Source organism: Delphinapterus leucas, chromosome 2 (genome assembly GCF_059928025.1).
Source record: "Delphinapterus leucas isolate spDelLeu-1000000601 "Yukka" chromosome 2, BTC_Dleu_Yukka2, whole genome shotgun sequence".
Classification (NCBI taxonomy): Eukaryota; Metazoa; Chordata; class Mammalia; order Artiodactyla; family Monodontidae; genus Delphinapterus; species Delphinapterus leucas.
Genome location: NC_143130.1, coordinates 37,538,432 through 37,610,520, shown reverse-complemented (window position 1 = coordinate 37,610,520; position 72,089 = coordinate 37,538,432). Strand labels below are relative to the sequence as shown.

The following is a 72,089-nucleotide window of genomic DNA, read 5'->3' as shown; positions in this document are numbered from 1 at the left end:
CACAACAGCTCAGTTCCTTTCCAAATAAAATTTTAATCATTTGTCTTTTCATAGCCACGAGGCTTGCTAATTCCATGCATTCCTGGCACCATCCAACATCTGAGCCCCTCAGGTCACCTTTTCCATACTCTGCTGTTCCTGCTTATCCATGCTTCCTTCCTTGACTTTTCACTATGGAGCCTTCCAATCCTGTACATTGTCCCCTCTGGAACTCCTATTGTTGTGAGGACACATGCTGCTAAAATTCCAGGCCCCTCACCAAAAGTTTACTTCACCCTTTGCTTTAACCACAGCTTGGATCCACACTAAGGACAGAGGAGCAGCCCCCACTATAGAGGGCACCTTGGTTGACAAATTAACATCCTCTGTCCACTTCTTCTCACCTTCCCCAGTATCCCATCATTCCCAGCCTCATTTCCTTCCCATCCAGTCTGAATCTGAGAGAACAGCATCCTCCAAACCCTCTTGCTCACCTTCTAAGTCCTTGCTGTCCTATGTCCTTCTACAACATCCATCCTGTCTGATTCAGTCTTGAATTATTCCAATCATCCACTTTTGGACCCTACCCATGGGTAGCCAAGCAACAATGGAGAAAACTCATTTAAAACTATGGATATCTGCTTTGTAAGACTTTTAGGGAAACCTGGTCACATCCTTGTGCCACCACCATCAGGAGCTTCTGCAAACCCTCCCCACCCAGCTCTAAATTTCCCTCCTTGTACATGTATTCTCAGCAGATGGCTTTGTCTTCCACTTGAGAGACAATCAGCAGGATCCCACTCCATCCCACTCCACCTCCTGTCTTCTTTTCTCCATTTATATTCACCCTTTCCTTCTAGCTCAGCTACGATTGATCTTTTCCCTTCCATCCTTGACTTTTATCCCCACTACTTCTCTATTTTCAGGAACTCCATGATGTCTCATGTTTCTAACCTTTAATTTCTTACTGTCATCTTCTCTGTGGTCCACAATTGTGTGCAAGTCTCTCATACCTGAAAACAAATAACAAGGAAGAGGCAATCACCTCCAGATGACCCTGGTTCTTCCACTCGAACACACATAGCTGTGTTTCATGAATTTTACCTGCTTGAAAGTGTGGTTCATACTCTCTGTCTTCATTTTTTCATTTCCAAATAGCCCACTTATTTCTGAGTCCAGTGAAATGTGTCTTCTGCTCCCACCACCCACTAAAGCAATCACTGCCAAACCCATCAATGTCATTATTGTCACTAAAGCCACTGGCAATTTCCAGCCCTCTCAGCAGTATTTGGCACGTATGATGGCTCCCTAACTTAAAATTCTATTTTCCTTCGGATGTGACACCACCAAAGGATGGTTATGAGAGGAAGATTATGGTATAATTTTTTCCACCAAGTCCACCCCTGTTCAAATGAAAGCATGTGTACGAAACTGCACTGCTTACTGTGGGACAGAAATAAGGAATGATCATTACTGGTTAAATCCTGTTGCAATTTATTCTAACATTTTCCCTGACAGCCTATAGAGCCTACCTGCTACCTTACCTGTTTTATAGGAGGAGGAATCGGGATCCAGAGAGGTTAAGGGATTTTTCTTAAGGCCACTCAAGGGCCAGGACCAGTGACACAGTGCTTTCTGCATTCTCCAATGGCTTTTAAAATTTTTTATTAGCAAAGTGATTTTTCTTCTCTTTTCCTTATCTACCCCTCCTTTTTTCTTCTTTACTTCCATCCCTTCCTCCATCCCTTCTTCCTTTTCTTTAATTTCCTTCATTGTTTTGCTATTTCTTTTTAATAGGTGCTCAAATATTTATTTTCTCTTTGTTCACCCCTCACCTTGAGTGAAAACCATGAGTTTTGTTTGTATTATTGGGAGTCAAGGTGCTTGCCTTCAGGTAATTAACTATTACACTTAAAGTAAGATGGACTTTCTAAATGTTCAACACAACCAGGCTTTTACTATTCTCCATCCCATGAACAACAACAAAAAATTGTCTCAGTTCTTTGCAAGGACTCAAAACCGTTCTTAAGAGATGAAGAAATCCCTGTAACTGATGCGGTTCACCCGTCTGGTCCCAGGACGTGTCTCCTCAGCCCTGGGCCCTTCACATATTTCTTCTGACCATTACACTGGACAGTTTCCATAGCAGATTTAGGAGGCATTCTTTACTTACATCAAATCTCTCCTCATTTCTCAAATCCCTTCCTGTTATTTCCAAATTCCAATCTCATTTAATAATTTCTCTGCAAAATCCCTTCACTGCCACCAACCAGAGATTGATGCCTGCCCTATGGCAAACATACCAAAGGGGGTACCTTCCCTCACCCACTCCAACTCCCCACAAACCAAACACTCTCCTAAATCTACCTGTCATTCCTGAATCTGTTAGACTTTTTCAGCTACTCTTGTTCAAAGTAGGGAGGTGCAAATCAAGTTTGTACTTGTATTTGTGTAAGTTCAGGTCAATGTTTTTTGAAATAATGTTTGTTGGTTTTTTGGTTCATAAATAGTAGAGTTAGAAAGAAGGAAAAATGGGAAATAGATAATAGCATAAACAATAAAACGAAAAGAGATTTCAATCCCACCTTCCAAAAATGATCGTTATGACACTGGACTTGTCATGTATTCCCTTTTTTATGTTGAGGTATGTTCTTTCTGTACTCAGTTTGAGAGTTTTTATTATGAAAAGATGATGAATTTTGTCAAATGCTTTTTCTGCATCTATTTAGGTGATAATATGATTTTTTATCTTTCATTTTATTAATGTGGCATATCACATTTATTGATTCGTCTATGTTGAACCATCCTTGCATCCCAAGGATAAATTCCACTTGATCATGGTGTATGATCATTTTAATGTACTGATGCATTTGATTTGCTAGCATTTTGTTGAGAATTTTTGCATTTATATTCACCAGGGATATTGGACTGTACTTTTCTTTTCTTGTAGTATCCTTATCTGGCTTTGGTATCAGGGTAATGCTGGCCTCATAGAATGAGTTTGAAAGTAAGTCTTCATCCTCAATTTTATAGAGTAGTTTGAGAAGAATTGGTGTAAATTTTTCTTTAAATGTTTGGTGCAATTCACCAGTGAAACCATCTGGTTCTGGACTTTTCTTTGTTGGGAGGTTTTTGGTTACTGTTTCAATCTCCTCATTCTTCATTGATCCATTTAAATTTTCTATTTTTTCATGATTCAGTCTTGGTAGGTTGAATGTTTCTAAGAATTTATCCATTTTTTCTAAGGTATCTAATTTGTGGGTATATAATTATTCATAGTATTCTCTTATGATCCTTTGAATTTCTATTATATCAGTTGTTATGTTGCCTCTTTCATTTCTGATTTTATGTATTTCAGTGTTCTCTCTCTTTTTTTCTTAGTTGGGCTCCCTCAGGGTTTATCGATTTTGTTTATCTTTTCAAAAAACCAGCTTTTAGTTTTGCTGATTTTTTTCTGTTGTTTTCTGGTCTCTATTTCATTTATTTCTGCTCTTATCTTTGTTATTTCCTTCCTTCTACTCACTGTGGGATTAGTTTGTTCTTTTTATGGTTCCTTGAGGAGTAAAGTTAGGTTGTTTATTTGTGATGCTTCTTCTTTCTTAATGTAGGTGTTCATCACTATAAACTTCCATCTTAGAACTGCTTTTGCTGCATCCCATAAGTTTTAATATATTGTGTTTCCATTTTTGTTTGTTTCAAGCTATTTTAAAATTTCTTCTTTGACCCATTGGCTGTTCAAGAGTGTATTGCTTTATTTCCACTTATTTGTGACTTTTCCAGTTTTCCTCCTATTATTGATTTCTAGTTTCATAGCACTGTGGTTGGAAAAGATACTTGATATGATTTGTCTCTTTAAATCTGCTAAGACTTCTTTTATGACCTAATGTATGATCTATCTTGGAGAATGGTCTGTGTGCAGTTGAGAAGAATGTGTACTCCACTACTACTCAATGGGATGTTTTGTATGTATCTGTAGGGTCCATTTAGTCTAACGTATATTTCAAGTTCAACATTTCCTTATTGATTTTTTTTGTTTGGATGATCTATCCATTGTTGAAAGTATGGTATTGAAGTCTCCAAATATTATTTTATATTTGTTTATTTCTCCCTTCAGATCTGTTCTTATTTGCTTTATATATTTAGATGTTCCAGTGTTGAGAGCATATATATTTACAATTGTTATATCTTCTTGATGAATTGCCCCTGTATTATTATATAATGACCTTTTTTGTCTCTTTTTATAGTTTTTTATTTAAAGTCTATTTTCTGATATAAGTATAGCTACCCTTGCTCTCTTTTGTTTTTCGTTTGCGTGGAATGTCTTTTTTCATCACTTCACTTTGAACCTATATATGTCCCCTTGTATTTTCTTGTATATTCACTTTTTTTAATTAAAAAAATTTTCTCTGTATTTAATGGCTTAGACTTTATTCAGTGTAAGTTTTGAGATAGGGAATCTAACTCTCCTCTCTCACCAAATATTTAGCCAATTTTCCCACCACCATTTATTAAATAATCCATCTACTTTAAACTTATATAAATAGCTATATTTACCTGAGATTATTTTTAAGCCTTTTATTTGATTCCATTGCTTTTATCAAGTCAGTACAATATTGCTTTTAATCTGCTTCAATATATATGAATGCAAGTTACAACTCTTTTTTACTCCTCAGAATACTGGCTATTTTAATACGGTTTTTCTTTCAGATGAATTTATAATCATTTTTCAAGGCCATTTCTCAGCTTCCCCTAACCAAACCTGAACAAGTATTTTGACTTGAAAAAAGAATTGAATCCATAACTAAATCATTCCTTATCCCAACTTCTTTGTCTTTGTTCATACAACCTGGGATTTTAAATCTGTATTACAAATTACGTGTTATAAACAGGTTATAAATCTGTTTTAAAAGTAATATTTTTGCATTATATTTCTTTGTTTCAAGAATAATTTTGACACTCATATGTAGTATTTCTCTCTTTTCTCTGAACTCTTTAAGAAGAGCAAGAAGACACTTTCTAAAGGTACTTCTGTTTCTTCTTACAAATATTTTCCAAAATTATTCTCTTCCTTTGATTGCTATTTCATCTTTTCATTATATTGCAGAATATTTTGCGTAAGCTTCCTATGCTATTATTCATCCTTAAGTAGGTTTGCCCATGGCTATGGGGTTTCATGGGATGTGGGACTTTCAGTTTTAAAACTTGGATAGTCCCAGGGAAGTTGGGATGGGTTGATCACCTACTAAGAGAAGTCCATCTAAAGTAGGTATGCCCCTGCTGCTTCTGCCCGCTGTTTACAAGTTCCGTGGAATAGATTGGGTTTCATTATTCATATTTAATTCCTACCCACTAAAAAACTGATGAAAACATCCAGTGAGATGTGGCTAAAATAGTTACTTTGCCTTTCCACTGGACAACATTACTTTGAATTTCTGGTTTCAGGGTTTTCCAGGTACTCATTTGCACATCTTAAATTAGTTCTGTATCCTGCTTATTATTGCTGCCATGGGGCCTTTGCACTTGTTGTTTGCTGTCAGGGATGATGTTCCCTCAAATTAGTTTCTCACTCCCTCGCATCATTTAGATGCTCCTCAAATGTCACTTCCGCAGAACAGGCTTCATTGACTCCTCCATCCAACCGTGCCTCTCCCGTGAACCTGGTTTGCTGGTTTTTCATCACACATATTATTTGTCTTCCCACCATCCTGTAGGCTCCACAAGGGCAGGGCTTGATCTGTTTTAATTTCTGCTGTACATCCAGTGCTTACTGCAGCTCCCGGTATAAGGTAGGCGTTCAACACAATTTTGCTGTATCAGTGACTGCGTATATGCCCTTGCAGGTGTCTATCTCCGTTACGCCTGTGTATACGTTCCTCAGCTGCCTATATTCTTTCTGTGCTATTATGATGGAAAGAAGATGATTTCTCATACTTTTTTTGTGTGTGCAAATGGTAAGTTGCAGATTGGGTCCGAGCTCAAAAGACTCATGAATTCTAGATGACCGTATTACAACACCTTAGTGGTGTTTGTATTTGACTATCTCACTGCTAATCGCATGGGGCTTTGATTGTATTTAGGAGGCGATTTCCTTTTGGTTTTCAGGTTCACACTTTATATCTTCAGGGCACCAAGGATCAGGCAGCTTCTGCAGCCCCAGCTCACTGCCCCACTGTCCCCGTGGCAGGGCCATTTAGTCCCTGTTCTGGTCTTTGACAGTGTCCACAGCTGACTGAAAAGTTCATATGAAATGGAACACGCTGGGAAAATCTCAGGCGAGGTGCCTGGGAAACAGATGAAAAACAAACATACAAAAACACACCAGTTAAATTGGAAAATAATCAGTTTAGGCTGACTTTCAAAACTTCCTCCCCAGCCAGTGGCAGAGAGGAGATGTCCTTTGCAGTTCATCATTTGTCTTCTCTGGGAAGGAAAATAAGCATGCAGAACTGTGTGAAAAGTGGTCCCCAAGGAATGAGCTCTATCTCTCCCAGTGAAATTGATCTATGTAAAAAAAAGAAAAACCCCAAGAAGCGTCACTGGAGTCTCCACGCTGACAGTCTCAGGAGCTGTTTCAAAGGGGAGGTGTTTGTTGAGACTTAATCCTGGAAAGCAATTTTCTTCTCAAGATGGATGTAAGTGAGTTATGGAAACTTAGAGGAAATAATGGAAAATTATCTGAAACGAAGCAATCTGGCTTACTTCCTTTGGGAAGAGATTTTTGTTCAAAAACATTTATTGAAAAGCCATCAATATTAATGTGTTTTCCTCAAGCTATGAGACGCTCAGAGTATTGTTCAACTTTTGGTTTTCAACCTCATGGTCTCTCTCTCCTAGCTTTTAATTTGGAAACAGAAGTTCTCATTCATATTTCAAAATTCTTTCATACACCTCATGAGCGTCCCAAATACAGAAACTTAAATGAAGAGAGGTTGGTAAATACAAACCAGGTATTTCCTTCCCAGACCCTCTCACATGCATGAATGGCAGGCTTAGAGCATCTTACTAGGCATGCAAATTGCTCTTTTCTATCAGTTTTGAGACAAGGGTCCAAATCCCATTTGCAAGATATGGTAACTCTATTTGATTGGGTAGCTTCTCTCTTTCTCTTTTGCTCTTTTGCTCTCTCCCTAACTCTCTGTGTGTCTCTGTGTCTGTCTCTGTCTCTCTTTCCTCCCTCCTCTTTTCTACCCACACATATTCATTCTCTTAAGCTTTCTCATGATTCTCTCATTCTAACCCTACTCCTCAAAATGGGTCTCTACTCATCTCAGGGAACATTTCCTCAGCAGCGTGTGTAATGGATTACATCAAAAGAGGAAATTGCATTTAAAAATCGCAGAATCAGATTATGGGAGAAAAGAAAGACAACAGACAGTTCAGTTCTGAAGGAGTGTGACGTTGGCCCTGTGTGACTCTAATCTGAACTTGGATTTTCTAATTGTCCTTACTTGGGACCTTTGTCATCTTCAACCATACACAGAGATTGCCATCAGCTGTCGTGAGATGATCATTCCTTGACTGTGTTGTGGCTACAGTTACGATGGTCTCAGGGAAGGGGAAATAAAGGGGTAAACAATAAAACTTCATTCTCTTTATTGCCCCATCACTTAAGTTTCCACAACTCCAGAATACAATTTTGTATTACATTTGGTGAATGTACCAACATGTTCTTACCTATTCTACTGTTGATAGACATTTGGGATTTCATTTTTATTTCATTTCTCTTTTCAGATTTCCAACTCAATATACATGTATGTATAGGAGACTTCACTGTAGATTTGGAGATGAGGCAGTTAAGTGTAGTTGGGGCAAAACACACTTAAAGCTAGATACTAAACTAGGATTTTTAAAAAAATGAATGAAAGATTCATCAAAATACTTCTGAGAATGTATTTTGAATAAGAATAAGAATGTTCTTAACACCAGTATTTATAATAGCTCCAAGGTGGAAAATACCCCCAAATCCATCAGTAGTAGAATGGATACATATATTCACAGAATGAAATAAATACTACACAAAAACAAGAATGAGTATACTAAAACTAAACCACATGCAACATTATGGATGAAGCTTACAAAAATATCGTCAAGCAAAAGAAGCCACACAGGAAAGAGTTTTTACTGTACGATTCTATTTATGTGTAGTTCAGAAACAGACTGACCTTTGGTGTTAGAGTTCAAGAATGTGGTTACACTTGGCCGGAGGGGGAGAGCAACTGCAAAGGGACACAAAGGAGGGGTCCGTTTGCTGGTCATGCTGTTTCTTGGGCTGGGTTCTGGCGATGTGAATGTATTCCATTTATGAAAGTGCATCAAGATGTACACTTAAGATTTGTGCATGTGTACACATATGATTTGTGGTTGTTTAATAAAGGTTGTTTAATAAAAAGTTCAAAGAGTGACTGTTATCAGAGTCTAAAGAAAAAGGAAAAATGATCTTTTGATAGGAGTCCCCTAATGGGTACCTCTCAGTTCCTAACCTTGTTTCCCTGTCTCAAGCCTCCCTCCCTCCCCTCCCTTGCCACCCTGCACCAAATTGATGTCTCTCAGCGTCATTCCTTCTTCTCCACCAAACCCTGGAACACGATAACCCACAGCCTCACATTGCCCAGAGCAGGGGTACCCATTCTAGATCCCAGGACAACATCTTAGGCACCTTCGGTGTGACCGTCCAGGTTGGGCTTTAGCATCCTAAGTCCAGGTTGTCTTGAAGTCTCTCCATTGGTGGGAGGTGAAGAGGTGAAGATGTGTTCTCTCCTGCTTCCCTCTCATCCATGCACACACATGACCCCTGACAAACAATAGCTATACAGTCCAAATCCATGTTAGGGACAGAGCAAAGACTTTTTTTTCCCTAAAAGCAACATAAAGTGCAAATATTTTACCTTCATCTTCTCATCCTCCTGCAATGGTTCAAAGTGCAGTCTCTGGAGTCAGACTGTCTGGTTCTGGATCTTTCTGTGGATGTGAGACTCTGCATAGAGCCTTTAACTACTCAAGGCTCGAGTTTCTGTAAAATGGATGTCAGAGTGAATCTTTCTCAAAGAATGGAAGGCCGGCTGGGAGGATTAAGCCATGAGCAGAGGCCTGGCACATCTTTAGCAATGACCATCCTTATAGACTTCATCCAGCAGACCCAGCCTGTCCGAAGAGGACAGCCATGTTCCTGGAATCTCCTCTTAGCTGTGCAAAGAACCAGAGGAGAACAATTTTGGAGGCAGGGCATCCTCTCCGTCTAGCCATCTCTGCAGGGGAAGGGCAGTAGCATACACATTTTTCCTTCCCTTGTCCAGAGCAAACCCCAGGAGTTTCTGTCCTCCAGTTACACGTCTTTCCTGATTTATTTTCAGTGCATGCCTGGGAGCAGAGGTGGGCAGGGATTATTAAAGTGTGAGGAGTCCAGGAGCCTCTTGGACTCACACACTGAGATGTGGGTCCTTCGGCCAGGGTTACCCCTGCTGATGGGTGGTTGGGGCATCCTCACCAGCTGGAATCCCCCCAGCTGTCAGCGTCAAACCTAAGGCTTACCCAGGGCAGGTGCTCTTGGGGCTGGGATGGATCAGGGACTACTCAGTACAACCTCATGGTTGAGGAGTGTCTAGAGAGTTTCAGAATGTTCGGATGGTTTGTCTTTATTGCTACAACCCAGCCATGAGGGGCAGAGGATTTCTTTTTTTTATTGTGATAAAATACACATATGTTAAAATCGACCATTTTGAAGTGTACGATCTAGTGACATTCTTATAATGCTGTGCAACCATCACTACTCTCCAGTTCCAGAACATTTTCATCACTCCAAAAGGAAACCTTGTACCCATTAAGCCCATTAAGCAAGCATTCCCTATCCTCTTCTTCTTTCTGCCCCTGACACCCACTAGTCTGCTGGACTATTTTTTTTTTCAGACAACAAAGGTTTATTTCTTTTTTTTTTTTAAACATCTTTATTGCAGTATAATTGCTTTACAATGGTGTGTTAGTTTCTGCTTTACAACAAAATGAATCAGTTATACATATACACATGTTCCCATATCTCCTCCCTCTTGCATCTCCCTCCCTCCCACCCTCCCTATCCCACCCCTCCAGGCGGTCACAAAGCACCGAGCTGATCTCCCTGTGCTATGCGGCTGCTTCCCACTAGCTATCTACCTTACGTTTGGTAGTGTATATATGTCCATGCCACTCTCTCGCTTTGTCACAGCTTACCCTTCCCCCTCCCCATATCCTCAAGTGCTGGACTATTTTTAATTGCTCCTACAATTTGGTTTCAAAGAGAAAATGTCATGTAGCCTCCTCTGTCCGGTTACTTCAGGTCTTTTGCTAACTGTTCAGTCTTAGAGGTTCTTGAGGGTCTCAGCGGGAGTCACTGTTGGATTCCCAAGAAGTCCTAAATATTAATTAAGGAGATTTCTCAGGATTTCAGCAGATGCAGCTAAGCTTTCAGACTGGTCCAGGATATCCCAGGCCCTGCTCATCCTGTTCCAAAAACCTACTTTTCCTTCCTACCGTCCTACCTACCACATTGCTACTCTTCCCCGTAGGGCATGAGCTAGAGGAGCGATGAGGGGACCTCCAGACTGAAGCCAGGAAAGCCAGGGCAGTCCTTGAAGGAGCTCCCAGAGAGAGGGCCTCTGTCCACCTCAGTGTCAACTGGCTACCTTCTTCTAGACCCCAGGAACCTCCCTGTGCCAGGGTGTGGTGGTGGCCCCCCAAAGATATGTTCATGTCCTAATCTCGGAACCTGGGACATTTACCTTATGTGGTGAAAGGTGTCATTAAATTAAAGATCTTGAGAGGATGCACTTGTCATGGATTATCTGGGTGAACCTTTATAAGAGTACAATCCCATTTATCCTAATGAGGCATCATCCCTTATGAGCGAGGCAGAGGGAGTTTTGAGACAGACGCACGGAGAAGAGCAGACAGCAATGCAACCACAGAGGCAGAAATTGGAGCAATGAGCTCATAAGCCAAGGGATGCTGGCAGTCCCCGGAAGCTGGAAGAGGCAAGGAACAGATTCTCTCCTATAGTCCCCAGAGCGAGTGCAGCTAGCCCTGACACCTGGATGTCAAACTTCTGCCTTCCAGAATTGTGAGAGAATACGTTTCGGTTGTTCTAATTCACTCAGTTTTTGGTAATTTGATATGGCAGCCCTAGAAAATGAATACACGGGGGTACAGTGCCTTTTTCGGCAACCACAGGGCAGATCCCTAGTGACACTTTTATTAGTTTCTTATCACTGCCATAATAAATTACTACTACACATAGTGACTTTAAGTGGCTTAAAGCAACACAATTTTTTTTTTTTTAATCTTACAGTTCTGAACATGAGTTCTGGACATGGTTTGACATGAGTTTTATGGGACTAAAATCAAGGTGTTGACACGGCTGGGTGCCTTCAGGAGGCTCCAGGGAAGGATCCATTCCTTTGCCTTTTATCCATCTTCTGGAGGCCACCTGCTTCTAGAGGCATGGCCTCCATCACCCTGACCTCTGCTTCTGGCCTCACATCTCCTCTGACTCTGAGTCTCCTCTTACAAGGACCCTTGTGATTACACTGGGTACCCATGTGGGTAATACCCATGATTATATGATCTCCACATGTTAAGATCTTCAACTTAATCACATCTGTAAAGTCCTTTTTACCATGTAAGGTAACATATTCATAAGTTCTGAAGATTAGGGTGTGGACATCTTTGGGGGCCATTATTTGGCTTTGTTTTGAGATCTCAGATGACTACCCTTTGGCTAATAGGAAATATTCCTAGCTCTTATGTGAGTCAGGACCCTACTCCTAAAAGCTGAATCTACTCCAGCTAGTTTAAGCAGAAAGAGTTAGATCTCCTGGCAGCACACAGCTTAGCCAGCATTGGAGGAGCCTAAGGAACAGACTCAGGACCAAGTGACCAGGACAGACTCCTAAAGCCGCAGTGCAGCTCAGGGCCACCAAAGGAGCTGCTTGTTTTTGTATGTCATCTGGCTCGATTGTCACGTGAGTGCACTCAAGACTGCAGACACCTGTAAACAAGAAGCCTATGCTCTGTTTCATTCACCCCTTTCTTCTCTCTGGTGTCCTTTGTGAACTGGATACTGCAACCCAATTGGAGGGTCACTGTTTCCCAAATAAAGCCCTGGTCCTGCTGGGTCCACCCCTCCATTCTCCCTTCCACCTCTGCTTCCTTCTGAGTTCAGCACAAACTCTCCACTCTCGAAGAAACTTCCCTTTTCCCCCATCTAAGAGTGATGCCTCCTGCCCCCGCCCCGCGCAACTCTCCTGAACTCTACGTATCACCACTCACAGCCCGTCATGCTGTCGTGTTCATATTCTAACCACCTGCACCTGTAGTTCTCCCAGCTCTGAGTCCCGTGGGGTAGGAATTGCTCCCTGCCCATCTTTGCAATGCTCCCCAAGACAATCACAAGGCTGGTTAGTAAAGTTCAGTAAATGTAGCTGCATCCCTTAACTCCTTTGAGACCACTTCCTCATTTGGAAATTAGGGGAGCGTTAGGACAACAGATGAAGATGACAGAAACATTTGGAGAGCCTACTATGAAGGAAAGTACATGTCTTACAGAAAGCCAGAGACAGGCCAGGACAGAAGGTGACAACTTTGTCATTTTACATATTTTTGCTCTTGCATCTGTTTGCATGCTCTCTGAGCCAGGGACCTGGAAGGCTCAGCATGGATGAAATGACAACAGGCCTTGGAATATGGTGGCCAGGGCCTGTCTGGCCTGGGGAGGGGTTTGGCTTGCAGGTCTCTCACTCACATCTCTCTTCCTCTATTACACCGGTTGGGAAATGAAGGTTCAGAAAATTAACTTCTGGTGCTTCATAAACCTGTCAGACAGAGGGTCACCTGAGCAAATGGAGGTTGCTTCTTCTGGCCTAGCGTGTTCACAAAACGTCCCTTGCTGGCCAACTTGGCAGGTGTTCTGGAACAGAAGTCCTGGCTGCTAGGTCACCACTAATAAAACTTCTGTGGGTGCAGTATTGCCAACTGGCTCCTATCCTCGTGGGTTCTCTATGGGAGGACATCTGTCCTCTGAGGCGAGAGGTCTGGCGAGGCCTCTGGTGGTAGCAGCACGCCGAGGACAGGACTCAAATCCTAGGGAGGTTCCTCTAAGCATCATCTCCACTTTACCTTCCCTATTCCTTCCTCCTGTCACATTCCCTCCCATTTGCTACTTACCTTGACTCCCCTAGGGCTAAAGGCTAAAGATGGACTTGCCCAGCACAGTGGGTCATGGAAATGTCCTACATTGGTTTAGATGCCCTCTTACCGTCCTTGTTCCTATGTCCCTTCCTGAGCCTTCTCTCCACACTCGCCCTCACTGTCACCTTTGCTGGAGCCCAAGATGACCCACGGGTGACTGCCACTTCACAGCGTGGTCATCACAAGGACCATAAGCCGGTGAACTACCTCTGTCCAATTGCAAAGGTCAAAGGGACTGGTACACATGAAACTCTGCCCTGGCCCCCATGGGAGACAGAATAATAGCCCCCAAAGTTGTCCACATCCTAATTACTAGAACCTGTGAACACGTTATCTCATATCACACAAAGGACTTTGCATATGTGGTTAGGGTATCGAATCTTGACAAGCGGAGATTAACCTGGATTACCTGGGAGAGCCCGAATCACAAGGGGACTTATGAGTGAATCAGGGAAGTAGGGGAGTCTGAGAAGATGTGAGGATGAAGCAGAGGTCAGAGTGATGTGAGCCATGAGCCCTGGAATCAGGGCACCCTCTGCAAGCTGGAAAAGGCAAGAAGACAGGTTGTCCCCTAGGTCTTTCAGGAGGAACATAGTCATTCAATGTTGGAACAGTGAGACCCATTCTGGACTTCTAATGTCCAGGACGATGCGGTTATAAATTTATTTGTCTTAAGCCACTGAGTTTGTGGTTATCAGTTACAGCAGTGATGGGAATCTGTAGGGCCTTCTTGGAAGGTTGCTACCTTCTGTCAGCAGGCGAGCTAATGATCACTTGCCAAAGGCTAGAGGCAGACATTTTTACTGACTCAGGGGCTGAAGAATAAGGGAGAAATTGGGAGCAGAACTGGTTTTCCTGTTGCCACTGCACTTTCTGAGGAGGGAGCCATTGGACTTTGAAAGCTCCAAGACTAGGAAGGAACTTGAAGCAGCACTCTGTTGCCCAGTTCTCCGTAGATATTCTAACCCGGAAGTCAGTGTTCCTCTGCTGGTTCCCTCCCATCACCTCCCAGACGCTCCCTTCATCCTCTGCTCCCTCTCGCTTCCAACTCTGACTTAGCACAGTTTCCACTCTGCACACCTAGTGTGCTGCATGCTCTAGTACTAGCTCGGCTCCCTGGACCCTGAACCACTGCAGGGAAACGTCTATGTGTTTTGAATGCTTTCCTTAGTTGTGTCTACTCCATGCTCATTTCCACTGAACTTGGGCTCTCTCTGGGTGACTGGGATGGAGACCTTGTGCCTACTAGCTGCCCCGCTTCTGTAGGAAAAGGTAGGAGCTTACTCTCGTGTACTGGCCAGTGCCACATGTAGGCCACTGATTTGATGCCCCATCACTTTGTATCCCTAGCTCTTGTCCTTCACTTTCACGTCTGCATCTTTGTTTAATCCCTTGCCACTTTCTAGTACCAGCTTCTCTTTCCTTCGATACCAGCTCCTGAAACATATCCCTTCTCGCTCTCTTGCCAGGCACTTCTGTGGACTTTTTTCATGCTAACTTCTGAAGCCCGTTTCTTCCAAGTCTAGTTCCCTTCCATCCTAGTCCCCCATCTCCTGTAGAGTCCAGACAACCTGCCTCCTTTTTTTCCTCTACTTTACAGCTCTGCCACCCTTTGCCTTTCCTCTGCTGCCTTCTATGCCTGCCCCAGGATTAACGGTGGATCAGGCAAGCCCAGTCCAAAGGAAAACCACGTCAGTCATTTTAACAGAGAAAATTTATTATAAAGAATTGCTCGGGCTTCCCTGGTGGCGCAGTGGTTGAGAGTCCGCCTGCCGACGCAGGGGACACGGGTTCGTGCCCCGGTCCGGGAGGATACCACGTGCTGCGGAGCGGCTGGGCCCGTGAGCCATGGCCGGTGAGCCTGCGCTCCACAACGGGAGAGGTCACAACGGTGAGAGGCCCGCGTACCGCAAGAAAAAAAAAAAAAAAAAAAAAAAAAAAAAAAAAGAATTGCTTGTTAGTTGTGAAAGAACTGAATAAGCCAAAAGAAAATACTAGTGTATTAAGAAGTAGCAATCACCATCCTTAAGGGTGAGGGAATAGAAAGAAGAAATTGAAATGATCCCTGAGTTGAAGCTCAGGCTTCTGTGAAAGGGGCACTGGCTGCCAGGAACCAATGTCTCTGAACTTGGAGGTGGGCATGTACTGCTGGGATCCAGGCTTCTGGGGGTGGTGGTGCACTGGCCAGGTGGTGCTGGCATCGCGGAGGGTGTGAACTTGAGGCTGGCTCTGCAAGTGAGTGTAGGACAAACTGTCCACTGGATTTAATTGCTTCTCCTGGAACAAACTGTGACTGCTGGGGTGAAGAAGAGTCTGGGGTCCCATTGTCAGGAACAGAAAAATTAACACATTCTTTCTCTCTCTGAGGGTTGTCAAATTTAGCAAATAAAAATACAGGATGCCCAGTAAAATTTAAATTACAGACCTACAAGAGATAATTGTTTCGTGTATGTATACCTCATGCAATATTTGAGACAACTTACACTAAAACAGTAGCTGTTGTTCATGTGAATTCAAATTCGTTTGGGTGTCCTGTATTTTATCTGTCAAATCTACTGTCTCCTCCAGCCTCCCAGTCTCCCTCCAGAACCCCAATTTCCAGACCTACCAGGAAACTGTTGGCACAGCAGCAATGTGGTTTGCAGGGTCCTTACCCCAGCACCATGTGGACAAGTAGAAGGAGTGGGTTTGGAGTTGAGATGTGATAACTTAATAACTGGCACAGTGAGTTATTGTCACACCAAACCCTTCTTCCTACAAAGTCTCTTAGGTACTTACTGGATTGCTTATACCCACAGTTAACATTTTTGGAAATTCTAAAGATTCCAGAAATCTGAAACTAGCAGTCCATTGGGGAGAGTCAAGATAAACTGGCACACTGCGTCATCTCTCAGAGCCCCCCTCTCAGACTCAGTCTTTGCACCTTGGAGCATCTCCCGGAGGCATCTCCCACACCTTTGAGCATGGTAGGACGCTTGTTCTACCACGACTTTGCTTCTTCATCTCTTCCCCCCTTGCCTTTGAATATATGTGGGCAAATGACAGTGGTGGAGGATGCAGAGGGTTAGAGGGAGCACAGATGCATGTGAGGAAATGTAGTGCATTCCTGAAATGACATCAAAGTCTCTGCTTTTACTTTTTATCCTGAAAAAATGATGAGTTTTTAAAAACTTGGTCACAGAATGAATAACATTCTGGGAACAAAGATGAACAAACAGAACCCTAACTTATGTGGCTGATTTCACAGATTTTGACAGGTTTCTGACTTTTCCAACAGCTACGCAAATTCCCCCAGGGACCCTGTTGGAATAAAGTCAGGACAACGTGTTGGGTCCCGTGGCTCCATGGTTTCATTCAATCCCTTACTCCTTTCTCCCCTTCTAGGTGCTTCTTTGTAGCCTGATGTTCAGGGGTCCACCCAGCTGACATCCACTCACTCTGGCAATCTTATCTTTCATTTCCATGCTAGCCCTTCTCAGTACTAGCACAGAAGGAAAACATACTCTTACCCAAACATGATACGCTTGTTTATTGAGAAAGGCATCCTTAGAGGATTATTGTCTTCCCCTAATAACAGCTGAATGTGAGTAGACATAAGCTCTCAAATGACCAGGATAATCCCCCCCTGAGATATTATCAATGTGTTTTCTATTTTTCAAAATGGAAACAGCTTCAGTGTTTCTGATTGTGAAAGTAATACATGTTTATTGTAGAAAGTTCAGGGGAAAAAATACGGGTTGAATTACAATGATGAAAATACATCACCCAGAGAAAGGCACCATTTAAACTTTGGAAACTAAAAGTCCAAATATTTCACTAAGAACATACATACACATTCACACTCCCCTTTTGATGTGATTTTATTTTAAAAAAATAGCATGTTACTCACATTAGCTAAGTTTTACTGCAGCAATAAATTAACTCTGGATTCTCAGTGGCTTGATAAAACAAAGATTATTCCTCGTTCATACTTTTGCAATACAGGTTGGCAGGGGCTCTGCTCTATTCAGCTGTTTAGCAAGCCAAGCTACCGGAGAAAGACCACATCGTCTGGACCATGGGGTTGTCTTGGTTCCTGCAGGAGGGAAGAGAGACTGGAGAATCAGGCTTTGGCTTTTTAATTCCTCAGTCCAGAAATGACACAAGTCACTTCTGTGCACAATTCACTGGCCAGAACTAGTCAGATGATCCCACCCAACTTCAATGAAACTGAAAAATAAGACTTTCTGTGTACGCCCAGAAGAGGAAGAAGACCACAAATTGGTAATCTGGTAATGTCTCCCACACATGGGTTCATACTATACACATTACTTTCTAATCTACTGTTTTCAGCCAACAATTTGTCATGGGCATCTTTCTGTGCGTCACTATCATATTTAGTGGCCACACAGTATATTACCATAAGATTGCACCATATTTGAATGGCATAATCCCTTATTAATGGTTGAGTATTAGGTTTGTTTCATTTTTCTCTAATAAAAACAATGGTGTGAAGAACATTCTTATACATGGTCCTTGTGCAGTTGCCGAACTATTTTCCTAGTTTGCATTCCTGGTCAGAGAAGATGGACATTTAAAAATAATTTGTTACGTATTAAGCAAAAGTTCTACAGAAAAGATGAATCAACTGAATCCTGAGAACAGTGGTCAAAATGCTTGTTTCCCCACATTGTTCCAAGGACTAGATATTAAAATTCTCTTTTAACACAATGAATAGAAAATGGTATTTTATTTTAAATATTCTGTCTCTAGTGAGAGAAAATTTCTTTCATGTGTTTATTAGGCCTTTGAATAACTTATTTTGTGGACTAATCCATTATTTCCTTATCTCCTTGGAGTGATTGCCTCTTTGCTTAATAATTATTACATCAACATATCATATATATTAAGTATATCAACACTTTATAAAATAAATTACAAATATCTTCCCATAATTTTTAAATTATAAATATCTTCCCATAATTTTGTTTTGTAACTTTGGGGTTTTTAATTGTAAAGAAAATTTTAATTTTCAAGTTATCATATATTGTTTTCATTGTATCTGTCTTGGTGGTTTTCATAACAACTTGATCATCACTAAGTGTCCCACTGCAAGTTTTCCACTGCCTGAAGAATAAATTCACTTTGTACACACCTCTGTAATAACACATATCTCACTGCATTACACTCAGTTTACGCATCTGTCAATTTCTTTAGACTGCAGGCTCTCTGGGGTCTTTTTTTTTTTTTTTTTTTTTTTTCAGTACGCGGCCCTCTCACTGCTGTGGCCTCTCCCGTTGCGGAGCACAGGCTCCGGACGTGCAGGCTCAGCGGCCATGGCTCAGGGACCCAGCCGCTCCGTGGCATGTGGGATCTTCCCGGACCAGGGCACGAACCCGTGTCCCCTGCATCAGCAGGCAGACTCTCAACCACTGCGCCACCAGGGAAGCACCAATGGGGTTGGCTTTTAAGGAAGCATTAGGAGGAACAGAACGTGACTGCTGTGCAGTATTGACTAAGATCCATTATCCAACCACATTTGCTCTGACCTTATCATTGGCCGACAAAGAGAAATAGGAGTGTTTCTACAAAGCTGTATCCAAGGATGGGAGAAGACGTGAGCCCACTGCGGTGAGGAACATGCATCCCTTCTGAACTGTCTGGAGTGAAGAGCTGGCCTTGTGGACGGACAGAGCAAGGAACTGGAGGGGCTGCTTTGTCCCCACACACTCCTCCTCTCTGCTCCCTGGGTTCTGCCAGCTACTGTGGCCTCAAGGGACACACAGCAGCATACTGCTAAGAGACTCCAGCTGCAGGTGTTCTTTGTGCCTCAGTCTTCTCACCTGCAAACTAGGTATAATTATTATCCTTCACTCATCCACTTCTTGTGGGGATTAAGTGAGTTAATTAAGGTAAACCCCAGGACTTCCCTGGTGGTCCAGTGGTTAAGACTCGAGCTTCCACTGCAGGGGGCGCAGGTTTGATCCCTGGTTTGGGAACTAAGATCCCACATGTCGCATGGCTCCAAAAATAAATTTATTAAAAAAGAAATAAACGTGAACCTCTGGGAGCAGTCCCTGGCTTGTAATGCGAGCTATGGAAGTGTTAGCTATTATTGTTGTTGTTACATCTGGAAGAAGGAAAAAATTGTCAAATCTATCAGAATCAGGGTACAGATCTTCCATGCAGTTCTTTAGGTGTGTGATGAAGGGTACATGGATTCTCTTTGGTGATGGAAGTTTACCAGGGGATAGAGAAAATTTTCTTCTCCGGAATTCTTTGGACAGCCCTGTATCTGTGCGGAAGTACCAGTGATAACTTCTAGTTATGAAAGGCGTGACTTGGGGGCGGGTGTCAACGAACTGAAGTCCCAGAACGCCGTGGCTGACTGTCTTCTGTGTTTGCTGGGGTTTTTACCTGTAGGGCTTTTGGGGGCATTTGAGCCTTTATGAGTTTGGGCAGAGCTGAGTTGTTCTGTGATAATAAAAGCTTGAGGAATCTGAGGTTCTATGGACAAGAGGGAAGATGTGTCAGAAAGTTGCTGTTGCCTGGGAGGATGAGAGGAGAGCAAAACAGCAACCATGAAACATACAGAGAGTGGCGAGGAGACCTAGGAAGGTTTTTGACAGAACTCTTATATATTTAATGTGGTTTGTGGTAGAACTTGAGACATAAATCCCTTCCTCTGTCCCTTCCATGCATTCTTTAATAGAACTGCAAAATTCACATAGGGAAAATGTTTGTCTTTATTAGTGGTCAAACAGATGCAGGTGAAGACATTGATAAGCAATATGATACCATTTAAAAAGTAAAAAAGAAAAAGAGTGATGTGGTTGGGATAAAATAATTAAACCAGCACTGCTCATTCCAGGGTCATTTGGGACCACCTTTTGGGTAATCAATTAGCAATCTATATCAAGGTCATAGAAATATGTATATCCTTGATTGAACTCTAATCCTATTTCTGGGAATTTATCCCATGGAAATAATTTAGAAGAAAAAAATTCTGAGCTCTGGATGCTGCTGTATATCGATTGCAGAATGAACTCTAATGGGAAAAAAAGGTGACAGATCTTAGACAAATTGTTAAGTGAAGAATTTCGTAACCATTAAAATGGTAATTTTGAAAGCAAGATGGAAAATGCTTATGATACGATACTAACTATGAAAAAGCAGGGCACGAAATTATATTTATACCTTATTAAGCATGCAAGCTGTGTTTGCACATAGATAAGGATTAGATGGGAATACAGAAAAACCAAGCTAGCTGATGTGTTGACGGGTAAAACTGTGTGTCTGGGTGCTTGAATTTTTCAAATCCCTTATTCTTGTTAAAGGGTTGTAGAATTCCTATCTCCCCTCCTCAGCCAGGGGACAGGGCAGGGTAAGGGTCTCAGCCCCTGATTGGGCTCCAGGAGCCAGGGCCAGGAGTGAGATTGGCAAAAATCCCTGGGGTGGAATAAGAGGCACCTGGTGTCTGCAGCTGGGTCAGGGTGGTTGCAAGAGGAGGGCAAGTTTGCAGCATCAAGTTGAGGAATCCAGACAAGATGGAACACAACTGATAAGATTCTCAGCAGCAAAGAGATCGTTGGGGCCTTTTAGAGAGGACCCATTTATTGGGAGAGAACCAAGCAGGACACAGAGGCAGAGAGGACTCCGTGGTGGTCAGGTCTGGGTTGCCCGCAGGTGGCTTTGAGGGAGGGAGGTCATCCGCTTGGTAGCGTTATGAAAGTGGAGGACAGCTTCCCCTGATCGTCCTCTGGATTGTCTCCTTCCCGGCTGAATGGATACTAGAGTTGCCTCTGGCATGGCCAAGAGCCAGGACGTATATACTCAGATTCCTGGTTCCAGGTTGCTAGACAACCTAGAGGTTAAAATAGATGGTGAAGTCTCCATGTAAAGGGCAGAGGGGCTGATGGAAAACAAAGTGGACTTGCTGGGCAAGACCCCGGATTCCCAGGTTACTAGACTAAGGACGTCTAAGACAAAGCAAGAGTGTTTGGATAAAGAGGCAAAAGGATACTCCAGAAGCAATGGGATGCAGGCACAGATCTCTCTTCTGGTTCCTGTTCAAATGTTCAGAGGAGGGCAGTTGCTTTACTGCCCAAAGAGCTTGACTCTTTCATCTCTCCTTTCATCTCATGGAAAGACAGTGCTTACCCTTTAGACCAGTGGTTCTTAAACAGGGGTGGTTTTACCCCCAGGAGACATTTGAAATGTCTGGAGACATTTTGGGTTGTCACAATTGGAAGGGGGTGCTACTGGCATCTTGGCCAAGGAAGTTGCTAAATATCCTACAATGCACAGGACCTGCACTGGCTTGCCTCAGCAGCCAAGGGGTCAGTAGTGCCCAGGCTGAGAAACCTTGCTTTAGACCCATCCCATTTACTGGGATGCTCTACACCATGGCCAAGGATAAATAAGGGTGATGTTGATGATGGTGTCCCATACTTACAATGCACATGTACTTGTGCACACCTAAATTCGCCAAATCCTTCTAACCCAGTAAGGTGTGCAGGGGTTATTATTCCTAATAATCTAAATAAATCTAGGCTGAGAGAGGGCAGTGATTTATCCAAGGTCACACAATGAGCATAAGGCAGAGCTGGTTTAGAGGCATTGGTGTCTCACCCCTCTCCCCACTGTACTGGGTGAACTCTGTGAAGAGAAAAGGAGGAAAAGGCTAAATGATGTTCCCAAACCCTGAATTTGTCTTGGGATTACACATTAGCGGTGGGGCTAGGATTCCACATTCCCAGACTAATATCAACAAACACACCTACAAGAGACACAGAAACTTACAGAGACTGACGGTGCTGAGGCGATTGTGGAGTGGAAGATTTGGCTGCTTATCTAATTCTGTGTGTCTCAGACCAATTAGAAAACCATATGCAAAGAGCAACATCCATTCACTTCCTTTTTGCTTAGTGGTAGATGTTCCGCAGGAATTATTGATAGCTGATAGTTTTATAGAACTTTTCCCCCAGGGATAAGCATGAGTTAAGTATGAACTTGTTTGGTATTTTCTTTATTTGCCAAAAAAAAAGACTTGATTGTAACCCAGGCATGTAGCATGGCATCGATGTCCATCGCTTTTCATGAAGCCTCACATCCCCAATCATGTTTTTCCTGGAAAACGGCAAGGATGATGCCACAAATCCTTCCCACCCGCTTCCTTGAAGAGTGTCACTGACAAAGGTTGGAAACTCAACCGATGAATAACTGGCTGGACTATACAGTTGGCATTGTAAAATTGGCAGTGATAAAAATCATCAAGAATGACATCCAAATAGCTGGCCTGAATGGCCAAGTTAAACCATCCGGCATCTTAGAGGGATGCTATAGTGTGGAGGGATGTGAGTGAGAAATGGGTGGTGGAAACCAGGGAGCGTTTGGCTCAGTGATCCTGTTGAGGGGTGAATTGTGGTACCCTGGGTATGTAACCCCCCTCTGAACATTTTGTCATTGTATGTTTTTTTAAAAAAAAAATTGAGATAAGATTGACATATTATGTAAGTTTAAGGTGTACGTATTGATATGATACATTTCTATGTTGCAATATGATTAGTGTTAGCTCCGCATTCTTGCTCACACTTGTTATCTCTTCTTCATGACAGTCATTCTAACAGGTGTGAGGTGATGTCTCATTGTGGCTTTGATTTGTGTGTCCCTGATGATTGGTGATGTGTAACATCTTTTCATGTGCCTGTTGGCCATCTGTATGTCTTCTTTGGAGGAATGTCTATTCAGTGTCTCTGTCCATTTGTTAGTTGGATTGTTTGTGTTTTTGTTATAGAGTTGTATGAATTCTTTATATGTTTTAGATATTAACTCCTTAAGTACAAGGAGCAAAGGCAAAAATAAACAAGTGGGGCTACACCAAACTAAAATATTCTTGCACGTCAAAAGAAACAATCAACAAAATGAAGAGGCCACATACAGAATGGGAGAAAATATTTGCAAACTATATATCTGTGTTCCAGTGTCCTGAATCAGGGTTTGGTCATGCTACGAGTAACAGCTATTTTAATAAGACCATTGTCACCCTGAATTAAATGCTGCTTTTTATTACCACTAGTAGGTACTAGACTTCCGTAGGATACAGGGGTGGGGTCTGGGATGGGATGAAGCTCTGGATGCCAGGAATACCTTGAAGAAGAGACAAAAAGGCTGCTGGGAACACACCTCGAAGTTTCTCCCCTCTGCTTGGCTGTGTTCTGTCACAATCACTCAGCCCATCCAGCGAGAAGCTCCTGCTCCTTACATCTCAGAATGGAGCCACCCCAGAGGGACTGATTCTCCTTACCCAGGCCCAAGGAGAAAAATCCAATGGGTAGACCTTAGTTAGCTGCATGAGTCATGTGTCCACACTGATGGTGGTCAGCTGTGGCCATGGAGCTGGGTGCTATGATAACCTGCCCCCTCCCTCCAGAAAAACAATAACCAAACCCACAGCACTTACTCTGTGGCAGTTAATGTTCCAAACATTTGCTCATATTAACTCCTTTAGTCCTCCTCACAGCACTGGGAGATAATCCATGAGGTAGGTACACTGAAGATCATCCCTATTCTAGGGATGAGAAAACTAAGGCACAGAGAGGTTAAGTGACTTTTCAAAGGTCACACAGCTAGTAAATTGCAGAGTTGGGGTTAGAGTCTAGGCAATTCTGATCTGTGCTTTTAACCGTTACTCCATACCATGCCTGTTGGAGGGTAGAAGGAGAGAGGCTGTCCCAAAAAAGGTAGAGATGTTGTTCGGAGGAGAGAGGAGGGGTTGGAGGGCAGTCCGGGACTTACCATCTCGCCGACTCATCATTTGTAAAATAGGGGTGGCATCTGCTTCCTGTGGCTGCAGCACAGATGAAATGAGAAAATGCTCAAGAAGGGCAGAGTCCCTGGCAGCCAAGGCATCATCGGTGTTTGTTCTCATTTTATTCTCTCTTGGTGTTTGAATAGTCCCTTCGAAAACTGCAGACATCTGTGCTAAAGAGGAACGAGAAAGAGGGCTGTGTCCAGGCTCCAATAGGGGAAGCCACATTTGAAGGTGGCGGCAGGAGTAGGGATAGAGCCCTACAAGGTGGGGACGGATGCAGGAACAGGATTCGGGCTTTGTGGCAAGGCTTCCCAGGTCACTTTCAAGTGCTCCAAGCTTGGGGCCCCTGTGTTTCATCTTATGAGGAAGCTGAGACCCCTCAGAGGGTCATCATGGGGCTTTTCCTGGCCTCACAGATTAGCACTGTGCCTGCCCTGGACTGAAGCAGCTCCCAGAGGCAGATTGAATATATTTTGTTTAAAGGGGAAGAAGTGAAGCATGTGGGTGGGGGCTCATCCCAGCCTCGGAAGAGGGGGAGGAGGGGGAGGAGGAGGGGAAGGAGGAGGAGGGGAGGAGGGGAGGGGAGGAGGGGAGGAGGGGAGGGAGAGGAGAAGGAGGAGGAGGGGAGGAGGGGGAGGGGAGGGGAGGAGGAAGGGGAGGAGGGGAGGAGGGGAGGGGGAGGAGAAGGAGGAGGAGGGGAGGAGGGGGAGGGGAGGGGAGGAGAAGGAGGGGGAAGGGGAGGGGAGGGGGAGAAGGAGGAGAAGGAGGGGGAGGGGAGGTGAGGGGGAGGGGGAGGAGGAAGGGGAGGAGGAGGAGGAGGAGGGGGAGGAGGGGGAGGAGGAGGGGAGGAGGGGGAGGGGGAGGGGGAGGAGGGGGAGGTTTGAAGCACCCTGGAGCCCACAAGACATCCTCAAGAGGCTTCCTGTGGCTTTCCTGAGAAGTGACCCAGGGGAAGCTTCTGCTTTTCCAGTCACAAAGGTGTGGGAAGTGCTCCAGCCTGCGTCTTTCTGTTTGCCCAGCCTACTCTTCTGTGACTCCTGAAAAAGGACCACGGCTGAAAGGCAAAGAGGGTGGATGCACTGGGCAGGGCATCTGAAGCCGAATTATGTCTCTGCTTCCTCCTCCCAGTTCCTTGTTTTTCTGACCTGTAGGTCCGCCCTCTCTGCTGCTCATCCTCCACACATTTGTAGCTAAGAGTAAGATCTTTAAGGAAAGTTGTCCCACTCTGATTGTTTACCTCCTCTCAGCAAGGCGAGGATGGAGCTGACTTATGGGCTGCTTCGTCCCAGACTCACACATTCACCCTTGTCCAAATACACCCAGCCCTGAGCCAGCACCATGTTCATTGCTGTGCTGACTTCACCCCACACAGGAGGCTCTAGACGCCTCATACCAGAGGCATGAAAGGTATTTTTGATTCTAGTTATGGAAAGGAAGTGGGGGGAAGAGTTTAATATTTCTACTAGAATTCTCTGTAAGATCAAATTTCTGCTTTTTTTTTTTAATGGAGAAAGTTGGGCTGATTCAACCTAAACAGATCATAAAATCGTTAATTGCTGTTGAAAAGGAGGAACTGCGATTTGCTTTGATGTGGAGTTAATAGAAGGTATTCCAGTTTACAGTTCCTGTCCATAGAGCAAACAGCACCACCGGCCTTAGCCTCTTCTGACATTTGCAAGTTTTAATCATTGTTCTTTCCAGGCAGGAAGACTCAGAATCAGATATTCATTCCCTCGGGCTACTTCAGGTAGGAATTAAAGAGGTATTAGGGGAACTTGCTCTTTTTTATCTTTAAATGTGTCATGAGTGATTGAAGAAAAATATTTCCTTTGTTCCCATATTCTGAACAGCCATTTGGAGGGTGATGACTTCTGGGGAGGAAACTGGGAAGATGTTGGTAGATCATCTAACCCTTGATTACATTAAACCCTGCCACCCTTCTCTCTTTATAAGCTTAAGTACACTGGCTTCCACCAACACGGTCAGGTAAGCAATGGTGTGATTCTACCTACTAAAAAACAAGGCTTTGCTTTCGTGATAGACTTTCACTGATTTAACTGTGTGGACTATAAACATTGATTAAGGAGCTACTGTGTCCCAGGAGCTGCGTCTGGCACAGAGCAAGTGGAGATGAATCAGATTCAGTCCCAACCCTCGAAGAATTCACAGTCTTGGGGACGAAAAGGTAGCCCATTAATTACAATGTGGCACGGGACTTCCCTGGTGGCGCAGTGGTTAAGAATCCGCCTGCCAATGCAGGGGACATGGGTTCAATCCCTGGTCGGGGAAGATCCTACATGCCGCGGAGCAACTAAGCCTGTGCGCCACAACTACTGAACCTGCGCTCTAGAGCCCGTGAGCCACACTACTGAAGTCCACGTGGCTAGACCCCGTGCTCTGCAACAAGAGAAGCCACCGCAATGAGAAGCCCGCGCACTGCAATGAAGAGTAGCCCCCGCTCGCCGCAACTAGAGGAAGCCCGCGCACAGCAACGAAGACCCAATGCAGCCAAAAAAAGTTTAAAAATAAATTAATAAAAAAATTACAACGCATATTTACAGATGCTTCATCATCGGGTCAAGGGGAGCACTAATTCTAATTTGAAGATCAGAGAAGCTATATCTTGAAGGACAAGATCTAAGATCAAGTTCATGGAGGAGGGGCTCATGAGTGGCAGAGAGAGCATAAGGCAAGAGGTCTGAGGAAGTGTGTCATTTGGGGGAGCAGAGAATGGTTGCGTGTGGCGGGGGTAACGGTGAGGGCTGCGCAGGAGCAGCTGATGCGTTTACAGAATTAGAAAGGGGCGCACGGGCTTCCCTGGTGGCGCGGTGGCTGAGAGTCCGCCTGCCGATGCAGGGGACGCGGGTTCGTGCCCCGGTCCGGGAAGATCCCACATGCCGCGGAGCGGCTGGGCCCGTGAGCCATGGCCGCTGAGCCTGCGCGTCCGGAGCCTGTGCTCCGCAACGGGAGAGGCCACAACAGTGAGAGGCCCGCGTACCGCAAAAAAAAAAAAAAAAAAAAAGAAAGGGATGGAGGACCTGGATCCTGAAGGTCTCACATGTCAGGTCAAGGAGTGAGGTTTTACTTTATAAGAGCAGAGACCCATCAAAACAGGGCTGTGCATGATCATGTGTCCTCGATGTGATGCCCTTTGCTCTGTTAGCCTCCTTTTCCTATTCTCTTTAAGCCTTGGTGGTCCCCAAGGTTTGTCTGTGGCCCCTTCTTTCTCAATCTGTTCCTAAGAAACAGTGACAACTTCTAAAAGTACCACTCACCCTAATGTACCTGTCCAAGTTCCAGACCTGAAGAGTTCCAGTCTCCTCCTGGACCCCTCCATCCCAGCATGTCTGGACCAGAACTCACAGGGTCTCTTTCTGGGCTTCCTGTCCCAGTAAATGTCACCACCATACACCCTCTGGATTTCACTTTTGACTCTTCCCTCCCTCTCAATGCCCAAATCTAATTTGTCTAAATTGCCAATCAAGTTATCACTTATGTATTGTTTACATCCACAGCATGACAACCCATCTCCACTGCTTCCATTAAGATCCCTGCCACCGCTCACCTGGACCGCACAACAGCCTCTGACTGGACTTGCTGCCTTCCTTACCTCCTCTTTCCAAAACACCCTTTATTGCCACCAAAATGGCAATCTGACAACATTACTTCCCAGCTTCAAATTCTTCAGGGCCTCTGCATTGCCTGCTCCAGAGCATGAACACAAAATCCTACAGAAATCACCTGATTTGACCCTCACTCTCTCCAACAAGTTTCTCCTTTCAGTCCTCGCTGCCCTTCCTCCTGGTCCAGTGGGGCTCAACCCTGGCTGTGTATTAGCATCACCTGGGGATGCTGCTTGAGCGTCCCTGACCAGAGATTCTGGGACGGGGCCCCGGACCCTGGTGTTTTGTTTTGTTTGTTTGTTTAAGTTCCCAGATGCCGTTGATGCATAGCCAGGGGTGAGCACAGCTGAACCAGCCCGACTTATAAGGAGTGTTAAATCTCCCAGTTCCCAAGATACGGGCTAGAAGGAATCGAGGTAAGCAGCCACGCCCCTTCATCCCCTACACCCTGTCATGGTGGTTTTAAGAGTTTGCCACCCAGCTGAGCAGTAGATATTCCTGGAAACCTCACCGGGGGCGTAACAAAATGAGACTCTCGATGAAGCTCCTCCTTTTTACCTCTTAGAGAGGGGATGGGGCGGCGGCTTCGGCTGCCCAAGCGGAGCAGAGAGTTGCATGCTCTTCAGGAATAAGTGGGTGGGGTTGGGGAGGGGGTAGAGGATGACTCCAGCAAGAGTGATACCTTCCCTTGCCATGACTCCAATTCCTATCTACCCAACTGTGCTAATTTGCTAGGGCTGCGTAACAAAATAGCGCAACCCGGGTGGCTTCAGTAGAAACCTATTGCCTCACAGTTCTGGAGACTGGAAGCCTGGGATCCAGGTGTCGGCAGGGTTGGCTCCTTCCGAGGGCCGTGAGGGAGAATCCGCCTTTCCCCCAGCTTCCGGAGGCTTGCTGGCAATCTTTGGCAATCTTTTCTAGCAGTTTTGCTGGTGTTCCTTAGCTAGTAGACATATCACCCTGAGCTCTGCTTTCATCTTCACATGGTATTCTCCCTGGGTGCGTGTGTGTGTCCAAATTTCCTCTTTTTATAAGGATACCAGTCATATTGGATGAGAAGCCCAACCAACTCCCGTGTGAACTTATCTTGACTAATTGAATCTATAATGACCTATATCCAAAGAAGGTCACATTCTGAGGTACGGTGGGGGGGCGGGGTTAGGGCTTCGTCATATGGATGAGGGGCACAATTCAGCCTATCTCCCTGATGGAGAGACGGGCAGGTCAGAGACGGGCCTGAATGATGCCTACAAAGGGGCTGCTACACCTTTAACACTGGGTGTGGGTTCTCTCTCTTCTCCTATCTGTCCAAAGCAATTCAAAACCAAGAGGAGAAATGAGAAAGAGATCATCCGTAGCTAGATCTCAAACCCCCCAAGCCCATCAATTCTGAAATCAAGTTAATTTCCTATTAACCCCCTAAATCCTCTTTACATCTTAGATTCTAATCGCCACTTTTAAACCTCGCTCCTATTCAGATTTTTCCGGGCCCAGTTATTGGGCAGATGTATATTCTCATCAGATAATGAGAACCTAAACTAAAAAGCCTTCTATGGAGGTGATACTTCATTATTTAAATCTGATGTGCAAGAATAGCTGGAAGAAAGTTGGGGGAACCGGCAATGCAGTGAAGGGTTAAAAATAGCAAATAACACTTGGAGGAGTATCACAGAAAGGGAGTCGCCCAGAGACACTAAGAGCAAATACAGTCAGTTCCCTACATACGAACCTTCAAGTTGCGAAATTTCAAAGATGTGAATGTGTGTTCACGTGTCCAATCATGTACGTGTCTGGCGTACACTGTCACGTGCGTGCATCCTTTGCAAGTGGCTGTGCTTTTGTGTCCTTTACTGTACAGTACTGTATAGAGTATAGCAGTACAGGACCTTTATTTCAAGCCCAGGATGTCCGGAAGCAAGCGTAAAAGCAGCCGATTGTGTTAGTTGAGTACCTAGGCTAACTTTGTTGGACTTAGGAACAAACTGGACTTACGAATGTGCTCTCAGAACGGAACTCATTGGTATGTAGGGGTCTTACTGTATACAGGCTTCTCTCTCCACGCCTGGACAGCCTGTCTTTCTTTTCTCTCATTTTGGAGGTGCAGGAAGAGCGTTTATCTACACAGTCCTAGCGCGGGGTTTCTCAACTTGGGCAGTGTGGACATTTTGGGCTGAATCATTTCTGTCGTGGAGTACTGTCCTGTGTACTGTAGGATGTTTAGCAGCAGCCCTGACCTCTACCCACTAGATGCCAGGAGTGTCTGTAGACAACACCAAATGTCTTCTGGAGGGCAAAGCCATCCCCAGTTGAGAACCACTGTCTTATTAAAGTACGCAAACGCCCATGGAATTATGCTCTGCAGAAGCTTGGAATTATCTCATTCATGACTTCAAACCTCTGAGTGGTTTGTTATTGTTCCCAATTTCTAGATGGGGAAAGAGGGTGAGTCGTTTCAATGACTTGTTTCAGGTCACACTGCCGATCTGTCATACCCAGGGCTCTTTAGATTACACTGCAATCAATGCAAGCTTCTTTTTTTAAGATTTTTATTAGAGTATAGTTGCTTTACACCGCTGTGTTCATTTCTACTATAAAGCAAAGTGAATCAGCTCTACGTATACATATATCCCTTCTGTTTTTGGATTTCCCTCCCATTTAGGTCACCATAGAGCATTGAGTAGAGTTCCCTGTGCTATACAGTAGGTTCTCACTAGTTATCTATTTTATACATAGTAGTTTACGTATGTCATTCCCAGTCTCCGAATTCATCCCTATTCTACATGGATTAACAGTTCTCTCCTACAGGAAAGGGTGTAGTCCCCATGTCACCACCAGGGGACGTCTCTGAGGGTTCCCCCTGCTATTTATTCCGGGGCTTGATAGGACAGGGAGCCCACTTGGGCTTTTCATCTAGAGCTGCTGGCACACAGTTCTTATAAGAAAAGCTGGCAAGTGCATATGCTTACAAAGGAGACATGCAGACCCTTCCTGGCGAGTGTTTATTTCAGGTCAAGTTCTCTTCGCAGGGGCTTGCACGGCTCCTGAGAATTGGATCCCTGTGTTTAAATGGCATAACGTGCAATGTGTGAATGAGGCGCCCTTCCCCCCATCTCTTCCATGGTCACAAGGGCTAATCTTATTTGGCCTCTGCCAATCATGGGCGGCTTAGGCAATCTCATTACGCCAAGCCAGTGTCTCCTACTTGCTTCATTTTCCTGCTCCCCCTTCTCCATCAAGGAATGGTTTTAATGGCCCAACAAAGGGCTCAGCCCAGTGCACCATGAATTTGAGATAATGTCCCGTGTTGGGTTAACAGAACTCTCCTGCCAGCAGAGCTGATGCCATCTGCCCATTTATTGACAGCCTTGTCAGCAAAAATCTGGAGTCTGAGGGTTGGCAGGCAGCCAGCTTGCTTTCCACTGTCTCTCCAGTGTCTCAGTAACAGATGTGGTGCCTCATGCTGGAGCTGCTGTTGGCAAATCGCTGCGTGCTCGTGTTATTTATCAGGGGTGGAGGGAGGGCAGGATACATGTCTTCCAGGAAAGAATCTGTATTCCTTTCCAGGTTCTCTTTTTGCAGATTAAAAAAAAAAAAAAAAAAAAAAAAAGCACTTGAAACTGACTTTTCAAAATGTGAAATAATCAGTTCATTGTGCAAAACTGAAAAAAAAAAATCATTCCAAACCATGCAAGCATTTGTTCAATGCTTTTGGCCCGGTCACAAGTTACGCAGGTTCTGTGGACTTGAGTATTGGCTACAATTCATTCCCCGTACGGTCCCCCTGTCCTTGGAAGCTGTTTTTTTAAATTGTATTGTCATACAAAAGCAACAGAGTTGGGAGGATTTTTTTCACACATAATACCTCACTCCTCGTGTGTTCTTAGCCCCAATCAGTGGAAATCAATCAGAGTGTTTGCTGAATGGATCCAGACTAATGTGTGAGGTATGGAAGAGGTCATTTGTATGTCCTTGATAGAAGAAAATTTTCTGGCCGTACCTTTCCTTTTAAAGTAGAAAGGACTACTTTGAAAGAAACAAATTGCAGCTTCGCTGTGGAGCTTTCTACACACGTCCCGATCAGCCATTCCAAGACAGACATCGCATACCGATTGGGAGCATCTTATAAAAGCAGTTTTGTCGAAGAATTTTTTTCTTCCTCTTAAGTGTAAGGTTCTCAGCCACTGGTTCGTGCAGGTTCTGTGTTTGCTCGTTCAGCCATAATAAAGGGAGTCTTGGATTAGGAGAGAAAGCTACTGCAGAGGGATTTACGCCACACTTGCACCGAGAAGAGGGAATCATTCACCTGGCAGGTGGGGGGAAGACAGGTGGCCCTGGTGGGTCACCTGCAGCTCCCTGAGCCAGGGAGGAGCACATTGAGGGTGCTTCTCTGTTGATTATTCTGTGCTGCTGTGCACATCAAAAAGGCAAAACTCCTGAATGGGAATCAAAGAACCCGCCAATGAAGAGAGCCAGAAGAGGACCTCTCACCCACCACGGGGGACTGAGCCTGTCCCAGGCCGTTCAAGAAACGTTGGGACTGACATATATACACTAATATGTATAAAATAGATAACTAATAAGAACCTGCTGTATAAAAAAAATAAATAAAATAAAATTCAAAAATTCAAAACAAAATACTATAAATTGGCCCCTAGGAGGCACGAGAAGCCTCACACCACTCCTGGATGTCCAGAGGCAAGCAACAAAACCCTGCAGGCTGCGTTCTTGTCTGGTGCCCCCTCTGTTGCCCTAAGACAAGCGCCACTGTCTTCTAAAGGGCCCGTCTCAAGCATAAATAAGGCAATAGAAGCCTGATGCAAAGGAGTGCAAAGTATATATGATTGTAAGCCCCAAATGAACTGGAGAATGCATCATTAAATTTATGGTTCAAGGCGGCTTCCCTGGTGGCGCAGTGGTTGAGAGTCCACCTGCCGATGCAGGGGACGCGGGTTCGTGCCCCGGTCCGGGAAGATCCCACATGCCGCGGAGCGGCTGGGCCCGTGAGCCATGGCCGCTGAGCCTGTGCATCCGGAGCCTGTGCTTTGCAACCGGAGAGGTCACAACAGTGAGAGGCCCGCGTACCACAGGAAGAAAAAAAAAAAAGGTTCTAGCGCTCAAGTGGTAGGACTACTAATTACCACTTTGGGCATTTGTATTGTGCTTTACAGTTTAAACGTTGCTTTCATATGCATTTTCTTACTCAATGGAAGGCTTTCTTCCGTGCTGATGTCCAGGCTAGACTGTCCATTCTGGCACTGACTTCAAGTTAGGACAACGGCTTGGTTCTGTGCCCTCCTACATTGAGACCTAAGATCATGCTAGCTGCCGAACGTCAGTGAGGCCAACGGGAGACGCAAAAGTGTGGCCAGTGCCTGTGATCTGGGGGAGGCGAGGTCCTGAGAGGTGACCTGCAGAGTCAGAGATGGCTCACATCACAGCTGCAGGCACCCCTTTACTTGACAGATGAGGACTTGGGTTCTGGGCCAAAATGGCGACAGGACAACTTTGCCCTTGTATAAACCCAGACCAGGGCCTCCAGGACATGCCTGAGGGCGAGGCCTCGGGGAATGAACGCAAGGCCATCATTGGCCCTAATTGCACCAGCAGCACTGAGGGGGCTCTTTCTGCCGGGCAGGGATGGGCATCTTTGCAAGAAGGCACATCCCCCCAGTCACACCCTTTTAATCTGCCTCCCGAATAGCCATTGCTCCCAATCCAGTGGTGAAATGTTGAGAGGACATGCTTGCTGCTGACCGAGTGAGCAGACGCTGGCTGGGTGAGGAGCCGGGACGAGGGGGCCTCCTCTCTCCAGCCCTTGTGAAATTTGAAAAAGGGCTTTCAGGACAGCAGGCAATGCAGCGTCCAGGCCTGTGTGTCCCCTTACCTTTCCCTCCTGGGAAGCCGAGCAGTGCGGTGTCTGCTGCCGCCACCAACTGGCGCCTCTGCTTTCGCCTCTGCCCTCATTTCCGCGGTGCCCGGCAGCTGGTGGGATGCCCACCTCTCTCTCTCTGCACTGGTGCAGGCTGTGAGGACCCAGACAAAGGCCATTTGGAGCCAAGAACAAGGGTTGCGTTTCTATCAATGCACCCTTGATGCCAGACAGCTCCCCTCCTGGGCGCTTTGCCCTGCAGTGTTGGAGCAGGATGCTGAGAGGCTGCCTGGGCTCGGGGATGCTCAGCTCTGAAAAGCATAGCTCCTGCCTGGTGCCGGAGATGCTGCCTGCGCCGAGCCAGGGGAGCCTTCCTCTCTGCTCTGCCTTCCCTCTCCGCTTGGCCAGGCCGACGGGGACCTTGCGTTTCTAGCTGACGCACAGCCCCGGTAGCTGTTGCTAAGAGCTGTCTGGCTGGAAAGGAATGGCAATCAGGTGTGGGGGGTGCAGCCTGCCCCCCCTGGCCCCTGGCTGCTGGCAAGCTGAGAGCCCCAGGCGGCAGTCACCAGCAGTTTGTCCTTTGTTCAGCCCTCCAGCCAAGCTCAGCGGCAGCCGCTCATTTTTCTGTGCCTTAATATCTGCTCTGAGAAGCAGGAATTGCCTGGCCGGCGGCCAATGCCCCATCGTCTCCTCCCCTCCCTCTCCTGCTCCCCCTGCCAGAGCAGGAAGGGGCTGAGACCACGACACCCCAGCGTGGCTGCAAGAAAGGCTGACAACCCTGCCCGTATACTGGGGACCCTCGCTTCTTTCTCCAGGCTGAGCTGCCAACTTGTTCCCTGCAGGGACATGGCCCTGAGCATGTGCCAAACCGACAGTCTCCCCGGACCTGACATTTAAAGCTAATGAGTGAAACAGTCCAGGTGCAAGACAGTTTGGAGCCATGGGGTCTGCCATGACTGTCCCATTTGAAAAGGGCACTGCTGCTCAGGCCCCATGGGCCTGATGTTGTCATGTCCCCCAAGTTTTTCAAGAAAAGCCAGATATTCTAATTTTTGTATAAAATCTGTTGAATTTTTACATATTGGCAACCAATCCCAAGTTTTCTTAAGATTTAAGCAAACCACCTCTGTGGGATGTTGGTGTGTGATTTCTGCCCTCAGCTTGTGAGGATAAAGCTATAAACTCTGTTTGGGGCCGGCTGTGCTCATCCTAGCTGAGTGTAGGAACTCTGCTCAGTGGACTCCTTCTCAAGGTTTCTGAGCTCTTTTGGGGGTTGCACGTTGCTTTGTGTTCTTGGGGGATAGCTGAGATCTTTCTGGCAATAGCCAGAAAGAAACTACGTTGTCAGTAAAGAGGTTTTTCTAGGTCCTGCCTTGCCCGGGTTCAATGTTTGATCTAAGTGTATTAGTTTTTTTTTCTATACTCTGTAATGAATTACCATAAGTTTGGCTAAAAATAACACAAATTTATTATTGCACAGTCTGTGGGTCTATGGCATGGGTTAGTTGGGTCTTCTGCTCAAGGTCTCAACAGATCTTGGCCAGGACTGCAATCTCATCTTCTGAGCCCATTTGGATTATTGGCAGAATTCATTTTCTTTCAGTTGTAGGTCTGAGGGCTACAGCTCCTTGAGAGCAAGCCCATTGTCCTCTACCACACGGTCCTGTCTGCAACATGGTAGTGTCCTTTATCAAGGCCAATCAGAGAATCTCTCTTGCTGAGAATCTCCCATTTCTTTTATGGACTCACCTGAAGAAGTCAGGCCCACCCAGGATAATCTCCCTTTCGATTAACTTAAAGTCAACTGATTAAGGACCTTAATTACAGTAAGTCCCCTACATATGAACTTTCAATCTGTGAACTTTCAAACATGCGAGCATGTGTTCTCATGTCCAATCATGTAAGTCAGTTCACGGGTCTGGAGTACATCGTCACGTGCGTGCATCCTCTACAAGTGGTTGTGCTTTTGTGTCCTTCACTGTCCAGGACTGTAGAGAGTACGGTAGTACAGCTGTACCACCTCCCACCCCCTCTCTCTCCTCCAGTCAATAACTCTTCTTGCCTGTTCACTCGATGCCAGCCCCTGGATGCCAGCTCTTGTACTGTGCTACTGTACTTTTCAAGGTACCGTACTGAAGGGTCAAAATGTTTTCTTTATTTTTTGTGTTTGTTTTTTATGTATTATTTGTGTGAAAAGTATCGTAAAGCTATGACCGTACAGTACAATATAGCCTGTTGTGTTAGTTGGGGACCTAGGCTAACTTTGTTGGACTTACGAACAAACTGGACTACAAACACACTCTAAAGATGGAACTCATTCATATACAGGGGACTTACTGTACATCTGAAAAATTCTGTCACCCTTTCCCATACAACATAACCTGACCACAAAAGTGAAAACCGTCATATTCACAGCTCCACCCACACTCAAGGGGAGAGGATTATATTGTGCATCTACATCAGGGGGGTGGGAATCTTAGAGAACATGTCAGAATTCTGCCTACCATACTAAGAAAGACTCCTTTTCTCTCTGATTTTTAATTATCTATTAAATTAAGGCTATGCTAGATGATTTCTTACATCAGCTTTTTACACCTAAAGTGCTACAGCTTGATCTCAAAGGGTACATTGGATTATAATAACTGTTATATTTTCCATTGAAAGAGGCACAGAAATGAAATGGGGTTCCCAAGTTAATTCTGAAATAAAGTTGATGTCTCACTCAATAATTTATGTTTTGTTCAGATAAAATTTAAGGGACATAAAAGGTCACAAATACCTAGGCATTAGAGCATTCTCCTTGGTTGCACTGATCTAGATTATTAAGATTTGGTTTTTGATGAACGGAGATTCAGCTAGATCATAAACTTGATTGCTTCTGGGTCAGTGTTGGTTTATTGGCAGTGAAAGCTACTCAGGAGAATGTTAGGTTATTTTTCCAAAAGTTGAGGTTCTTTCCTTGTGCATCTCACACTCCAGGAAGAAGGCACCAGGAGAATCACATGTTCTGGCTGTGCTTTTTGTTGTCAGTTTTCTCCCCTGCCCCTCCCCTCTCTCTGGTCACTCAAAGGGAGATACATTCTTCCACTCTGGGTTAAGGTTTCTTTCTTGAATGTTTTCAAGATCTTCAGATCACAGGAACATCAGGTCAGGAGGGTGAAGGTGGTGCCATCTGCCTCTAGAGAAGAGAGAACACACAAATGTCAACATCCTCAGAAAAATGCTCTCCTAGGACCATGGGCTCACATGCACCAAAGAGCAATCCATCTGTCAGCAACCAAATTTCTCTACCCAAAACACAGAAGCTCACTTCTTAATAATTAAGTCTGGACTGCTGCTCTCTGCTGTTTAGTAACAGGAGAGGTGAAAGCCTTGTTTAAGTCTTTTGCCAATTGGTAAGCAATACTGATCTTTAAATACTCCTGCTTCTATAGAAGGGGCTAAGGATTCAGGAAAGCCCATTGCTCTATAATCCGCAGGCTGGTGTGAAAACCTTTAGTGGCAGAAAGAAAAGCTTAGGAATCTTCTAGAAGTGTTTGCTAACTGTATAAGGAAAAAAGTCTAGGGAGTCTTTAAAAATACACACTGGCTGTTCTTTCCTTCCATTGTATTTGTTATGGCTCCTCCTGAGCTTGTTGGGACTTACCTGTCATTTTTATTTAAAAAATTTATTTCATTTTATGTTTTTAGGTATATTCTTTTATTTTTCTTCTCTTAAAGAAATGATAGCGCACTATACACAATGATTGGCATTTTGCTTTTTCATCTAACAATACAGTCATCCCTTGGTATCTGCCGAGTACTGGTACCAGGACCCCTTGCAGATACCAAAATCGGCAGATGCTCAAGTCCCTTATATAAAATGGCATAATATCTGCATATAACCTAAAGTCCTCCTGTATTCTCTAAAGCATCTCTAGATTACTTATAATAACTAATACAACGGAAATGCTATGTAAGTAGCTGCCTGTGCGGCAAATTCAAGTTTTGATTTTTGAAACTTTCTGGAATTATTTTTTCGCAAATATTTTTGATATGCAGTTCGTTGAATCCACAGATGCAGAACCCATGGATACAGAGTGCCGACTGTATATCTTTTTTTAAAATTAATTTTAATTGGAGTATAGTTGCTTTCTACTGTACAGCAAAGTGAATCAGCTCTATGTATAAATATATACCCTCTTTTTGTCATTTTTATAGGACAGCTCCATGATGGGTTCTTTATCTTCATCAGGAGAATGCCCCAGATTAAAACAAGCAAACGCATTTGAAAACACGAGACAAAAATCAATGACAAGTACAAAAATAAAACCCTCTGTTTCCTCCCAAATCTCATCACATCTTCCATCCTGAGGGACCTTAAGACCAAGCCCAATGATTGAGGTTGACAGCAAATCTTTGCCAAGAGGCTTTTGACATTGACAAAATCCAAGGATATGTATTAGTGGGCTGAATCCACTCCAGGTACAAGTTAATTAATAGTCTCACTGCATACTCTATAATTATAAATTTTGCCTAATGTCTTGAATTTTTAAGTATTTAAAAGATATATTTCAGCAGCTTGGAGCATTATCATGTAGCAGAGATGAACTGTCTTCCAATTGACTGAGCACTGAACAACGAGTTAGCAAAATTGTGTTCTGGTTCTAGGTACACCTCTAACTTGCTGTGATGCTGCAGGCACCACCTTGATCAATTCCTGACCTCATTCCCACATCTGTAAAAGGAAAGGAGTTGGATTGGATCGTTCATTGATTTTCAAACTCTACTCCTTAGTGTCTTAGGGTTGTATGGAGATGATTGAAGGACCCCAGGGATGGTGGTATCTTAGTCCATTTGGGTCATTATAACAAGATACTACAGACTGGGTGACTTATAAACAATAGAAATTTATTTCTCACAGTTCTGGAGGCTGGAAGAGTCTGAGATTAAGGTGCAGCATGGTTGCATGAGGGCCCTCTTCTGGGTCACAGACTTCTACTTGTATCCTCACATGGTGGAAGAGGCAAGGGAGCTCTCAGGGGTCTCTTAAAAGGGCACTAATCTCATTCACAAGGGCTCCACCCTCATGACCTAATCATCTCCCAAAGGCCCGACCTCCTAATACCATCACTTTTGGGGATATGTTTCAACATGTGAATTTTAGGGGGATGCAAACACTCAGGCTACAGCAAGTATATAATATTTTAGTTTAGTAAATGCTCTTCCCACATTTCCATAAGAGGAGTTTACTTCCCCACTCTATTGATGTTGTTTATGGCCAGATGACTTGCTTTGTCCAGTGGAATTTGTGTGGAAGTGGCAATGTGACAATTCTGAGCAGAGACTTTAAATGATATCTCATGTTTCCATTTTAACCTCTTGCATCTCTGTTCTCCCATGAGAACATCAAATCCTAGATAGGAGATGGTCCTTCAGTCTGGTCCTACAATGAGAATACATATGCAGCAAAATTCTTAACCTATTCCCCAATTTGGAAGAGAGCCATGACAGCCATTGCACAGCCTTGTGAGCAAGAAAGAAATATTTGTGGTTGTAAGCCACTAAGAATTTGGGGTCATTTGTTATACAGCTCTACTTCAGCAAAAGTTGACTGATACACGGCCCAAATGAGCTGCCTCTTGGTCCCCAACTCTACCTGCATTGGTAAAGCTCTACTCATTACTGTTTTATATACCAGCTTCCCCAAAAGACTTCATCTGAATAAAAGAATTCTGCTGCTAAACACGCAAAACAAAACACCAGTTGCATTTGATTACTTTTTAAAAAGTGTTCCTTAACTCGTGATTTTAATATTTTGTCATTTTTAAAATATACGTTTCTGATCATGCTTATTTTTCATTTCTCCTGCTGCAAAATAAGCAATAAAATAAAATCAAGACTTTAGCAAGTTAAAAGTTATAATTTTAAATAAAAACTATCTCTAATGTTTATGTTTTTATTTTTGTTATTAATTTCCAGACATTAAATTGGCAAAGCCATTTAGTTATCATTCCAGCTAGGAAGTTCATGACAGATTTCCTTTTAAATACTTCTCCCAGCTCTGATATTTTAAAGGTCAACAAATTGTCATTTGGTCAAGAAGGGGTTTTCTAGAGATTTGGAAAACAGAACAAGGGCTGGGAGACATCTCAGCGCTGGTCACATGCACAGTGCACCGTGAAATCTGACCCTGAAGGGGGCAAGCCCTCAGCCCTGGCCTGGCCCCAGACTCAGCAACCATCTGACATGGCTAAATCCTGGCGTCCATGGCCTGTTCATCTTTCCCTCCCACACTCACAGTCAGTTCCATCAGCAGACGTTGTGCATGGGTAGACTCATATGCAGTGGACTTTTCCTACCCATTATTCTCCCCCGCAAAGTTAACCTTTCTGTGTCCTATATAATCTGGGTCCTGAAAGAGAACCTGCAATCAGATCTAGTAAACACAATGAGGCCAAGGTTTTAAAGGTGATGCCAGGTTATGATGCTAACTTTCCCAGGAGACTGGTCTCAGAACTTTCCAATGTTTTAGTCTAAAGCAATGAATAATGGTAGGTGTTCCAGACACCCTGGGAAGTCTGCTAAGGAGCTATTTTTAGATTTTTGCATCAATTTAAAGAATTTCAGTGAAGAGCACATGTCCTGGTGGATTATCTCAGCCCCAGATCCTGCCCTCTTTCTTTTCCCTTTGTGCTTGCAGGGCCATTCATTTCAGAGGACACGCTCCACAGACAGTTTGCCCCTAAAATTTTGGCCTAAAGATACTCAAGGTCTGTGACCAGTAATTTCCTCTAAAATGACATCAGTTTCCTCATCAGTGAAAGGAACAGATTGGATTAGATTTTATTTTTTTAAATCTTCCTACCCTACTTCCTTCCATACCTCACTTTATAGCCTATTCTTTTTTTAAGCATGTAAATTATTTTAATTATAAGACATCCTGAATATATAAATATGCACAAAGAATTATTTAACAGAGCCTATGCATCCACCAGTTATATTGAAAAGTTGTTAATTTATTTCTTCGTATTTGCTCTCTGTCTTTTGTATTTAAGTCGCAATCCAATTTTGAAAATGTTGAAATATAGAAATAGCCCTTTTAAAGTCAAAAAGTTATGGTAAGTTAAGAAGAAATCACATATACATTAATAAACAATTATGAAAATGAGAACATTACATACGAAAACTGATGGAAGAGTGCCGAATCTATGATCAGAAGAAAATAACCTGAAATGCTTTCATCGTTTACTGTAACACAAAGAAAATAAACTCTAGAAAAGCAAAAGAATAATGAAACAGCTATGAGGAAAGGCAATAAAGTAATTAGTAGAAATAAAATGAGAAATAAACAAATCAGGAGGACAAGTGTACTAGGAAGATATTATATAAAATGAATTAACTTCTCCAGAGTACGTATTAAAAAATATGGACATCTGCCCAGTGATGAAGCAAACCAAACTTCAGTAACAATACCTAATAAATAACCAAAAGGCTGGTGGTATAGTGGTGAGCATAGCTGCCTTCCAAAAGTAACAGCCAAAAGAAGCCAAGACAATTCGTAACATTCGTATATATTCACTGTAGCCTTATTGAATTCAAGAATGTATTAAAAGTATATTGTGACCAAGAAGGGCTTAATCCACAAGTGAAAGTTAAGGTGTTAGGAAATATATTACTAAATATATAATTATAGGTAATATAAGAAAAATAATTTGGAGGACAGTATGCTAAGTGAAATAAGCCAATCAGAAGAGGAGAAGTACTGTATGATTCCACACGTATGAGTCCTTAGAGGAGTGAAATTCATAGAGACAGAAAGTAGAAGGGTGGTTGCCAGGGGCTGGGGGAAATGGAGAGTTATTTTTTTAACTGGAGATTGGTTGCATAATGATGTGAATGTACTTAACATTACCGAATTTACATTTAAAAATAGTTAAGATGGTAAATTTTATGTTATGTGCATTTTACTACAATTAAAAAAGCAGAAGATTAAATCAGAATGTCAGTTTATATGTAAACTTTTAAAAAGTATTTAACATCAATTTCTAACCCAAATCTACATAAAATGCAAGAATAAATACAATTAGCTTGTCTTAAAAATCCTAAAAAATCCGCGGTTTAAAATCATGGTTTGTCTTACATCTGATGGTTTCCCAGAAATCAGCGGGAAAAAAATGGTAATGCCTTTTTAATAGAATTTTTCAATTTTTCAATTTACAAATGGAAAACAGCAGAGTTATTTTTTTGTCTAATTTTTCCTACTGACAGTATCTGTTCTACTTTTGTAAAAGAACGTGCTATCTATTATTTCTGCTTATCAAATATATTACATTTATTTCATGATCAAAACAAAATCTTTAATCACCACCTAGATCTTGTGATAGAAGGCACTGTCTGCTTTAAAAATGTCATTTTTCATTTATGTCTATTAAGTCTACCTTAGTCATTGTGTTATTTAAATATAGAGATATTTAAATTATTTAAATATTTAAATTCTTCCTACCTCTTTTTGTTTGTTTATTTATTTATTTTTGCCTACTTGTTCTCATGAACTGAAATTGGTGCATTTAAGTAATTCACTATAATTCTTTTCCTGTGTTTTCCTCTTCTCCTAACAGTTTTTCAGTTTTGAAGCTAATATAATTGTTGCAAAAAGTTCAACACTCTTACTTCTTCAGTATGAATCATGTCTTTACCAACGTGACCCTCTTTGTAGGTTGGCAGAGATGGGGCCAGGACTAGGGGATCTTTGGGATCACTGTGTAGAACTGTAAGTGCTGTGGACTGGAGAGCCACCAGCCAATGTAAGCGGGCACCTGAGCTCCCTAGGGTAATGGGACACTCACTCAACTTAGCAGCCATAGCACTGGGAAGGAGACTTGATATGACCACACCACACACCTGGTGTGGATATGAGGGTAAGCAGAACTTCTGACATCCTAATGTAGAAAACTGTCCCTCAACACACACTGAAGTGAGGTGGCTTGGAGACTAAGGTCCTTCCTCAGCCAGGGCCCACCCACACGCTTCAGACTGCAGAACTGGGCATGCTCACAGGAAGGCAGTGATGTACGGGGTTACACAGTAAGTGTCTTCTCCACGATTCTAGGCAAATAGATGTCAAGGATGGACCTTCCCTTTCCTCATTCAAGAATAAATAAATAGTTAAAAATAGGGTGTTGATATAAAAAGAATCTGCAACATCCAGTTCGAGATGGTGATTTGAACTAATCTTTAATTCCCTAATCTCTTTTTCCCACTGGAATAACCAAAATATAAAGGAATGAAAAAATCTATTTGAAAGTTGGAAAATAGGAAAGAGTACCACAGCTGTACAGACACATTGAGGACCTTCTTTTTTTTTTTTTTTTTTTTTTTTTGTGGTACGCAGGCCTCTCACTGTTGTGGCCTCTCCCTTTGCGGAGCACAGGCTCCGGACGCGCAGGCTCAGCGGCCATGGCTCACAGGCCCAGCTGCTCCGCGGCATGTAGGATCTTCCTGGACCGGGGCACAAACCTGTGTCCCCTGCATCGGCAGGCAGACTGTCAACCACTGCGCCACCAGGGAAGCCCCTTGAGGACCTTCTTGATTGGCACTTCTCCCACTCCTTCAAGAAATCCAAACCAGACTATGGTTCAGCCAATGTGAAGTGGCCAACGCCCCCATCAGAACTACACAAAAAAATCTCTTTGTAACTGGGAGAGGCAAGGGCTTGAGGTCATAGCCATTTGGCAGCCAATAAAGGAAAGGTCAATGCCATGAATGACCTTAGGAAGTAGATGGATGTGGTCAAATAGAGCTATTGCCATGGCTTTCCCTCCTGGAATCCAAGGGGAGGGTATGGTGTATAAAATAAAGGGGAGAGCAGTGCCGCAGTGAAAGAAGGGAGAAATGCCACCACCCATTTTAGGCTACCGCTCCAAAGACATAAAAAAAGGGCACTGCAATGAGGTCTCTGCTATGCTATGCTAATAAGTCCCGTGTTAGCTTCCCCTACTGAGCCTTTGTCTCCTTTGGGTAAATAAAATTTTTCCCTTAAGGTGGTGTCCTGTTTCTGTTTTTGAGGGTATTTGTGATTTGGGGAACAAATTTATCCTTTATGACTCCAGATATCCTTTCCATGTTTATTCACTTTGTTTTCTTCAATTTCAATCTCCTGATCTTTGTTGAGAGCCAAGTGGCTTTTTCTTTCTATGGAAAGAAATGATCTTTTACCCATGGAAACATTAGTCATCCTGCCTCTTCATTTAAAAACTTTCTTCTCTTGAGAAGGTGCCAATATCATGGGTACACACTCATTCATTTCTCTAGGGATCGCTATCAGCATTGGTTTTTGTAGCCATTATTTCTTTAAATTGAAGCATGATACTTTGCAGCCTGTGATTTTAAGTAAAATTGAGGCCTAATGGATGGCTTACCACATCACACTGCATTTCCAGAGATTTCATTTACAATAGTATCAAATGCACTGAGATGAATGAGTTTCACCCTTCAATGGAAACTGGAAAAAGCAGAACCGAGTCGACTTATGGGTAAATATTAACAGCAATTGCTCAGAAGCAAAGGCCAAGAAATAAAGCTCAAACACTTGTCTTTACTGAAACTTTTAAATTGTGTAAAACTTGAAAATCCATTCTCATTTTTAAGTGAACACATTAATCTACTAAGGAATGAAAGAAGAAGTTGTCATGAACTTAGGGAGAGGGAATAATTTAGTCCTGACTTTCATCATCCCTCCAGAACTAGATGAAGGAGTAGACCCGTCAATCGGTTCCTAGGGCACTGATCCATCAGTGGTACCAAAACCACACCACTGTGGCAGATAGACCCTAGGGTGGCTCTAGTTATTGAAGAGCTTATGTTCACGTCTATAAGCATCTCCCCTTGAATGCGAGTGAAACCTGTGACTTGCTTCAAACTAATATAAAATAATAGACTATAGTAAAAGCGGCAAGATGTTACACCTATCATCATGCTACTGTGTGTGTGTACAAATATATTCAAGAGTGATTCTCCATTGCTATTTAAAAAAAAATGAACGTGTTTTTATTTCTCTTATGATTTAAGAAAGGTGAACATTCTGTAATTCAGCCACAGCTTTTACTTCCAGGTGACTTCTTCATTGGGTCTCAGTTCTCTTTTATGTAACAGATTCTTGTTGCAGAAGGCAGTTAGCTTTTCGCCACTCTTTCTGTCTAGAGGACATTCAAAGACAAATCCAATAGGGACAAGAATATGTACCCAGTGGTCACCCACAATCGGAAGTAAGTTCATCATGAACGTTGCAGCTTCGGACACAGCAACGACCGCGTGACCAAGGGCAGCGGCCTCCGCTGCCATTTTTGAATAAGTAAGCTTATTACTTACTAGAGGGACCACGTGACAGGGAACTGGGAGCGGCCTCTAGGACCTGAGAGAGACCGATGGCCAACAGCTAGCAAGAAGGCAGGGAGCTCAGTCCTACAGCCGTGAGATGAATATTGCAACAAACTGGGGAAGTGGATCTTACCTTGAAGTGGATCTTACCCCAGTTGAGCCTCTGGTGAGATCCCAGTCCTGGCTGACACCTGGCTTTCCACCTGGAGAGACCATGAAGTAGAGAATCCCATTAAGCTGTGGCTGGATTCTAGCCTACGGAAAACGTGAGATAGTAAATGCGTGATGTTTAAGCTTCTGAGTGTGTGGTCATTTGTGATGCAGCAATGGAAAACTAATGCAACCGTGGAAGATGTGACAAAGATGGAGAAAACTGTATTTGCCAGAGTTCATTCATGGGGAGCAACAAGTATGGCTGGAAGAACTAATGTCATGAGCCACTTAGGTTTGGGGTTAGAATCTTCAGAAGCAGGTTTGTTTATTGTCTTATAAGAAGGGTAGGCCTAGTTACTGAAGGGGCTTTGTTTTGCTGAGTGATCTGTGCAATTTCAAAGTCAGAAGTAAATTACTCAGAACAGTGGAGAAGACCTTGCTTGTTGCCCACCATCCACAGACTTCTCTCCCTTTCCCCTGCAGTGCTCAGACTGTAAATAAATGGATGTAAAACAAATATTTAAAGAACATTATTTCTGAAGGGTGACAATGTTTAGTTTCCCTGGGACACCCACATGTTTTGATCTGGCTTTACAGGTATTGTTAAGGTCACAAGGTACACTCAAAGACACACCTGAACTTGGCCACCAAGAACTCAGGAGAGCCCACCCAGTTCATGTTGAGGTCCCATTTTCCAGTGGACTGGGGTAGGTGGAGGAAAGCTTATATCTCCAAAGAACAGCCTCGCAGTCTATTCCAAGATTAGGTCTCTGGGAACCTCCTACCTTGTGCTATTTCTCAAGTAGGGGGCTTTCCCTATACACTAACTTTTTCTACTGGGGTATCTGTTTAGGAGTTAAATTGTTTTTTGTTGCCTACAGAAAATGAAAGATACTGAAGCTGATTGGTTTTCCTGAGGCACAGAGCCTCTTTCCCCAAGTAACACTGAATCATTTACTTCCAACAGCCCCTTCTCTTAGTCTGTCCAGAGTGAGGTGAAGACTAATGGGCAGAGTTTCCAAGAACAGTTCCTTCTCACCGACCTGAAATTCTTGTTACTTTCATTTGTATTGTTTTATTTTCCAATGCAACAGTAACACATACCTAGAGCAATACAATTCAATCAATACAGACATGAAATGTGAAAGTTCCCGTTTATACCCTGTACTCCCAATGAATCCCACTGCTATGTGTGCACGTACAAGTACACACACTCGAGAAGAGGTTTTATATATAGAATTGGGACCATTATTTATATTTATTGCTCTGCAAATTCTTAATCTCTCAACGAAATGTCTCAGATGTCCCATTGCCAGTTTGTAAAAGCCTACCTCATTCTATTTAACATCTGTGGATTATTCTATTTTAAGAATGCATCAATATTTATATCACAATTTCTTTATTGATGAACATTTAGAGTTTTCCCTATTTTTCTCAATACAGAAATAAGAATCTTTATTAATCTTTATACACATATGCAAATATTTCCTTAGGATGGATTACTTTGTTGCATTGTGGAGTCAATAGGGTACATATATTTTACATTTTGATAGATAGCTGCTAAATTGAACTTTGCGAAGATTGTACCAATATACACTCACTTATTAGAGTGTGAAGATACTTGTTTCCCCACCTGCTTGACCACACTGGATATTATCAACCTTTTAAAATTTTGCCAACATGGGTGAAACATGAAATCATCAACTTGGCTTCTTCATCCTTGGCCTTTCCTTCTCAAGTTTCCCAACCGGGTGATGAACTTTCCTTTCCTCTCCTCTTCTGCTCCAAAGAGAAGTGGTCTTATATAATTATCATGTATAAATTTATATTTAAATTATATTTACTAGATTTCCTAATTCTGAATCTTTCTTGTATTCTGGGGACTGCATTTTGGTTGCCATATTCTTTTAATTTGCTACTGCGTTTGAGGTGGTAACATTTTGTTTAGACTATTTATCATTGTAAGGGAAGTGATTTACAGTCTTCCTTTTTTAGTTATCCTTGCCTGGTTTTTCTATAAAGGTTTTGCTAGGTCAGTAAAATCAACTGGGCGAGTTTTCCATTCTTCTCTGTGCTCTGAAATACCTTACATTGCATAGAAATTTTCTGTAGCTAGAATGTTTTATAGAACTTGCTGGTCAAACTTTCTGACCTATGTGACTTTAGGGTTGAGCATTTAAAATGGGGACAAAGCCTTTATCCCACAACTGTGGATAAGAACATCTAGAAATATCAAATTAAATTGGTATCCACCCCAACACACTCATACATGGAACTGTAATTTGTCAAGAAAACAACACATAATATCTTTCCAGTTTGGATCCGTTAGAAGAAATTGGAGAAGAAACTTCATAAAATTCAGCAAGAGGGAAAAAACAGAAAGGCCTGAAGAGAAATAGCTGAACTGAGCTCACCACAAAGCTCTTTGGATGACATTGACCTCTTTTAATCACAAAAGTAATACAGAACTTCTGTTCAGGTGTGTTGTAGTACAACTCAACTTCTCAGGTTGGTTTAGACTTTTTAAGCATGGCTGACCTCGTCATTAAAAAGTTCTCTTCCCAAAAGACTCACACACTAAGGTATCATTTTACTTTGCAAATATGCAAAGACTTTAGCACAGGATCTGGTTCATGGTAGGTATTCTCCCAGACTCATAAAAAAATTTCATTTCATCCAAATGTATTCCCTTCTGTTCTCATAGAGGGAAAGGTAGCAGGTAGTGGTGTTATTTAAATTAGTAGCTGGAAATGAATGCCAGCTGTGTGAACTTCAGATGCAATCAGAATTCCAGAGTCTCAACTAAATCCGGACGTAAAAAAATAAAATAATTTTGGCACAGCAAATCCAGTCAGCCAAACCTCATCCTTGGAGAAGGTTGGATTTTCAGTCAGCTTCTATATGAATCTGAAACTCCCCCCCTCCACCCCCGGCTCCTTGAGATCTGGCAGTGCAGAATCCCAAGATGTGTAGAGCTGGGCAAGCATGACTAACCCTAGGGTTTCAAAAATAATTAATGAATTCATCTTCCACTTGCAAAAATTTCGGCTTTGGCCTTTTGTTCAGAGCAATTCTTACTAGATCACACATCAAACAAAATTATTTGCTTTATTTTTACGGATCATTCCATACATTCTTTCCATGTTTTGACACAATCACTGGCCAATATAGGGAGAACTTTGTACTTCATTTTAATTGCATAACCCGGAGAACCATTGTTTTAAGGATGGCTAGGTTAAAATCAGCACGTGGAGACTGGGCTTCCAACATGCCAAACATCTGTTGAATGTGAACATAGTTCAGATGGTTTTAATATAGCTAGATATTTGATATCACGTGGAAACACTGTGATCAGAATCCCTGCCTAAAGCTATAGATAGCTACAGATAAACATGTTGTCTGTGACCTCTCCATTGGAAATTATGTATGTGTGTCAGACACCTCTAGTTGTCTACCCAATTTCCGCTCTCCCTTTCTTCCTCACTAGCAGAATGGTAACTCTGGGATACGTCCAGATAAAATACTCATTTTTCCAATTTGCATTGAAACTAGGGATGGCTATGGGATAGAATTATGGACAGTGAGATAAGAACAGAAGTCAGCTAAGGATATATGTATGATAAGTGTTTTAATTTTCTTCTTTTTCTTTTCATTTTGTTTCTGTTTCCCTTCCCTCTGCTGCATTTTATTTTTCTGCCTGGAACACAGTATTGAGGCTGGAGTTGGAGCAGCCCTCTTTTGACCATGAGGCAACACACATGCTAAAGATGGTGGAGTGGACAGGGAGATGGTTCCTGGTACACTGACTGCCTATATAGGATTATACTTATTATGTGAGAAAAATAACCCCTTATTTGCTTAAGCTGCTATAGATTATTTACAGTTGTACATAATCTAGATTGGCATTACATAGACTTTCTAAAATTTCTTTCTCTTAAATTTTAATGATCATCTCTCTATTTTAACTCTTTGGCATGGAAGAGTTGGATTCATTTGAAGAATGTAGAGAGAAAGCTCTGACACTGGAATTTTCCTTATATGGAACTTACAGTTGCTTTTAGAGCTAGTGATCCCCATTAGTGTATGTGTGGTCATTTGGAAAAGGAAACAGTATAGGTTTATATAACCCATAGGAAAGACAAGATCTAGGTGGCTTCCCAGGTCCCCAGCTGTAGATTTTTTTTTTTTTTTTTTTTGCAGTACGCAGGCCTCTCACTGCTGTGGCCTCTCCCGTTGCGGAGCACAGGCTCCGGACATGCAGGCTCAGCGGCCATGGTTCATGGGCCCAGCCGCTCCGCGGCATGTGGGATCTTCCCGGACCAGGGCATGAACCCGTGTCCCCTGCATCGGCAGGCGGATTCTCAACCACTGCGCCACCAGGCAAGCCCCCCCCTACCCCAGTTGTAGACTTTTGTATGAAAGTTATACTGATTGCAGATAAATGTGTCTGAAGGGTCCAGGGGTTCCCAGGACATTAGAGCATCACTTCTCATGATCCAATGGCTTCTATGTCCCAGAAGAGGATCCCACAGGTTCAAGAACGGCTAGGAATTACTGATGGTACACTTGGTATTCTCAGGATTGCCAATACAGCAAACCATTCAATAGAGCACGATTCCAGTAGAATTTGCATGTAGAACATGTCAAGATGAGAAGTTCCCGGAGTCTGGTTGTCCACACTGCACCACTGACTTCGCTGAGGTTTCAGTTTCCTATTGCTCCCTTGTGAGGGGGGAGTATCCTGCTCTCATTGAGGAGTATTGGTTCTAACACACTGAGATCCAAACAAGTTAATCTTTTATTGATATAATTGGGACTAGAATTAATGACCATCTAATGAGCAGATTAGGTCTTGATAATTTAGGGCCACATTTCTGTTCATACTTGTGTGGAAGAAGGTTAAAATAACAAATTGTTTCTTGTTTTTTAAATTGCAAAAGTAATAAAGAGCATTGCAGCTCAGCCAACCTTCTTGTGAATAGAGTACGCCTTTTCTTCTAATCCCCCCACCTCAAATACCAAAAACTCAACTTATTTCCTGGGAGATGATCAGGGTCTCTCACTCCTATTCTTCCTACTTCTGTAATTGCTCTTGGGTCCTTCCTCAATTGTTACTCCCTCTATTTAAACAGAGTGTGTAGGGACAAAGAGGAAAGGAAGTAGTCCATGGAGTCAAACTTCTCAGTCCTGGAGCTGGGTAAGGAATTGCAGAAAGCACTAACAGCTGATAGCCCTGATTCATGGTCCTCTGCACCCTCCCAGCTCACCCATTTCCATGGAAAATTAAAAATTGTTGAGGAAAACAACTTTGAGGGACAGGAGGAATGTTGACAACATTAGTCATAGCTGTGTCTTAACCATGTGGCTTTAACAGAACTACTGTGACAAACACTTCCAAATAGTTTACCATAGGAAAAGAAACCTGCACCCACTAAAAGCAGTTTTGTTTTGATTAGTTGTGTTAAAATATTTAGAGAAAGTAAAAGATGTTTGGAGCCCACGGAAATTTTGACTGAAGCCAAGAGTTTCAGGTGGAAGGCCAAGGAGGCAGTGAGTTAAGGTCACACTGGAAATGGCCATGTGTCTTCATCTGGGTGAGCTTTGGAAGATGAGGAAAGAGACATGGGAGCTCAGGACCATTGGGATCAAGCCCATTAAGCTCTTGGCAGAGAAGGCTGTAGAAAGACTACACAGCAGAGTTCTAGAAGGGAGGAAGATTGTGCAAGAGATAAAAGGACAGAGCATGACCTCTGTGCGAGTCACCAAGACAAGAAAAAGCCTACAGGTTGGGTAGGCGGAGCGAGCAGGAAGGGCTGGGCCAGCAATGCCAAGGCTCAGCCAACTGGCGGCTTAACCTTTGGGAGAATGTAGCTGGGTGTGCAAGTTCAACGCTCAGGGTGGTAGAAGAAGTGCTGAATGCGCCCCTTTTGCGGCCAGAGAAGTGAAACAGACCTGCTAGAGACACAAACAGAGCCAACGTGTGAGACCAAGTACAAGGAAAAGAATAGGGTTAGATTAAACCATGAGTCGTCCAGCTTTTTGTGTCAAGAGCCAGACAGTCCACAGTTTGGGCTTTGAGAGCCATGAGGCCCCTATCACCAACCACACAACACAGCCACTGTGGTGTAAAAGCAGCCAATAAAGAAAGTTTATTAGAACACAGCTACCCCCATTTGTTGATTTTCGTCTATGGCACTCCCATTTAAATTTCACACAATCCCATACCCCCAATGATTAAAAGTGTAAAAAAGTCTTCTTGGCTCACAAGCTGTGCAAAACCAGGTGGTGGGCTGCAATCATGTTTTGCCAATTACCGTGCTAAACAGATAAAGACCCCGCGGGGTGGGGGGGTGTCGGGGGTCGAAGAGGCAGTGAAGGGAGTGGGGAGGGCTGTGCAAAGGGCAGAAGGAAATGTGTCAGGTAAAGACATCAGAGTCAGGTAGCAATGAATCTTAGTGGCTGGAATATTCATAGCATCTTTGTCGTTGAACAGAAATACCTTTCTCAATTTTATAAGCGTAGAGTAACGTGCAAGTATTTTATTTCTATTTTAAAAGAAGGAACTATATTAAACAAAAATGCATGTGTTTTTTGTTGTCGTTCCTTACTCTCTTAGTTTTTCCATATCTGGAGAATGACCGCTACCAGGTGATGCCATTCCTGGTGGTACGGCCGCTCCCTGGGTTGCTGTCTTAGTAGCATTGTTCCTTAGAAGAATTTTTGTAAAGTTTTAGGATATCTGAAATCCACACCTTCATTAAGGGACATTAGATCTCTGAGGAGAATGACATTATTTGGAATCTTTATTCTTTGCTTTAGAACCAACCTGTGCTAAATTGTAGGTTTCCCTACAGCAATCTGCCACAGATGCCCTTAAGAGCATCTTTTACAATTTCCCTCCATGGGAATTTATACTTCTTATTATTCAGATGAGGCACTAAGATAATTGAATTTGATTGAAAATGATTCCAATTGCCGATTAACTTACTTGGGAGCTTCCTTGAAGCCAGAGAGCGCCTCAAGGCAACTCCAGCCTCCTTTTTATCTCAGTGTCTGCATTTCCTTAGAACAGTGTTTGGGATGTAGTACGGGCTCGGTAAATGTTTGCCGACTTAAGTTAAGGCATGAACAAATGAGGGGGTAAGTCGTGTCTGTCGGTGGGAAATAAATAGATATTGCAGGACAGAAAATGTTTATGGCAACTGTGCTACAGGTATCTACGCTTCTAGAATTAGAAAAAACTACATGGTGTGGAAAGTTGTTAGAGAATGAATTAGCTGGTTAGTGTGTCTTGGTGTTTTTTTGTCTTTGTTTTTTCAAATCAGGGATTCTGAAGTTTTTCAATTTGGATAGCATATCATTTGCATGTGACTACACACCTGGGATTATTACTGGAGCAAGTTCTTGCCCAGGATTTGCTTTGTGAAGTGTCCGCTCTGAAACGGGAATGGACAGGACCAGAATCAGAGATGTTTTAGCAGTTGTTATATGACCTGATTGAGGATGCTTGTGGAGGTCCAGGACAATTTGGAGATGTGGTAAGGTCATCAGGGTTGAAGATCTAAGATAACCGAGGAGTTGTGGTGCCTTATTTATCTTTTAACCCAAGATTAGATGAAGACAAAAGCAGGGGAGACCTGACTTTAGCCAGATTTGGCAAGCAGGAGGCACCAAAACTCCCTTAATTTGGTTCATTGGTTTGTGTTGCTGTTATAAATACCTGGTATGATACTAATGAGACTTTTCCATCTGGGTCTTGCCTTAAAAAAAAAAAGAACTAGGAGATAAAGGCAGGATTAATCTCAGTTGAAAGCCAAGGGTTTCAGGTGGAAGGGCAATGAAGAATTGAACTAAGACCACATTGTCTAAGGAAGGGGCCGTGTGTCTCCATTTGGGTGACACATGTTTGGGTGATGCAATCTTTACCTGGTGATCCTGGCCTAAGGTCTCCTAAGAGAGTCCACCCCACCCCCACCTTCTTGGCGGTAGTTCTGGGGCAGGTGGGACCTGCATGGGGGTTAAGTGAAATCAGCCTGTCCTGGCTTCAGCACATGGGAGTCCAGACAGGCCAACCCACTTCTTTATTCAGTCATCACGGGGATGAATAATAATTGCACATATGGTCACTGAAATCTGTTTCCCTTTCAAAGTGCTCATGGTCTGGCTTGAGCTGGGTTGGGATCCTACAGATTGGCACTTGGGCAACTGCTTTTCCCTGCTGAAGTGTCAGAGCGTTAAAGATCAGCTCATAATCCTTTCTTGGCATATGACTTCCAGAGTTATTGCAAACCATAATTGCAGAATGGAGTTGCAGGCTGGAGTTTTTGTGGCTGCAACACTTTTTTTATAAGCTTGTACAGAATGTCAGGAGGGAAACTTTAGTTTGCATTTTTACGTTTGCAACGTGAAGAATGCTTTGTAAATATCTTAAAACTGAAAAAAAAAAGCAACCCCAACTGAAAACACACACACACACACACACACACACACACACACACATCTCAACTCTAAGAAAGCTTATTTTTGCTAATCACAAACATCAGGTATCTGGCGATCGAGCAATTTCCTGGCAAGAAATACTGCAAGACAAGTCTGGAAGGGTTTTATGAATGTTGAGTAACTCATGAACCACAGCCCGTACCCAACTTTTACAGCATGCGAGGTGCAGAGCAATTTCACATACTCTTTGGGACTGCTTTGTTCTGTGATCAAACCTGGGAACAAAACGGCCATAGAGTAATATGAGTCTAAATAGAAAATGGAAACATATGTGGGAAATATAGCTGAAAAAACAGCGACCGTTGGATACATGTTAATAGTGATTCAAAGGACATTTCACTTCTCTATTGGTTGCCCTAGAATAAGGAGAGATGACCGTGTGCTTGACGTACAACCAAATACACAAGAATGACTGACCATAGCAAGAAACTGGATTTGGTAGCCTCAGTCATTAGTGAGTGTCTTCAGTAAGTTGTATTTACACTGCATTCACTAATATGCTATCTTCTTAGCTGATAGCCAGGTCCAGGAGATGTTTTCCTGTATCAGCATTTAAAATCCACAAGGTGGGTTTCCCTGGTGGCGCAGTGGTTGAGAGTCCGCCTGCCGATGCAGGGGACACGGGTTCATGCCCCGGTCCAGGAAGATCCCACATGCCGCGGAGCGGCTGGGCCCGTGAGCCATGGCCGCTGAGCCTGCGCGTCCGGAGCCTGTGCTCCGCAACGGGAAATGGCATCACTTTTGTCTCTCAGCCTGTGATTAAGTCTTTTCAGGGCAGGAAGCTCATTACTAAAGGAGCTTTTTTTGTTGGATAGTTATCCTCGTTATGACTTTTTTTTTTTTTTTTGAGACTGAATTTCTACCACTTCCCTTGTTCACATTTTGAAGACTTTCCCAATCCTCGTGACTGCCCTTAGTTCTTTAAAAGCAGGTCTCTTGCTGGTCCTGGGTCTTTCAATTGGTAAATAAAAAACATTAAGTGAAATGGCTATAGAAAGTCCAAACATCAGTGATCATACTAACGGTGATCTCATGTCCAGCTTACTCACAGCTGTTGGCTAGACTCTATGGCAACAATTGTGTCACCAGCAACTAGTGACTTTTTGTGTCTTCTTTTCTGATCTTTATGCCTCTTACTTCATCGTATGATTACATTGGATAATTCATCAGGACATCTGTGATTCTGTACCCAAAAGGCATGTGAATTTTCCCCCCCAGTTCTATTACCTCCAGCTTGGTCTAGGCCACTGTATTGGTTCCCTGAGGCTTTCATAACAAAGCTCCACAGGCTGGGGGGCTTAAACAACAGACATTTATTTTCTCACCATTCTGGAGGCTAGAAGTCTGAGATCAAGGGGTCAGCGGGGTTGGTTCTCTCTGAGACTATGAGGGAAGGGTCTATTCCAGGCCTCTGTCCTTGGCTTGTGTCCTCCCTGTATCTGCACCTTCCCTCTGTATGTGTATATGTCCACATTTTGCTTTCTTATAAAGACACCAGTCCTACTGAACTAAGGTCAACCTTAATAACCTCATTTTGCTTTAATTGCCTCTTCAAAGACCCTCTCTCCAAATACAGTCACATTCTGAGGCGCTGGAGGCTAGGACTTCCGTCTCTGAAGCTGTGGGGAAGGCAGGCACGATCCAGTCCATAACAGCCACCATCATCTCTCATCTGAATGAATTGAAATGGCCTCTAAACTGGTACCCTCAGGTCTACTTTGCGTCCTTCAATCCCATCTCCAAAGAGTAGTAGAAGCGATTTTCCTGACTTAGGAATTGTATCATGTCATTCCTCAACTTAGTCTTCCAATCGTGGTCTAATACACTGTAAAGCATGAAAGACATACAGGCCAGGTAGGATCTTGTTCCTTCCAATCTTTATCAATCTCCCTAATAGTTCCTTGCTTGTTGTGCTTTAGCCACATTCATCTTTCAGTCCTGATACCACATCTCTTTCTGGTCTCTGGGCATTTTCCTCTACTTGGAACATTTGCTCTATTTTCTGTAGCCAGGGCCTTCTAATTCTTAGATCCCAGCTTAAATCTCTCTCAATAAAGAGTTTCCTGATCTCCTAAAGAAAGTCCCCCTTCTTCTGTCTCTCAGCCTTCCATTTGTTTTCATCACAACCTTTAGAATAAATTGTAGTTATTTCGTGTTTGCTTGGATTTTGTCTTTCTTTTCTAGTAGAGAGCAGATTCTGAGATTCTCTTATTATTGTGTTTATAATACCTAATATAGTACCAGGTGCCTAGGAAACACTCAAATATTATTGAGTGAATTGTTAGGATCCCTAATACAGCGTTGTATACTAATGATATTGGCAGCCTCATTTTGTTCCTGACTTCAAGAGGGATGCCTCTAATTTTTCACCGTTTAATTACGTCTTAAATGTGCTGTTATATCAGGTTTCAGATAGAAATCTCTAACAGACACTTCAGGTACCCTAAGTAACATATTTATTTCCTTCTAATAAAACTCTGACTTTGTTTGGGTAATCCACATTCCTTCACATGACCGTGTTTTCTTCGTCATCTCACTCCCATTACCAGGGGTTGGTCTAAGAATGAGGTTGTGATGAAATTCCAGCTAATGCGACAAAAGTCTTTTGTGGACCTTCTAAGAAAGATTCTTCGTTTTATAGACGGGGGAGAAAATAGTCCTTCCTCCAGGGCACATTGCTATTTTTGCAGAATAATGTCTGTGAGGTAAGCTAGCAAGGAGAATGCCAATACCATGAACAGAGAGAAATATGGAGGGACATCGTATCTTTTTTGGTAGATCTGTTTCTTATCAATTTATGAAATCAGAGCACATGCAAGAAAAACGATGATAGCCCAAAAGTGGTTAAAACTACCAACTATAATACATTGAAAATACCACATTTAGGATACAATTATATACTGAAAAAGGTAGCAATGCCAAGAAAATTGGCAACTAAAAAAAATCTTGTTAAAGACAGTTCTCATAAGTTGTGTTTAAAATCATCCATTTTAACATCTGCAAAAAAGTCAAATTTATTATTTTTCATCATTATGGAAGTTAAAGAGAACAATCAAGTTGTCTCATGGACTGGAAGGTGACTTATTAATTCCCTTTCATTTCCAAACCTCATTAAGCAGTCACTACATTTATGAGGTAAATCAGCTGAATGCCTGAAATCTAGCTGGATTTTAAGATCTTCAATCTGTCCTGTTGAATATTCACGATATTGACATAAATAAATCCCTTCAGATAAATGTGAATTTAAATGTTTGCAATATTCTAGCATGCTTGAAAAGCCTTTCCCACAGTCATCACAGACACGAGCAAAAATTTTAGTATGTTCAATAGCAACAGGCCTGTTAACATTTGTATGAAGTCTATTCTGAAACCCACATACTTGACATACAAAGAAGTTTTTACATTTGTCAAATGTAATTTTGCTTAAGAGGCTGTACTGTCCATGTTCTCCATTGTTATACTTATCACTTAACTCTAATAATTTACATGCATGCTCATTTACCACATGGCTATGCAAGTCTTCTGGATCATTCATTTCATGTTCACAGAACTGACACAAGTACTGTTCATCACAGCTGTGCTCCTGGAAATGTAGGTAGAGTTCACTGCTTGAGGAGAACTGTACATCACACTGCTCACACCAATAAAGGTGATCACTAAAATGGGTGTCTGCAGTGTGCTGGCTGATGTTCTCAAAAATTACTGTTTTATAGTCACAGCATTTACAAATGTAGGGATCCTCTTCATGCAGTTTGGATGTTCGATCGGAAGCATATTGGTAGAGAAACTCTTTGCATACTCGACACAAAATTTTTTTTTTTTTTTTTTTTTGCTGTACGCGGGCTTCCCACTGCTGTGGCCTCTCCTGTTGCAAAGCACAGGCTCCGGACGCACAGGCTCAGCGGCCATAGCTCACGGGCCCAGCCGCTCCGCGGCATGTGGGATCTTCCCGGACCCGGGCACGAACCTGTGTCCCCTGCACCGGCAGGCGGACTCTCAACCACTGCGCCACCAGGGAAGCCCCCGACACACATTTGAATCACTACACTTATGCTTCAAGATCATATGCTGCTTTAAATCAGAAAAATATTTGCTGTTGAACTCACAAAGTTCACGTTTATAGAGGCCACTGCTATTAGCTCTCAGCAAAGGCCATTTCTGCTGGGCAGTCACATTCAAAGCTTCGCTCTTGTCAAGAAGTTTGCAAAATTTAGCTGGTGGCTCTTCATCAGTTTGGTCTTGGAGACTCTCCGAGGAATTGTTTTCTGTCTCTATATCATAATCTTCAGAAATTGCACGCACTTCTGCAGCAACTGGAACACCTTCAGCAGTATGAACTTCTATAGGGCTCTCCTCTTGAGTTTGCTGGTTGATTGATTCAGGGGAGTCGCACTCTTCATCACAAATTTCAGTATCAGCACATTTTTCTGTAGAAAAGGCAATATGGTCTCGAATTCTAAGTACAGGACCTGGAACCAGGTAGTTTTGATTTCTGTTTGTGGCCTTGATTCCATCTGTAAATTTTGGTAAGTCTTTTGATGTCTCTGTATCAGAATCATCATTATTTAGTTGTCACGTCTCTAGGCTACTGTTAGCTGTAGCAGTTTCTCAGACTTCCCTTGTTTTCGACGACCATGACAATTTTGAGGGGACTGGTAGGGTATTTTGCAGGATGTCCCACTAATGACCTTTGTCGTTTTTTTCATGATTAGACTTTGTTGTCAAAATATTTTGTCTGGTTGTCTCATAGAACAAACACTGTAACAATGATCAGAAAAAATTCCATGGAATCCATCTGCAATTCTGCTTATTCCAGAGGAATCTGAATAACGAGAAGGGTGTAAAGTCTTCCTTTTCCTTTTTTTAGGATGTTCATTCATATCTTTTTAATTTGGTGTATTTCTTAATACTGGAGTGAGGAAAAATGAATCACAGGAAGTTTTCACAGATGGTAAAAAAAAAAAAAATGCCAGTCCTTGGGGTCCGCCCGGCCAGCTCAGGCGCAGCTCCGAGGAGGCGCCGGACCAGACGCCCGAGCGGGGTGGGGGTTGGGGGGAGGTGCGCAGCCCCACCCCCGGGCGCAAGGCGGCGGCCGGCGCCGCTCTGGCCCTCACGCTCCGGGGCGCTCCTCTGGGCCAGCCCCACTCTTTGCCCGCGCGCACTACTCCCTGCCTGCCAGGTCCCCGGCCCAGGCTCGGCGGCCGAACTCGGGCACATTGTGTCTTTGATGATGATTTTGAGCTACTTAATTAACTATCCCTGGTGGCACTTTACCTAAGACTTCTTCCTTTTTCACGGCTGTCGGTCTGGAGATTTCTAATGCTTATAGCTAAAACAACTTTTCTGCAATATTGCAACCTGAAGTATTAGGCTGTTGAAGTTTTCCTCTATGTCTAGTTTACTAAGGTGATTTTTTTTGTAAGCATTTTTTTTCCTCTAATCAGGAACTGGTTCAAATATTTTTCTTCATCTTTTGAGATGGAGGTATGATTTTCTTCCTTTAATCTGTTAGTGTAGTGAATACCATCAATATATTTCCAGAGGTTGAAACACCTTTGCCTTTTGGGGATCAACCACGCTTGACTGTGAAGTAGTATTCGTTTTAATAATTGACTGGGTTCAAATACTAATTTATACTTTAGTTGTGATACTTGTGTTTATTTTCAAAAGTGATGCATGTTTATACATTTACTTTTTATTTTTACTTTTTGGTTCTGTCTTCTTGTGTTTTGCATATCTGGTCAGGCTGATTTCTTATGGTGAATTGGGAAGTTTTGTGTTTCTCCGTGCTCTGGAACAGCTTCTTAAAAATAGAGTTTTTGGATTTCCCTGGTGGTCCAGTGGTTAAGACTCTGAGCTTCCAACGCAGAGGACACGGATTCGATCCTTGGTTGGGGAGTTAAGATCCCACATGCCATCCGGTGAGGCCAGAAAGTAAAAAAAGAACATTTTAATGGAATTTTCTCTTCCGTGAAGACCTGGTAAATTCTTCTATAAAATGATCTGAATAGATCTTTTAGTAACTTTTCAAAAGTAGATATTTTAATAGCTTCTCAATTTTTTGGTATGATTTTGGGTCTAAGTTTTCCACTTCTTCCTGAGGTGATTTTGGTAATTAATCTACTCCTGGGAAGTAATTCTATTTATCTGTATTTTCAAATGTATTTCATAAGTTTGAGCGTAATATTCTCATGTAATATTTAAATATCCTTTGTATCTGTAGATACATGGTCATCTTTATTCTTAATGCTGCATTTGTCTGCTTTCTCTAGCTTTAAAATATCGTATTTACCAGAATTTGCCGATTTTGTTTCTTTTTAAAACTTTGGGTTTTTTTGATCAAGTTTACTAGGGTTTTTGTTTGCTTATATTATATTAATGTCTGACCATGTCTCAACTCCTTCTTGAACCATTAACTTCACTTACTTTCCCAGATACGAGTCTCCTGATTTTTTCAACTCAACACTTTGTTTTTCAATCTCCGTAGCTGGTTTCTCCACCCCTTTCCAACTCTGAATGTTGCTGTGTCTCAGAGTTCTAATGCAGACCTATTTTCTTTACCTTCCTGAACTCTCTAGGTGATCTCATCCAGAGGGTCTGAGTGAACAATGGTTCTGGGTGTGGGAGCTGGATCTAATGTGCTTAGAACCTAATCCCAATTCTGTCACTTAATAGCTTTGTGATATAGTATTTGTATAAACTGAGGGAAACAAATTTTTCTGTGCCTTGAGTTTCTGAAGAAATAGTAATGGTATCTATTTCAGAGAACAGTTGTGAAGAATTGAGTTAATACATTTTAAGAAATATAGAACAATGGAATATAGTTCAGTCACTATAAATATTAGCTATTATTACCAATATTCATCTCCATGCTTCAATATCATTTATAAGCTGATGAGCTTCCCTGGTGTCCTACCTCTCAGTGAGTGGCGCCACCATTCGTTCAGTTGGGAACAGTAGCATGGACAGGACTTTTATCTCCCTTGTACACTCAAGTCTCCCCAGTACCTCACAAATCTCTAGCATATAGTAGATGCTCAATAAATATTAAGCATGGAAACTAACACACCATTGTAGAGCAATTATACTCCAATAAAGATGTAAAAAATAAAAATATTAAGCATGTCACAATCTATGAATATCATTTTGTCCATAACCCACAAATACAGTGCCATCATTTCTAAAAAGTTTAAAACTTCAGTTTTAATAATAGAGTCATGTACATATGATTATGAAAGGCTGGGAAAGAAAAAGTAAACAAAAATGTAATGGAAAATACAGTACACATTCCAATTAAAAAGGTAAAAATTACAGAATCCATAGTTTATTTGATCAAACCCACAAATACAAGTAAAAGAAAAGAAATATACTTAGGTAAAATGAGTAACAAACACAAAAGAAAATGGAAGGAATAAGATCAAACAGCTCAATAATGGCAATAAATATGAACAGATTGAATCCTTTCATTAAAAATACATATAGATTGTGATTTCAGAAGCAAAAGATACTGTGTATCAGTCAACAAATAAATAATAGATCTGGCTAAAGTAATTGAAATCCATATGATAGATGTAAAATTACTACTTAAAATGTAAAAAGTACTCCTGCAAATCGAGGAGAAAGTGTGGAATAATCCAAAGGGAAAGTGAACAAAGTATATACAATGCTAATTCATAGTACAACAACTCCAAATGACTCAGAAAATAAGAAAAGTTGCTCAAATTCACAAATTGTCAGGGAAATAAAATTGAATTAACAATGAAATAGCACTTAATACTCACAGACTAGCGAAAATGAATTAAAAGCTCTATAACTGTTACAAGTAGAAATCTAGGGAAAAGGTACCCATATGCATTGCTGGTGGCAAGGTAAATTGTTAATCTTTTTTTGGAAAGCAATCTGACAACACCTATTAAAATAATGTATAGCTTTTGACCTAGAAATTCACTCCTGGGAAATTTTTCTTTTAGAAACAAAAGCCACAGTACATAAGAATCCATACACATAGCTATTTATTACGCCATTGTTAGTTGTGGCAAAAATGAGAAAGAAACGTACTGCGCATCAAATGAATGAATAAGCTGCATACCAGTTGATTTGAAAAGCTATCCACAAAGTATTTTTAGGTAGAGAAAGGAAGCAGGAAAACATACAATATGATTCCATTATTGCAAAACATACAATAACTCCTTCCAAACAAAAAACTGTATGTGTGTTTGTGTATGGGAATGGAATTATATTTATGTATAGAAATATATACATGATTAAGCAAATAAATAAGCTGAAGTATTGTTATAGTAAATCAAGTATATATAAGACTAAGTGTATGTGTTTGTATCCAGAATAAAGTGTGTGTGTGTGTGTGTGTGTGTGTTTAAGGACGGGAAAAACATACACATATGAATAGATGACTAGTTATACGGATGTCTATGTATGTAAGATTATGAAGATGTCGATTTAAACAGATGGAATGTTGAATGATCAGATTATGGGTATAATTGGGTGTATGTACACAAGTGTGTGGATGGACTTGAGATTGGGATGACATATAAAGTTGGGGAGGAGCTAAGGGTAGGTTTGTAGTTGTGGTCATGGTTGTAGATGGGAATGAAGTTAAAAGATGGACATGTGTATGAGGTTGTGGACATGTATATGGATAGAATTAAGGGCATAAATCTGGATTCAGATCTGGATCTGGAGGAGATTACAATCTATTTTCTACACAATTATATACAGGATTTTTTATATCTATAGCTCCATAGGATTATGAATATAGATTGTGTGACTCTATAGGATTATTCATTGGATTTTTTAGCTGTACCAGAATAAGATTTTTATTCCACGTCTGTTTCAGATCATGCTTAATTATATAACTATATAAATCTAATGTGTGTATGAATACATATATGCAAATACACATATTAATGTATCTGTGCTTTACATTATGCAATTATGAAAATGAATCTCTCTATAGTTTTAGTATCTAGTAGTTTATATATATCTGTGTAGAAATTCTTCTATGGACTTGTGTAAACAAATATACATCTATCTATACAGGAATATATGGACATTTATACATGAGTCTACTCCTGTAATGGATTATGCAAATATATCTGTATCTTCATAAGGGATTATGCAAATGTATTATTTACAAAATGAATTATGCAAAAGGACATTTTGTTAAGATTATGTAAATATACCCATGTCTGTAGAGGATGATCCAAATATTTCTTTCACTGATTCCATATCAGATTATGCAATGATAGCTATCCCAAATTATGTAGCTTCACCTATAGAATGCTAATACATAAATAGTCTCTATATAGTGTTCCATAAATGTATGGGTATCTGCTTAGTATTACAAAATATTGCTGTATCAGTAATTTCATCTGTTTAGAATACATAAATATATCTTTAAAGATTATGTATATCAGTTAGTATCTATAACTTTATATGTTTAGAATAATCTATCTCTGTATGGTGTTATTTAGGGTACTAGCTTCTGTTCCTACACGGAACCATGAAAATTTCTGTGTGTCACTATCGATATAGGATTATGTAAGTTGAGATCCCTTATGTATCTGTATGGGATAATGTGTAAATACATATATTAGACACTATGTAAGATATATATTTGTGTGTGTATGTCTGGATCTGGAGCTTGTTTAATATTAGTAAAACGTATCTGTATATATAGTCATGCAAGATTATGTAAATTTATTTGTACTAGGTCTATAATTGTAAATACATTTGTATTTGTAAATGCATAGAATGTCATCACTAAGAATGTGCAAGCATGTCAGTATCTGTATGTAATTATAGAAGTGTCACATGCCAATTTCTCTATTTCTGCCTCTTTGTGGATAAGATATAGATCTATGCACTAAATGTTTATGAAAATAAATCCATAATTTTACCTATGTAGCAATGTGTAAATATATCTTCCTAGGAATATGTAAAAGTGTTTTATTAATCTAAATCCCTATAAGATTAGGTAATTGTGTTTCTTGAAGTCTTTTCACGTTTATTTTATTTTATTTTATTTTAACATCTTTATTAGAGTATAATTGCTTTACAATGGTGCATTGGTTTCTGCTTTATAACAAAGTGAATCAGTTATACATATACATATATCCCCCTATCTCTTCCCTCTTGCATCTCCCTCCCACCCTGCCTATCCCATCCCTCTAGGTGGTCACAAAGCACTGAGCTGATCTCCCTGTGCTATATGGCTACTTCCCACTAGCAATCTATTTTGTATTTGGTAGTATATATAAGTCCATGCCACTCTCTCACTTCATCCCAGCTTACCCTTCCCCCTCCCCGTGTCCTCAAGTCCATTCTCTACATCTGCATCTTTATTCCTGTCCTGCCACTGTGTTCTTCATAACCATTTTTTTTTAGATTCCATAAATATGTGTTAGCATACTATATTTGTTTTTCTCTTCCTGACTTATTTCACTCTATATGACAGACTCTAAGTCCACCCACATCACTACAAAAAACTCAATTTCGTTTCTTTTTATGGCTGAGTAATATTCCATTGTATCTATGTGCCACATCTTCTATATCCTATCTTCTGTCGATAGACACTTAGGTTGCTTCCATGACCTGGATATTGTAAATAGTGCTGCAATGGACATTGTGGTACATGACTCTTTTTGAATTATAGTTTTCTCAGGGTATATGCCCAGTAGTGGGATTGCTGGGTCGTATGGTAGCTCTATTTTTAGTTTTTAAGGAACCTCCATACTGTTCTCCATAGGGCCTGTATCAATTTATATTCCCACCAACAGTGCAAGAGGGTTCCCTTTTCTGCACACCCTCTCCAGAATTTACTGTTTGTAGATTTTGTGATGACAGCCATTCTGACTGGTGTGAGATGATATCTCATTGTAGTTTTGATTTGCATTTCTCTAATGATTCATGATGTTGAGAGTTCTTTCATGTGTTTGTTGGCAATTTGTATATCTTCTTTGAAAAAATGTCTATTTAGGTCTTCTGCCCATTTTTGGATTGGGTCGTTTGTTTTTTTGATATTGAGCTGCATGAGCTGCTTGCAAATTTTGGAGATTAATCCTTTGTCAGTTGCTTTGTTTACAAATATTTTCTCTCATTCTGAGAGTTGTCTTTTTGTCTTGTTTATGGGTTCCTTTGCTGTGCAAACGCTTTTAAGTTTCATTAGGTCCCATTTGTTTATTTTTGTTTTTATTTCCATTTCTCTAGGAGGTGGGTCATAAAGGATCTTGCTGTGATTTATGTCATAGAGTGTTCTGCCTATGTTTTCCTCTAAGAGTTTTATAGTGTCTGGCCTTACATTTAGGTCTTTAATCCATTTTGAGCTTATTTTTGTGTATGGTGTTAGGGAGTGTTCTAATTTCATTCATTTACATGTAGCTGTCCAGTTTTCCCCACACCACTTATTGAAGAGGCTGTCTTTTCTCCATTGTATATTCTTGCCTCCTTTATCAAAGGTAAGTTGACCATATGTGGGTGGGTTTATCTCTGGGCTTTCTATCCCATTCCATTGATCTATATTTCTGTTTTTGTGCCAGTACCATACTGTCTTGATTACTATGACTTTGTAGTATAGTCTGAAGTCAGGGAGCCTGATTCCTCCAGCTCCATTTTTCTTTCTTAAGATTGCTTTGGCTACTCGGGGTCTTTTGTTTTTCCATACAAATTGTAAAATTTCTTGTTCTACTTCTGTGAAAAATGCCATTGGTAATTTGATAGGGATTGCATTGAACCTGCAGATTGCTTTGAGTAGTATAGTCATTTTCACAATGTTGATTTTTCCAATCCAAGAACATAGTATATCTCTCCATCTGTTTGTATCACCTTTAATTTCTTTCATCAGTGTCTTATAGTTTTCTGCATACAGGACTTTTGTCTCCCTAGGTAGGTTTAATCCTAGGTATTTTATTCTTTTTGGTGCAATGGTAAATGGGAGTCTTTCCTTAATTTCTCTTTCAGATTTTTCATCATTACTGTATAGGAATGCAAGAGATTTCTGTGCATTAATTTTGTATCCTGCAACTTTACCAAATTCATTGATTAGTGCTAGTAGTTTTCTGGTAGAGACTTTTGGAATCTCTATGTATAGTATCATGTCATCTGCAAACAGTGACAGCTTTATTTCTTCTTTTCCAATTTGGATTCCTTTTATTTCTTTTTCTTCTCTGATTGCTGTGGCTAAAACTTCCAAAACTATGTTGAGTAATAGTGGTGAGAGTGGGCAGCCTTGTCTTGTCCCTGATCTCAGTGGAAATAGTTTCAGTTTTTCACCATTGGGAAGGAGGTTGGCTGTGGGTTTGTCATATATGGCCTTTATTATGTTGAGGTAAGTTCCCTCTATGCTTACTTTCTGGAGGGTTTTTATCACAAATTGGTGTTGAATTTTGGTGAAAGCTTTTTCTGCATCTATTGAGATGATCATATTGTTTTTATCCTTCAATCTATTAATATGATGTATCCCATTGATTGATTTGCATGTATTGAAGAATCCTTGCATTCCTGGGAAAAATCCCACTTGATCATGGTGTATGATCCTTTTAACTTGCTGTTCGATGCTGTTTGCTAATATTTTGTTGAGGATTTTTGCATCTCTGTTCATCAGTGATATTGGCCTGTAGTTTTCTTTCTTTATGACATCTTTGTCTGGTTTTGTTATCAGGGTGATGGTGGCCTTGTAGAATGAGTTTGGGAGTGTCCTCCCCTCTGATATATTTTGGAAGAGTTTGAGAAGGATAGGTGTTAGCTCTTCTCTAAATGTTTCATAGAATTCACCTGTGAAACCATCTGGTCCTGCGCTTTTGTTTGTTGGAAGATTTTTAATCGCAGTTCCAATTTCAGTGCTTGTGATTGGTCTGTTTATATTTTCTATTTCTTCCTGGTTCAGTCTCAGAAGGTTGTGCTTTTCTGAGAATTTGTCCATTTCTTCCAAGTTGTCCATTTTATTGGTATATAGTTGCTGGTAATAATCTCTCACGATCCTTTGTATTTCTGCAGTGTCAGTTGTTACTTTTACTTTTTCATGTCTAATTCTATTGATTTGAGTCTTCTCCCTTTTTTTCTTGATGAGTCTGGCTAATGGTTTATCAATTTTATTTATCTTCTCAAAGAACCAGCTTTTAGTTTTATTGATCTTTGCTATTGTTTCCTTCATTTCTTTTTCATTTATTTCTGATATGGTCTTTGTGATTTCTTTCCTTCTGCTAGCTTTGGGAGTTTTTTGTTCTTCTTTCTCTAATTGCTTTAGGTACAAGGTTAGGTTGTTTATTTGAGATGTTTCCTGTTTCTTAAGGTAGGATTGTATTGCTATAAACTTCACTCTCAGAACTGATTTTGCTGCATCCCATAGCATAGGTCTTGTGTTGTCATGTTTTCATTGTCATTTTTTTCTAGGTATTTTTTGATTCCCTCTTGATTTCTTCAGTGATCTCTTGGTTTTTTAGTAGTGTATTGTTTAGCCCCTTATGTGTTTGTATTTTTTACAGATTTTTTCCTGTAATTGATATCTAGTCTCATAGCATTGTGGTTGGAAAAGATACTTGATACAATTTCAAATTTCCTATATTTACCAAGGCTTGATTTGTGACCCAAGATATGATCTATCCTGCAGAATATTCCATGAGCACTTGAGAAGAATGTGTATTCTGTTGTTTTTAGGTGGAATACCCTATAAATATCAATTAAGTCTATCTTGTTTAATGTATCATTTAAAGCTTGTGTTTCCTTATTTATTTTCATTTTGGATGATCTGTCCACTGGTGAAAGTGGGGTGTTAAAATCCCCTACTATGACTGTGTTATTATCGATTTGCCCTTTTATGCAGTTAGCATTTGCCTTATGTATTGAGGTGCTCCTATGTTGGGTACATAAATATTTACAACTGTTATGTCTTCTTCTTGGATTGATCCCTTGATCATTATGTAGTGTCCTTCTTTGTCTCTTGTAATAGTCTTTATTTTATTTTATTTTTATTTATTTATTTTGCTGTACACGGGCCTCCCACTGTTGTGGCCTCTCCCATTGCAGAGCACAGGCTCTGGACGCGCAGGCTCAGCGGCCATGGCTCGTGGGCCCAGCTGCTCTGCGGCATGTGGGATCTTCCCGGACTGGGGCACGAACCCGTGTCCCCTGCATCAGCAGGCGGACTCTCAACCACTGTGCCACCAGGGAAGCCCAATAGTCTTTATTTTAAAATCTATTCTGTCTGATATGAGAATTCCTACTCCACCTTTCTTTTGATTTCCATTTGCATGGAATATCTTTTTCCAACCCCTCACTTTCAGGGTGTATGTGTCCCTAGGTCTGAAGGGGGTCTCTTGTAGACAGTATATATATGGGTCTTGTTTTTGTATTCGTTCAGGCAGTCTATGTCTTTTGGTTGGCACATTTAATCCATTTACATTTAAGGTAGTTATCGATATGTATGTTCTATTACCATTTTCTTAATATTTTGGGTTTGTTATTGTAGGCCTTTTCCTTCTCTTGTGTTTCCTGCCTAGAGAAGTTCATTTAGCAATTGTTATAAAGCTGGTTTGTTGGTGCTGAATTCTCTTAGCTTTTGCTTGTTTGTAAAGGTTTTAATTTCTCTATCAAATCTGAATGAGATCCATCTGGGAAGAGTAATCTTGGTTGTAGGTGTTTCCCTTTCATCACTTTAAATATGTCCTGCCAGTCCCTTCTGGCTTGCAGAGTTTCTGCTGAAAGATCAGCTGTTAACCTTATGGAGATTCCCTTGTATGTCATTTATCCCTTGCTGCTTTTAATATTGTTTTCTTTCTATTTAATTTTTGATAGTCTGTTTAATATGTGTCTTAGTGTGTTTCTCCTTGGATTTATCCTGTATGGGACTCTCTCTGCTTCCTGGACTTGATTAACTATTTCCTTTCCCATATTAGGGAAGCTTTCAACTATAATCTCTTCAAATATTTTCTCACTCCCTTTCTTTTTCTCTTTTTCTTCTTGGACCCCAATAATTCAAATGTTGGTACATTTAATGTTGTCCCAGAAGTCCCTGAGACTGTCCTCAAGTCTTTTCATCCTTTTTTCTTTATTCTGCTCTGTGGTAGTTATTTCCACTATTTTATCTTCCAGGTCACTTATCCATTCTTCTGCCACAGTTATTCTGCTCTTGATTCCTTCTAGAGAATTTTTTATTTTATTTATTGTGTTGTTCATCATTGTCTGTTTGCCCTTTCGTTCTTCTGGGTCCTTGTTAAACGTTCTTATATTTTCTCCATTCTATTTCCAAGATTTTGGATCATCTTTACTATCATTACTCTGAATTCTTTTTCAGGTTGACTGCCTATTTCCTCTTCATTTATTTGGTCTGGTAGGTTTTTACCTTGCTCCTTCATCTGCTTTGTGTTTCTCTGTCTTCTCATTTTGCTTAACTTACTGTGTTTGGGGGTCTCCTTTTCGCAGGCTGCAGGTTCGTAGTTCCCATTTTTTTTTATGTCTGCCCCCAGTGGGTAAAGTTGGTTCAGTGGGTTGTGTAGGCTTCCTGGTGGAGGGGACTGGTGCCTGTATTCTGGTGGATGAGGCTGGATATTGTCTTTCTGGTGGGCAAGACCACGTCTGATGGTGTGTTTTGGGGTGTCTGTAACCATATTATGATTTTAGGCAGCCTGTTGTCTAATGGGTGTGGTTGTGTTCCTGTCTTGTTAGTTGTTTGGCATAGGGTGTCCAGCACTGTCACTTGCTGGTCATTAAGTGGAGCTGGGTCTTAGCATTGAGATGGAGATCTCTGGGAGATCTTTCGTCATTTGATATTATGTGGAGCCGGGAGGTCTCTGGTGGACCAATGTCTGGAACTTGGCTCTCCCACCTCAGAGGCTCAGGCCTCTCACCCAGCAGGAGTACCAAGACCCTGTCAGCCACATGGCTCAGAAGAAAAAGGAGAAAAAAAGAAAGAAAGAAAAATAAAATAAAATAATTAAAATAAAAAATATTTAGAAAAAATAAAAAAATTAAAAAGTAATCAAAAAAAGAACGGAAGAAAGAAGAGAGCAACCAAACCAAAAAACAAATCCACCAATGATAACAAGTGCTAAAAACTATACTAAAAAATAAAACAAAACAAAACAAAAAAAATGGACAGACAGAACCCTAGGACAAATGGTAAAAGAAAAGCTATACAGACAAAATCACACAAAGAAGCATACACATACACACTCACAAAAAGAGAAAATGTGAAAAAAAATGTATATCCTTGCTCCCAACGTCCACCTCCTCAATTTGGGATGATTCGTTGTCTATTCAGGTATTCCACAGATGCAGGGTACATCAAGTTGACTGTGGAGATTTAATCCTCTGCTCCTGAGGCTGCTGGGAGAAATTTCCCTTTCTCTTCTTTGTTTGCACAGCTCTTGGGGTTCAGCTTTGGATTTGGCCCCACCTCTGGTGTAGGTCGCCTGAGAGCATCTATTCTTTGCTCTGACAGGACGGGGTTAAAGGAGCACCTGCTTCGGGGGCTCTGTCTCACTCAGGCCAGGGGGAAGGAGGGGTACGGAATGTGGGGCGAGCCTGCAGCGGCAGAGGCCGGGGTGATGTTGCAACAGCCTGAGGCACACCGTGTGTTCTCCCAGGGAAGTTGTCCCTGGATCCTGGGACTCTGGCAGTGGCGGGCTGCACAGGATCCTGGGAGGGGAGGTGTGGGTAGTGCCCTGTGCTTGCTCACAGTCTTCTTGGTGGCGGCAGCAGCAGCCATAGCGTCTCATGCCCTCTCCGGGGTCTGCGCTTATAGCTGCAGCTCCTGCCCGTCTCTGGAGCTCGTTTAGGCGGGGCTCTGAATCCCCTTTCCTGGCTCACCCTGAAACAATGGTCTCTTGCCTCTTCGGCAGCTCCAGACCTTTTCCCAGACTCCTTCCCAGCTAGCTGTGGTGCACTAGCCCCCTTCAGGCTGTGTTCACGCAGCCAACCTCGGTCCTCTCCCTGAGATCTGAACTCCAAAGCCTGAGCCTCAGCTCCCAGCCCCCGCCCGCCCTGGCGGCTGAGCAGACAAGCCTCTCGGGCTGGTGAGTGCTGGTCGGCACCGATCCTCTGTGCGGGAATCTCTCCGCTTTGCCCTGTGCATCCCTGTTACTGCGCTCTCCTCCGTGGCTCCAAAGCTCCGCCCCCCGCCGCCGCCCCCCATACCTGCCAGTGAAGGGACTTCGTAGGGTGTGGAAACTTTTCCTCTTTCACAGCTCCCTCCCAGAGGTGCAGGTCCTGTCCTTATTCTTTTGTCTCTGTTTTTTCTTTTTTCTTTTGCCCTACCCAAGTACATGTGGAGTTTCTTGCCTTTTGGGAAGTCTTATGTCTTCTGCCAGCATTCATTTGGTGTTCTGTAGGAGTTGTTCCACATGTAGATGTATTTCGGAAGTATTTGTCGGGAGGAAGGTGATCTCCACGTCTTACTCTTCCGCCATCTGGAAGCTCACGTTAATTTTAGATAGTTGTTCAAGATGCGTACACACACCAACACACTTCAATGAAAGTATGTCTGTACCTATAAATAAACATAAGCAAATTTTTATATTTATAAATTTATTTAAATATTTTTTGTGAATGTGATACATATAAACATATATACACAACATACATATGTTATGACATGTAGTAAATACAAGATTATCTGTGAAATATGACACAACATACAAATTGAAAGTTATCACTAGAACCACATGCTCCTTCTGTACATCTTTGCTGTGCTGCTCCCCCAGAGCTAACCATAATTCTAAATCTTTAAAAATAATCTTTCCTTTCTAAAATAGTATCATCTTATATATACACATCTCCAAGCAATGTATTGTTTATTTTTCTTTTTTTAAGTAACCTGATTTTGTTCTCTTCTGTGATTTTTTTCACTAAAAATTATATTTTAAAATTTACTCATGTTGTTATGTGCATCTGTGATTCATTTTACTGCTGTCTTATTTTCCACTTGATGAGCATGTAGTAATGTAATCGTTCTATAAATGAAGTGCCTATATTAATGAAACAAAAACAAAGGTTCACTATCAGCTTATGAGTTTCTGTTCATTCACAACACTTGGAATTATCAGAATTTTCAATTTTTGCAACATCATTCTCATTACTTATGAAATTGAGCACTATTTCTTTCTTTTTTAAAAAGGAATTGACCACTTGTAATTATTTTTCTATGAAATTCCTGTTCAGATCTTCTGCCAAAATGTTGTCATGCGTTTTCATTTAGTGTTGACTGTAGACAAGCTGCATCACCATCATCTGAGAGCTTGTTAGAAATCTCAGCCCGCATCCCAGAATTAGCTTCAGTTAAACAAGATTCCCAGGGGATTTGTGTGGTCATTGAAGTTGAAGAAGGACTACTTTGCTGGTGTACTTTTTTATTTATTTATAGGATTCTATGTTCTGTTTAGGCATTCAAGGTTTAAATGTGACAAATACAGTTTTCCCTTTTATTACTTATTTTTGGCTCTACTTATGGCATATTTTGATAAATAGAAGTTCTTACTATTAATGCAGTAGGATTTATGAACTATTTTAAAGGTTAATGCTTTAGTTTCATGTTTAAATAGCTCTTTCCTATCCTAAGATCATAAAAATATTTGCTTCTATCTAAAGAGTG

General features: G+C 41.9%; 1 protein-coding gene and 1 pseudogene across 1 annotated transcript; both read right to left on the bottom strand.

Moving 5' to 3' along the window:
* Positions 1-44,429: 44,429 nt before the first annotated feature.
* Positions 44,430-44,749, bottom strand: LOC115803925 (NADH dehydrogenase [ubiquinone] 1 beta subcomplex subunit 1 pseudogene; annotated as a pseudogene).
* An 11,647-nt stretch (positions 44,750-56,396) lies between these two features.
* LOC111164736 (zinc finger protein 639-like) lies at positions 56,397-58,378 on the bottom strand. Its single transcript, XM_022554583.2, is given in 5 exon segments — positions 56,397-57,244; positions 57,247-57,297; positions 57,511-58,050; positions 58,202-58,221; positions 58,223-58,378. Coding segments are annotated over 5 exon segments (1,461 nt in total). The 5' UTR covers positions 58,369-58,378; the 3' UTR covers positions 56,397-56,540.
* Positions 58,379-72,089: the final 13,711 nt, after the last annotated feature.